Below are 72,089 nucleotides of genomic sequence, written 5' to 3'. Positions count from 1 at the left end.
AGAAAGCCCTGAAGACTCATCTATTCAGGAAGGCCTACAACCTTTAATAACACTATCACCTCACTGCCATTTGTACAGTCTCCCGCTCTCCTTCTGTCTCTACCCCCTTCCCTCATAGATTGTAAGCCCTTGCGGGCAGGGCCAGTTGGTCATTGTTAGTATTATATCTACCTGTATTTTTTGTATATTAATTAATAATAATAATTAATGGTAATTACTGGTGCTATATAAATAAACAATAATAATACTAGTTATATTTTTGTCTATATGAGGCGGTATTATAGTACTTAGCCCATCAGTAACAGCTGTATGTAAGGATTCCTCCCATTAGAACTGACACATGGCTTGCTCTAGAGAACAGAATTCTGAGTAGTGTATTTTCATTAAGACCCTTTCGGGTATATTTGCCGGGGGGCCTGTGGGGGTGTTGGGCTTCATGGACATATTTTTCCTCTTTCTTGCCGTTTAGCTATCACGCAGGGCAGAATGTAAGATTTATGAACTTCTCCGTATAAACCTCCTTCTATCGTATCTATTAAATATAGAATTTCTTCTCCTTGGGGCATCTTTTGAAGATTTACAGTAGGGCTTATTACTCTATAACCTTCCTGCAATAAAGTTCATTGCGCCCCTTCCCCCTCGTGACGTCCTGCGGCACCAGAGCTTCCAGGTAATTTATTTAGCAAACATTTAGGGAATCCCCTGTACCCTGGGCTGGTAATCACTCTGCTGTCAGTGGGACGAGAAGTCTCCGCAGAGTCCTTATATAGGTCACGTCTACCATGTAATGTGCGGCTGCTGGATGGCGGAATGAGGTCTGGAACGAAATTTTAGAAGAGACAAGTTCTGAGTCTGATGCTATTATCATACCCGCATGAAGACAGAGATCCTCCTCTCCAGGGTTATCTGTCTAAATCAGGACTTCTCAAACTTTCCTTCAAGGGCATCATAAGTGGCCAAGGTCTGTACTAAGAAACGGAAGCGGCCATGACAGTGTCCCCCTGTAACAGCCATAGTGTCCCCCATTAACAGCTACAGTTTTAGCTATAGTTGTCACAATAGCAGTTATAGCTCCCTTGTACGAGCCACGGTACCCACCATAGTAGTCATGGCTCTCCTAATACTTGTATGCCCTGCCCCCAGTACAGTGGCGTTACTAGGAATGGCAGACATTTGACATGGCCCCCCTGACACCAGAGTATAATGATCGGAAACCCACAGGCTACAAACATAAAAAACACTATTACTCACCTCTCCTGGGCTGCGGCGCACTCCCCGCTGATGTTGGCCATATTCAATAATGGACCAGATGTCACCTGGCCCAGGTCGGCGTCGTGACCCATAAAGACGCAAACCTGGCCCATGTGACGTCTGGGATATCATCAAATAGGCCCGAGCCTTCCGGAGCCCAGGAGAGGTGAGTAACATTGTGTTTTTGTTCCCTTGCCTCCCCTGGGCCTCCAATTATTATACTCAGGGGTCTGAAAAGACCTTAGTGGTGTTCGTGGGGTTCGCGAGCCCGCAACCTTACTAACCGATCCCGACTCCTGCTCACAGCCGCCTCCGTAGAAGGGAAGCACAGGAGCGAGGATTGGTAAGTAAGCAGCCCGTTACCTGCTGGAGTTACTCTTTAACTATACCTATATGGACTAATCCATGAAACATGGCTGCTTCTTCTGTGTTGTGTTTGCAATTGCCGGAGCTGATCTGCAATAGCACATGTGACTCCAGGCCAGGTGGGGCCATGTTTCTGCTTTTCTAACCTTGTACAACCCCTTTAAACCCGAGGACCCTGAAATGATGCAGTCAATGAAATGGCAATGTCCAACCTGAAAAATTAGAACTTCATATGTGCTCACAGTATTGCTCAGCAGGGGGCGACAATGAGCTTGAGAATCAAACTCCGCCCATGTAAAGTGAATTGAAATATATGCATATACTTTATCCCAATGCATGATGGGAACAGCGTAAAGAAAATATTTTTACTATGTTTAACTTAGACAAGTCTACAGCATCTCTGATGTTAATATCGTCCAAGATGGGAGTTGCCCTTTAAGAAAAAAAAATCCTATAATTAAATTCCGAGCGATCGATCCCCTGCGGTGACGTGATGCGAAACTATTGTGATAATCGGAACAGACAAAGCAGAATGTGGTGCCAGCTAAATTCATGCCTCTAACTTTCGGCTCTCAGTAACTTTTTCGGCTGACAACAGGAAGAGGTTTATTACAATAGCTGATTCTCTGCTGCCCTCTAGGGAGAGTTGCCGGTACAGCAATACTGATGCATTATTACTGCAGCACCTGATGTTTTTGCATCTCTGTGCCAGGGATGTTCTCAGAGGAGTTGTCGCTAACCTCCTTCCACTTCTCTAGGCAGCTCTTATATAGTACATTGCTCACTAGGGGGCGATCATGAGCACAGGAGAATTCTATTTGCATGGTGAGAATGATATTAAAGGGATACTTATATTATAACTACTATAATACCGCCATGATGTGACCAATGAACGTGAAGTCACATGATCTGTGAAGCAAAAGCAGAGGTATTCGGGCCACCACTTCGAAGAGGTGATCTCTGGGTGTTCCCGGGTGTCTGACCCCCAAGCGTAGGTTATCAATATTTAAAGGGAGTGTGCGAGGCAGGGGTGAAATGCTGGCTTTTTGGTTACAGATTCCCTTTAAGTCCTCAGAAAAAACCTCTAAATCCTAGTTCCTGTTTGTTTCTCTCTCTGTGACAATATATCACATGGCAGTGTCATCCAATGGCGGCCATTGTCACATGACATGACATCTCTACCAGTGACTTGTCCCCATTGTATATTCATCACTGGGGCTTCACTGATACTGGCAAATAGGCCATTGAATCAGAATTTGGAGCTACTATGGGGCCCTAGGATAGGGGGCCCCTCTCCCAAGGGCCTACAAAGATGTGGGGAATAAATCTAATAAGAAGATGGAAGGCAAACAAGCTCCATGTTCCATTGTCCCAAGTGGTTAGAGGTGTGGCAGTTTTGTCAACCACCAGAAGGGGGCCTCGTTTTAGTCTTTGCATTTGGACAGCACGTTCTCTCTTGTAATCAGTTTGTCTCCATACCCTTTTTAACTAAGATTATAGGTTTGCCCCACCCATAAGTAGATTTTCTCCACCCATGAGTAAGAACTGGAATTGGGAGAACTATGGCTAAAACTTTGGCCTTTGTAGCTGTTAGTGAGGGATACAATCATGGCAGCATCTGTTTCGCGGGGCAGACCTTGTCTACCCTTTTTAACTAAGATTATAGGTTTGCCCCACCCATGAGTAGATTTGCTCCACCCATGAGTAAGAACTGGAATTGGGAGAACTATGGCTAAAACTTTGGCCTATGTAGCTGTTACAGGGGGACACTGTCATGGCAGCATCTGTTTCTTAGTACAGACCTTGACTACCCTATTTAACTAAGATTATAGGCTTGGCCCATGAGTAGGTTTGCCCCTCCCATGAGTAAGAGGTCCCGCCCCTTTCATGAATGCTGAGTACGATTGCTTTGGCTGACAGCTGTCGGCGCCATAAGTTTCCCTGTAAAAACTAAAGCAGCAAAAGTAAATCAAAGAGAAGTCACATCATAACTGTCTCATTAAAATGTCATTTATTTACTGTCTCCTTATAATTACTGATCCCGAAATCTGCATAAATCTCTTCTGTGCCGTATAATTTGTATGTAAATAGATCCCGCTCGCACAGATCAGGCTGCGCTTTCATTTCTGTCTTTTCATCTCACCTTCCAGACAGGTTCTCAGCTCCGCAGGAAGACGCCGGGCCTTCTTGTCTCATCCGTGTAAGTAGGAATTAGAATAGAAGCTGAAAATCAGTCACAGAACTGAGGGTTTGTTACATTGTGTCAGTGTAGGCAGCCCTGTCCTCTGTGAGCTACACATAGCAGCAGCCCCTATGTCACTCTTGTCCTGGACTCATGCTGAGTCTCTACAAGTCCTGAGGTCTATGGATTCCCAAAGAAGTCTATGGAGCCCATAGTATAGGTCAGATGCCAGATCAGAACCTGAAACTTATTCAGACCCCAGATGGGATATTTGCTAATTATTCAGACCCCAGATCACAGCCCTAAACTCATCCAGACCCCAAATTAGACCCTTTAATTCATGCAGACCCCAAAACGTATTAAGATCTCAGAAACTTATTGAGAACATAGATCAAACCCCTAAAAGCATTAGACCCCAGATCAGACCCCTAAAGTCATGCAGACCCTAAATCAGACCCTTTAATTCATCTAGACCCCAGACCCAAAAACTTATGCAAACGTCAGATCAGACCCCTAAACATATTCCTACCCCCAGACCAGACCCATAAAATGAAACAGATCCACTCAGACCCCGAAATTTTATCAGACACCAAAACAGACTCTGAAATTATTTAGAATATAAAAGTAATCCAGACCCCCAAACGAGACCCCTGGACACAATCGGACCCTACAACAGCCCTAAATGTTATCGGACCTCAGACCAGACCCTTAATATCTATCACCTTTCCTTACTGTAACACTGCCCCCTATGGATATTAGTATAAATCTGAGATAGTAAGAAATAAACTGTGATAAATGATGTACTTGAATGAAATGCTGCAATACCAGGCACAGCCTGTGGTCATGGGGGGCACTGTATCTAGGAAAAAAAACAAGTAGCCCTATTATTCTAATTTCAACTACAATAGCCAAAAACCTTTCAATATCCATGTGACAGTTCATCAGACCCTCTGCTAGGAATACCACAGTATAGGCCAATTACACATTAGACGGAGCGGAGTGGCCCTCTAAGAGAAGGAAGTGACAGTATTAGACAGGGAACGGTTAAGCCTCGGAGGACTAGAAATGACTTTATTCTTTTTAATACTCGGATATGAGAGAACACAGTCTAAGGGAGCAGAGAGAAGATCAAACACCCATCCTACACCGAGAAGTCTCCTCTGAAGTCGGGGATTAAAAATTCATAGCTGGGGTGGCACTGTCATGTTCATTAGTGTCACCATGGGAGATGTTTGTACCGCAACAGCGCGGAGAGGTCATGTGAGCTGATCGGACGCATATTCATCATCTACAGTATGAGAAGCCGATATATACTGCCCCGATACACATTATATGACCAATGGAAATGATGATCTACTGTATAGATGGTATTTACATACTAAGCAGCATTATAGTAGTTATATTCTTGTACATAGGGGCAGTATTATAGTAGTTATATTCTTGTACATAGGAGCAGTATTATAGTAGTTATATTCTTGTACATAGGGGGCAGTATTATAGTAGTTATATTCTTGTACATAGGAGCAGTATTATAGTAGTTATATTCTTGTACATAGGAGTAGTATTATAGTAGTTATATTCTTGTACATAGGAGGTAGTATTATAGTAGTTATATTCTTGTATATAGGAGCAGTATTATAGTAGTTATATTCTTGTACATAGGAGCAGTATTATAGTAGTTATATTCTTGTACATAGGAGCAGCATTATAGTAGTTATATTCTTGTACATAGGGGCAGTATTATAGTAGTTATATTCTTGTACATAGGAGCAGTATTATAGTAGTTATATTCTTGTATATAGGAGCAGTATTATAGTAGTTATATTCTTGTACATAGGAGCAGTATTATAGTAGTTATATTCTTGTACATAGGAGGTAGTATTATAGTAGTTATATTCTTGTACATAGGAGCAGTATTATAGTAGTTATATTCTTGTACATAGGGAGCAGTATAATAGTAGTTATATTCTTGTACATAGGAGGTAGTATTATAGTAGTTATATTCTTGTATATAGGAGTAGTATTATAGTAGTTATATTCTTGTACATAGGAGCAGTATTATAGTAGTTATATTCTTGTACATAGGGAGCAGTATAATAGTAGTTATATTCCTGTACATTGGAATAGTATTATAGTAGTTATATTCTTGTACATAGGGGGCAGTATTATAGTAGTTATATTCTTGTACATAAGGGGCAGTATTATAGTAGTTATATTCTTGTACATAAGGGGCAGTATTATAGTAGTTATATTCTTGTACATAGGAGCAGTATTATAGTAGTTATATTCTTGTACATAGGAGCAGTATTATAGTAGTTATATTCTTGTACATAGGAGGTAGTATTATAGTAGTTATATTCTTGTACATAGGAGCAGTATTATAGTAGTTATAGTCTTGTACATAGGAGCAGTATTATAGTAGTGTTATTCTTGTACATAGGAGTAGTATTATAGTAGTTATATTCTTGTACATAGGAGTAGTATTATAGTAGTTCTATTCTTGTACATAGGAGTAGTATTATAGTAGTTATATTCTTGTATATAGGAGGTAGTATTATAGTAGTTATATTCTTCTACATAGGAGCAGTATTATAGTAGTTATATTCTTGTACATAGGAGCAGTATTATAGTAGTTATATTCTTGTACATAGGAGCAGTATTATAGTAGTTATATTCTTGTACATAGGAGCAGTATTATAGTAGTTATATTCTTGTACATAGGAGCAGTATTATAGTAGTTATATTCTTGTACATAGGAGCAGTATTATAGTAGTTATATTCTTCTACATAGGAGCAGTATTATAGTAGTTATATTCTTGTACATAGGAGCAGTATTATAGTAGTTATATTCTTCTACATAGGAGCAGTATTATAGTAGTTATATTCTTGTACATAGGAGCAGTATTATAGTAGTTATATTCTTCTACATAGGAGCAGTATTATAGTAGTTATATTCTTGTACATAATATGACACTTGGAAGTACAGCTATAACGTAGGATTGATCTCATTATGGCTACCTGTGTACATATACAGTAGTAGTGTGTTTCCTGACGCAGTATTATGTTGTGATGCTACCTGTGCACTATCTTGCGGCAGTTTATAGATATAGTCTGAGGACACACTGCTCTGGCTCATCTCTCTCAGACTCTCTGACAAGACAGATAGCTCTTCAGACCCCAGATAAGGGTGGAATTTTATGGACGTGGATGGGAAATAACACTTGAGACCTCAGCTCACACGTCAGGAACGTGCTCAGATGATGCTCTCTGAGGCCACCATGTAAGGACTCTCAACCCAAGTGACTTCCAGCTTCTTCCCCTCCGGTCATCACACTCTTGAAGTGTTCTTAGGGGCTGAGCTGTAAATGGAAAATCGCTTTGTGATAGTTGCATGCCGGAACTTTGAAAGGCTTTTGTTTGTCGTCTTTTATCTCCGATGCAACCATAGCAATGAGAAACCTGTCTCCAAGAACGGCACAAATGTAAAGATAAGCGGCGCACAATGGTATGGAGGGGATAATCTCTCCGCTCGGGTTTTTGCTGCTGATTTGGTGCTTTGTAGTGATTAGGAGCCATTTTTATAGAAATGTGTCACATGTAAAGAGGATTTAATACATGCAAATCTAAACTTCCCACCAATAACAATAGAAGGCATTTACCGCCTTTATGAGAAGCGTGATTCCCCCATAAAATTAAATAAATCCCCAGAAAATATCAGTCCTTGGGTAAAATTATATTCAGGGATCCGGATTCTTCTATATACAGAGGCGTAACCTGAAACTCCTGGGCCCTACGGTAATATCTGTAGCAGGGCCCCAGTGATACAGTGAAAGGTAAGGTAACCCATGAGGAGGTCAATAGTTTACATGGTGGAGGGGACATGGTGGTCTGGGCTGCCATCAGCAATTTCAAGGCCTTCTATAGGCACATTGACTAGGCCCACATTCCCAAATTTTCCCCATTTTTATTGTATGTCCACATCCATACACATTACATCCAAGGAGGTGACATTGCCTGAGAAAAAAGACATTCATTGTCCTTATCTTCTCCATCTGGTCCAGATCGCAATGACCGCTTCTTCCAGCCATAAGTTGTTTCTGTAGAAGTTGGCAAACAGACATCTTGGGCTCCTCACATTTCCATCATCACCTCCATAGATAGCGCCTCCTGAAAATACTAATAGCGCCCCCTATTAGTGTTACACAGAGTGCCATCAGAAATATTTGGGCCCGATAAATTGTGCCCTTCCAATAGTAATAATGCTCCACAAAGGTGCCCATTAATTCCAGTGCTAGATGGTTAAAATTTTTACCCCAAAATTTTCAGCTGAATTTTGAAGCATAAAAAATAAAAAAAGGTGCAGAGTTTTTTGGGGACTTAACTTAATATGGGCACTATTATAGTAGCGATATTCCTGTACATAGGAGCAGTATTATAGTAGTTATATTCTTGTACATAGGGGGCAGTATTATAGTATTTATATTCTTGTACATAGGAGCAGTATTATAGTAGTTATATTCTTGTACATATGAGTAGTATTATAGTAGTTATATTCTTGTACATAGGAGCAGTATTATAGTAGTTATATTCTTGTACATAGGAGCAGTATTATAGTAGTTATATTCTTGTACATATGAGTAGTATTATAGTAGTTATATTCTTGTACATAGGGGCAGTATTATAGTAATTATATTCTTGTACATAGGAGGTAATATTATAGTAGTTATATTCTTGTACATAGGAGGTAGTATTATAGTAGTTATATTCTTGTACATAGGGGCAGTATTATAGTAGTTATATTCTTGTACATAGGAGCAATATTATAGTAGTTATATTCTTGTACATAGGAGTAGTATTATAGTAGTTATATTCTTGTACATAGGGGGCAGTATTATAGTAGTTATATTCTTGTACATAGGAGGTAGTATTATAGTAGTTATATTCTTGTACATAGGAGTAGTATTATAGTAGTTACATTCTTGTACATAGGGGGCAGTATTATAGTAGTTATATTCTTGTACATAGGAGGTAGTATTATAGTAGTTATATTCTTGTACATAGGGGGCAGTATTATAGTAGTTATATTCTTGTACATAGGAGGTAGTATTATAGTAGTTATATTCTTGTACATAGGAGTAGTATTATAGTAGTTACATTCTTGTACATAGGGGGCAGTATTATAGTAGTTATATTCTTGTACATAGGAGCAGTATTATAGTAGTTATATTCTTGTACATATGAGTAGTATTATAGTAGTTATATTCCTGTACATAGGAGCAGTATTATAGTAGTTATATTCCTGTACATAGGAGCAGTATTATAGTAGTTATATTCTTGTACATAGGAGCAGTATTATAGTAGTTATATTCTTGTACATAGGAGCAGTATTATAGTAGTTATATTCTTGTACATAGGGGGCAGTATTATAGTAGTTATATTCTTGTACATAGGAGCAGTATTATAGTAGTTATATTCTTGTACATATGAGTAGTATTATAGTAGTTATATTCTTGTACATAGGAGCAGTATTATAGTAGTTATATTCTTGTACATAGGAGCAGTATTATAGTAGTCATATTCTTGTACATAGGGGCAGTATTATAGTAATTATATTCTTGTACATAGGAGGTAATATTATAGTAGTTATATTCTTGTACATAGGAGGTAGTATTATAGTAGTTATATTCTTGTACATAGGAGTAGTATTATAGTAGTTATATTCTTGTACATAGGAGTAGTATTATAGTAGTTATATTCTTGTACATAGGGGCAGTATTGTAGTAGTTATATTCTTGTACATAGGAGTAGTATTATAGTAGTTATATTCTTGTACATAGGAGTAGTATTATAGTAGTTATATTCTTGTACATAGGAGTAGTATTATAGTAGTTATATTCTTGTACATAGGGGCAGTATTGTAGTAGTTATATTCTTGTACATAGGAGCAATATTATAGTAGTTATATTCTTGTACATAGGAGTAGTATTATAGTAGTTATATTCTTGTACATAGGGGGCAGTATTATAGTAGTTATATTCTTGTACATAGGAGTAGTATTATAGTAGTTACATTCTTGTACATAGGGGGCAGTATTATAGTAGTTATATTCTTGTACATAGGAGGTAGTATTATAGTAGTTATATTCTTGTACATAGGAGCAGTATTATAGTAGTTATATTCTTGTACATAGGAGTAGTATTATAGTAGTTATATTCTTGTACATAGGAGGTAGTATTATAGTAGTTATATTCTTGTACATAGGAGGTAGTATTATAGTAGTTATATTTTTGTACATAGGGGGCAGTATTATAGTAGTTATATTCTTGTACATAGGAGCAGTATTATAGTAGTTATATTCTTGTACATAGGAGCAGTATTATAGTAGTTATATTCTTGTACATAGGGGCAGTATTATAGTAGTTATATTCTTGTACATAGGAGCAGTATTATAGTAGTTATATTCTTGTACATAGGAGGTAGTATTATAGTAGTTATATTCTTGTACATAGGGGCAGTATTGTAGTAGTTATATTCTTGTACATAGGAGCAATATTATAGTAGTTATATTCTTGTACATAGGAGTAGTATTATACTAGTTATATTCTTGTACATAGGGGCAGTATTATAGTAGTTGTATTCTTGTACATAGGAGGTAGTATTATAGTAGTTATATTCTTGTACATAGGAGTAGTATTATAGTAGTTACATTCTTGTACATAGGGGGCAGTATTATAGAAGTTATATTCTTGTACATAGGAGTAGTATTATAGTAGTTATATTCTTGTACATAGGGGGCAGTATTATAGTAGTTGTATTCTTGTACATTAGTGTAGTATTATAGTAGTTATATTCTTGTACATAGGAGCAGTATTATAGTAGTTATACTCTTGTACATAGGAGCAGTATTATAGTAGTTATATTCTTGTACATAGGAGTAGTATTATAGTAGTTATATTCTTGTACATAGGAGTAGTATTATAGTAGTTATATTCTTGTACATAGGAGTAGTATTATAGTAGTTCTTAATATAAGAAATCCCAGGTCCCAAGGGGGTCAAAGTGATATCCCTGCAGTCTAGGGGCTTAGTAAAGGATAGCCCCGGTCAGCGCCGCACCTCCCATGAGGCGACCGCTTCAGGCGGCGCTATGCCAGGGCCCCGGGTGGGTGTGTGTGTGGGGGGGTTAGTGGTGGCATTTTTGCTTACCTAAGCCAGTCCAGGACAAGCTGTCCTGGACTGGCTTAGCTTCACCATCACCGAACGGTGGATTGGGGAGGCCCTGTGGACGCAGCGCTGCTCCAGTGGCCTCCGCTCATGCTCAGGCAGAGAGCAGGTCCTCTCCCTGCCTGCTCTCTGCCAGCTAACGCCGCTCTGCCCCTCCGCCTTCGCTCCGCCCCGCCCCCTTTGCCCCTCCCCCTCTGCTCCGCCCTGCCCCATCTGCTCCACCCCCTGTCGTCTGCCTCGGACGGCAAAAAAGGTAGGTTCACCCCTGGAGACGACACTACAGACAGTGCAGGGGCAGACATGCCAGTGGTTCAGCCTGTGCAACTACAGAGGGGCCCGGTAGGTAGGGAGGCCCACTGTCACCTTAAAAGGAGCAAGCAGCATCCATCTTTCTATTAAACTGCATTGGGCGAGAGCTAGTGAACGTTACTGTATCCCACATTTACTGTTGGGCCCTTAGAAGGATCTTGCACAGCGCCCCTCTATTGTCTGTGACCAGTCCTGGAACTATCCCAGACCCTGTGGCTCTTTGTAGCTTTCTATACCATAAGAATCTCCATGGCCCCTTTAAGATCCTGCCTGAGAACGGTAATTGTGGGTAAGGTCTTAATGAGAAGGTTCTGCGGCGGCCATTAGACATGTAGAATTCTCCTCTTCGCAGTGAAAGCTTCCGCGTCTCCTTCTCTCCACATTAAGATCACAATCTTCTGTTCCCCTTTTCCTAACCACATCCCCGGCTCCCAATCGCTAGCATCATAAATCCCATTCAGGGTATATCAGGTTTCCTGCCTGCGGCGCCACTTAAGAAGATGGTAAACAAGAGAGACACAACGGGAACCTTCACAAAATGTGCAGAGAGCGAGATTACCGGAACCGTATTAGAATAATAACAGTAATAAAGGTCAGTATGGCCGAGCGGTCCCGTCTGGGCTCTGAAACATTCGGAACATATCAGACCCACATCTGTGACCATGTTAGTATATCCAAGGGGCACACCTAGCAATCCCAGGGGCCACTGGTCACACCGGTATTATACACACTTGCCAAATCTTCCAGAACGTCTAAGATACTCCCAAAGTAAGGGGACTCCTAGAAGAACTGGCGAAACACTCCAACCTCACTGCTCTCTATAACCCTTCAAGACCAGGACACACGTTACATGCTGGTCATATCATGAAAAGGGTTATGCCCCCAGTCCAGGTCCTCCATACCTCCCAACCGTCCCGGGTTCTGCAGGACAGTCCCGGATTTTGGGCTGTGTTCCGCGGTCCCGATGGGCAGGAGGTATGTCCCGGATTCAAATCCTCTGTGTCCGGAGTGGATGCAGAGGAGTTGAATACAGTGGTGAGGCAGGAGCAGACAGTCCCTATCTTACCACTGTTCCCCTCCCTATGCTCCAGCTCCTGGAGCTGTAGGCGCCATGTGATGATGTCACTCATATCGTGCCTTCAGCTACCTCAAAACTGCAGGAAGAGAGAACTGAGACAGAGCAGCAAAGGAGCAAGGAGAGGCAAGTATCAGTATTTTATGTTAAATGTTTTCAGATGAAGAGGGACATTAAACTTTGGGCAGATGAAGGGGGCATTAAACTGTGGGCAGATGAAGAGGGACATTAAACTGTGGGCAGATGAAGGGGGCATTAAACTATGGGCAGATGAAGGGGGCATTAAACTGGGGACAGATGAAGGGGGCATTAAACTGGGGGCAGATGAAGAGGGACATTAAACTGTGGGAAGATGAAGGGGGCATTAAACTGGGGGCAGATGAAGAGGGACATTAAACTGTGGGCAGATGAAGGGGGACATTAAACTGTGGGCAGATGAAGGGGAACATTAAACTGTGGGCAGATGAAGGGGGCATTAAACTATGGGCAGATGAAGGGGGCATTAAACTATGGGCAGATGAAGGGGGCATTAAACTGGGGACAGATGAAGGGGGCATTAAACTGGGGGCAGATGAAGAGGGACATTAAACTGTGGGCAGATGAAGGGGGCATTAAACTGTGGGCAGATGAAGGGGGCATTAAACTGGGGGCAACTGGAGGGGGACATTAAACGTTTCTGACTGGAGCCTAGAACTTCAAGCTGTCTCTGAATATACTTTGCATGGTCAGCATATAGCAATGTCTAACCAGACAATACTCCACTGACTATGTTACCACAGTACTAACATGGTTGTCACTGCTCCGCCCACATTAATAAAATCACTGAAAAATAAGCAAATCATGTTGAAAGGGGTTGACCACTTTTTATTAGAACCACTCTCCAAAAGAAGCTGATCATAGGACGTTCCACTGCTTAGATCACAAGCAATCAGTTGTAACCTGTAAGTGTTCAGTTTCCCTGCAGCGCCATCACAGGAGACATAAGGTATTACAGTTGGCAGTGAAGTCTTTGGATGACATTGACATGGAATGAAGACTGGACGCTCCATCGGAGTCCTATAGAGGTGATGGAAGGTAAGTATCAGTGTTTATTCAAATTATTATACCTGGGGTCAAAAGAGACCCACTACCTCTTGTGGGTGAACCTCGCAAATATTCACAAAACTAACCTCTTGATCTTCACACATCTTTAAAAAAGACAATGAAACAATTATATTTCTAAGTGACTTTTGCTGTGAACACTCAATAAACAGCGCCATCGCTGACCACAGGTTGTGTGTGGTATTGCAGTTCAGCCCTAATCACTTCTATAGGATGCAGTCCATACACAGGTGTGAGGCTGATTCTAGAACAATGTAAATCTAATCTTGCACCACGTCTTTAAGTAATGGGAAGGTTTCATTGAGAATTTGCTGCAGTGTATTACCCTGCCTAGCCGAGGGCAAAGAGCAACGTCATCAAAATTATTAACAGCACCTGGCGTGGCGGCGGTGACGGGAGCGGGAGGTTTTCTTGGACCCAGCGAGCGTTAATAAATGAATTTCGATCACAATTACAATTCCGCAGAGTGTCCTGTCCTGTATTCTCAGATTTGCTTCCTGCTTCCATCTTAAATCTTAAAATGTAAAAAAAAAAAAAAAATGCAAATGAGGTCGTTTTGGGAAAAAAACTCATTTATTAAAATGGCTGGGGACTGCGCATGCAGAAGAGTCGTCAACTAATGTGGACGTGTCAGACATGGTGGCCCGCAAAGCTTTTAAGAATATTAATATTATGTTTTATTTATTTTCATTGCACGGCTTTTAGTGGAAGAAAGGGAGAGGCGGATAGATGACAAACTCCGAGACCTTCACGTCCTCCCAAGTACAAGCCGGTGATGTTGCAGTTACAGGTCCTAAAATCATCTTATGAATACTCGGGACGGGCGTGCGGAACATCATGTCCCTGGCAGCCATGCTGGGAGTGAGGTAATTATCTATAGGCTATGCCTGCCCATTATCTGCTCTATGGATACAGTGGTAAAAATAAGCCGTCACCTTCAGCACTATTTTAATCTCAATTGGTCCAAAATTCTCTGCTGATAATTTTCTTAATATATCTTTATTGCGGTTGCAGCTTCATTTTTCTGATACAGAGCTCCAAATCACCTGCAAAGACACAGTTATGTAACAACATTGTTGTTGCCTGCAGACCCCACTAGAGGGAGCTTGGCTGTCAGAATTTTGGCACAATTCTGTCGCATATTGTCACTTCTTAAAGGGGAAATTTCACCATCTCTTCCAATTCCGAAAGTTTGTATTCTTTAATAGGGGACATTCCACTGATTCCAGCGCAGTTGGAATTTTCTCTCTAGCCCCAACCATTCCCAAGCAATCCTTTCTGTTATTTTCAGCACCCATTGTAGTAATTAGCAAACTACTGCTTGGTAGGCGGTTCCAGACTACCTAATAGTAGAGAGCCTAATTAGCATAGTGGGTGCTGAAACTATCAGCACTGATTGCTCAGGAATGGTGGGGTCTAGAGAAAAAATTCCAACTGCGCCGGAATCAGTGGAGCGATGCCTATTGAGGGATACAAATAGTTGGAGGATGTGGTGACAAGTCCTCTTTAAAGGGGTTATACCATGGAAATTATTTATCCCCATCCACAAGATAGTGAATATATTGCTGATAGGTGGTGGACAGGCTGAAACCCAGAATGAGTATTCTTTACCCCAATTCTGATTGTAGCAGTGGAATAGAGTATGTACCCCTGTCTATTCCTTGGAGATAGCTGAGTGTTGCCCCTTTCTCATGAAGTCACACCCCCTTGTTGTTTAGCGCACCTTAAAAGGATCTTTTCACCACCTCTAACAAGCACAGCCCTATATATCATTTAATAGGTGCCCGTCCACTGATTCTGGCACAGTTGGAATTTTCTCTCTAGCCTCCTCCATACCTGAGCAATCAATGCTGTTAGTTTTGGTGCCTGATATGCTATTCAAGAGGGCGGTGTCAATCAGCAGCAGACAAGGGGTGTGATTCTGAGCTTTGATACTGGCTACCTCTGATTGGAGCTCTGAATCACACCCCCTGCCTGACACCTCCCTTCTGACATTACAGAGATGAAACAGCATATCGGGCACCAAAACTAACTGCCCTCGTTGCTCTGGGATGGCGGGAGAAAAAATTCCAACTGTGCTGGAATCAGTGGAGTGGCGACTAACAGATGCTAAGAAATTGATTTGGTGGGCATGGTGAAACGTTCTCTTTAAGACACTACAGCTTCCTCCATTTCTATTGGATAGCTGTACTCGTCTCTGGTCCCATAGCAATGAATGGCGTGGCTGTGCACCGCTGTTTCATTCAGAGGGAAAAACAGGATCCCTGTTCTCGAGAGCGACTTCTCCCCTATTGAAATGTTAGAGAATAGCTTGCTAGTCAGTGGTGGTCTGACTGCTGGGGCTCTCACCCATCTGCACCCACCTTACCCCCAACCCCGTGACTAGGGATACATTACTCTCAGGAGCCAACCCCTTTAAGCCAGAATTCTGGCACATTTAGCTTAGTAAACCAGTTTTCCCAGAATGCTCCTTTAAGTGACAACCACATGTTCCTGGCAGACGTCTCGTGACTTTTTACACTTTCCTGATGAATTTCAAAGAGTCTGTCTGGAATCTCTTACATTCTCCTCGGTGAAGTCTCCCGGATGTACATTATAGCACATAATTGAAGGATCACCCGTGAGACAGATCTATACGTGATATTACTCGTGGTGACAATAATTACAACATGACTACTGTATGTAAATGTTGTCATTGTCACGTTGTCACCTGACATCCAGGGAAATTGAAGGAGTCTGAGCGTTTCCATGAATTCCTTCTTGGAAGATGAAGATTGTCTTAGCAGTAGATAACCTAAGAGATCTGTTTTGTCTTGGATATAATGTGTATCGTGGTTGGACCTCTTAATGAGACAATAGTACATGGACCTTTGGGGGCCATTTTTGTGTAAGAACCTGAACCTACCAGAAGATCCTCAAGTACTCTAAAGGTCCAGAGATCTGTTTTGTGTTGGATATAATATGTTGTGGTTGGGCTTCTTATTGAGACAATAGTACATGGACCTTTAGGGCCCATTTTTGTGAATGCGCTTGGAACCACCAGAAGATCCTCAAGTACACTAAGGAACCAGTCTAAATCTGATGGAGTTGAAGGAACCTTCCCGATCTTCACCCTTTAAGGTGAAAAAAGGCTGAAAATGGTGTAAACTAAGTCATACTCACCTCACTGGTCCTCAATGCTCCTGCTTTGATGCCTCTTGGGTTTCCACCAGCCTCTACTTCTTACTCCTCGTCAGAAAGTAATTGACCGTTTAGCCAATCACTGGCCACAGAGGTAACTCACCTAATTCAATGATTGGCTGAGCAGAACTTCCTGTCCGTGTAGAGGAAGGAGGAAGTAGAGACCAGCGGGGAACCAGGGAAGCTTTATAATGGGAGCAGCAGGGGATTGGTGAGGTGAGTATGAATTGTCCTATTATTTTACATCATTTTCGGACCCTCTCGAAAATTTTTATTTGGAAGAACAAACCCCTTTAAACTTCACATTGAGGTACGGATGTTCCCACTCAGATGCTCAGTTCACGGTTCCCTAAGTAGTTACAAGATGGAGGTAGATGCGCTGTAGAGAATGCCAGGCAGAGATGTAATGATGGGTCTGGATGCATCAAGACCAGATGGTCAAAAACAGGAAAAGGTACCACAAATGTAGTCAGAAAATGGAAATAGGGTTAGTAATAGGGAATACCATGATAGGTACCAGGCATGAATCCAGAAGGATGCAGAAAGTTCAGAATTAGGATCAGGTTGCTTCACTAGGATACGATTCAGGTAAGGTCTAGAAAGAAGGAAGTCACCGACAATGAACAGGAGAACATTGCTGGACCATTAGTAACAGGATGGACCATATAATAGACAGCCCATCATCACATCTACCCTGAGGGTATGGTCACACGTAGGAATTTGGTGCTAAATTTTACATGGCTTCCACCTCAAAATCAGTGCCGAATTCCACCCTTATTCTACCTGAAAAAAAATAAGCGTCCTGGTCAATCTTGTCGTAGACCAGCGCAAAACCTGCGGTGTCATCACAAGCTTTAGTGGTGATCTGGGGACTGAAGAAGATGATGGCTGGATGGCTGGATGATTGGACATCCCTTTGTTGGATCTGTATGAGACAAACGTCATAAACTTCAAATCTTGTAGAAACTGAAATTTCCGGAAGATTCGTAACGAACCAGTGAAACTTTCAGTCCCTTCTGTCCAATGTACATAAGTTGGGAATGGATCCATCATGTCCTAGGCCACCCCACAGCCACCATAGGGGCACCATTGTGTGTACACCCTCCCTGTACGGTACTGGAGATGATGTCACCGCAGATATTACCATCTTGTAATATCACAACGCAGATAACTAAGCGACTGAACTGATCATGTATCACTCACAGCCTAATACGATTATCCGGAGTGAATCTAATTGTAGCAGGACTGGCATCTTCTGTGTTTGTGAACAATGGCAGAGCAATTACCTTAATATTAATCACCATCTTCTCCGGTGGGAGAACGCAGGAACGGATGTATCGTCTGCGCTCGCTAGTCATTCAGTAGACGGCCCGGAGCTCCCAGAGGGGCCGCACTTAAAGACTATACAGCTTAACAAACCTCCACAAAGTGTTTACCTCACGTCATCCCTCCATTGTACGCTCATGAGAATCCAATTAAGGAAGTCATTGCTCTTTGCCAGTATTACCAGAGAGGCCATTATTGGCTGCCTGCGTGACGGCGTGTGCTGCCTCTGCTCGGTAAACATTACTGTTGTAGGCCTCAGACTATAGTGTTAGAGTCATGGACTATTCAGTCATTGCCCAACCTCATCCCTCAATTATCCTATATACTGTAGATAAACCAGGAGGCGAAGACGTGGCGTGCGGAGAAGACCCCCCTATTAGTGGGAACTGGATCACGTGATCATTCCTTATGGGCAGATCTTAGGCGTGCCCATGAGTTGCATCATGGGGGACGTTGTGTATTGCTCTCCAGTGGTGTGGCCTGTTTGACGTCAACTCTGCAGGCAGGAGATGGCTCACTATTTAAGGGTCATCTCCATTCTCTGTCTTGGGAGAGAGGCCGAGGCAAGAAAGAGAGTCAACTCATAGGATCAGAGATGAGATCATTGTTGGAGTGCTTCTTGGAGGGGACAACCTCTGGAGAGGGACATCTACACTTAAGACGTTAGCCGTGTCAGCGAACTGGTATACCGTCATGGCCACCTGGTGAGTGGAAGCCTGGGACCTCTAGCGCATCCCCTGCAACAGTAGACAACCATTTTCACCACTGCCGCCCAGAGGACTATAGAAGTTGTACGAGCATCAGTTTGCCACCCTTTCCTACTTGGTCATCCAATATCCCTTCCCTTCTTAGTGCATATCCGCTGCCTACCTGACCACAACCATTTGTCCCCCTTCTTGGTAGCCATTGTCATGATTCCTGTACAAATCACAAGCCCTGTGACTAGTGTTAGGTCACCAGTGTGTTGAGAGAGTAACGTAACAAGATTGGATACTACAGGACGCTGATGTCAACGGACCCAATGCCAAGATGGGATATGATACGACAGTTATATTGACTGATGTGACTATCTAGACAGGAAAGGTACTTGAAGGAAGACTGACAACAATTCAACTGTCTCCTGTGAGACTGTGGTTAACATTAGATCCGTTGTCTCATTTCAGATCTCAGTAACCATCAATTCGTTGCTCCAGTTACATCCATGTCCATCTGTGTATTTCCGCCATCCCTGAGCGGGAAACTACCGTACTCCGACACCAAATTGCCACAATATACTCTACGTAAAGGCGTAGACCAATCCATCTTATCTTGTGACCTGTTACGTTATCATTTTACCCCCATTCTGGAAATTAAGGAAATGACTTTTACATCAAGACTAAACTAGACTGGCACTTGCCTATTTTGCAGGATTTTCTTTGCAACAGTGACCTCATTTACATCACAGACAGGAATACAATACAAGATAACAACCATCATCACATGACTGCTGACAATAGACGATGTCACCGTTTATCTCCTTCCCTTCCCCCCACTGAACATATCTACACACCTCTTCCAATGAGTCAGCTCCAGACTGCTGTAAAGCGAGTCACTAAACGCTGTTAGAACAAAGGAGAGGCTCAAGCAAAATGGCCGCCCCCTATTCATCTACAGAAATTGGAATACTCAGAAAAGTAAAACAGATAAAATACATTTTAAAAATTGGTGATACTTTTTAGGATCTGCAACTTGTTTTTTCTCCTACTTTTGGGTCAGGCCCACCCCCGCTTAATTGCTGTCATTATGTAGGGTATCGGTGGGTGGGTACGTTACCTCCGATCCCGCTATGTAATCGGTGTACTGATTGAGCACCATGCTAGAACATGATAATTTGTGTCGGTTCCTGCAATTACCTCCGCCCGTCATAGGAGTTATCGCTATATCTGGCTGATAGGAGGGCCTGATTTTGATTAAAAAGTACGGCAGCCCCTCCCCTCCCATGTTATCTTCAATTTCTTCGCCGGGTTCTTTTTTAACCCTTTAAAACGCCTGCCGTTACCCCCCCCCACCGAAGACATCTCGGTCTCTGGCCTGGTAAAGGCCCCATTTCCTCTCCGTCCTATATCCCTGTTCCAGGCAAATTAGAACCCTAGCCCGAATGCAATCTAAATCCCGGGTAATCATATTAGCGAACTGCGCTACGAGTCGCTTTAATAGCCTGGTATGGGATCCTAGCCTTGGGAGCCCATAATTTAATTGTGCGGACAGACACGGGAAGACAAATTCACTCCATCGGCTTTGAAAGACTGAGCATCCCCTGCTATTCATAGTCTGTACGGGAGCCGAGAAATACGGCGAGAATGTCATTTTAATCTACATAAATTAATATTTGATTTGCATAAATTATGCGTGAAATGGAGGGTGTTTAAAACATCTCGCTACTTTTTTTTTCTTTTTTGGGCGAGACAATTAAAAACATCACTACATGCTTCTTAGTTAATTGGGAATTTTTTAAAAATTTTTTTTTTTTTATTCCCGTCCCCCCCCCCTCTCCCCCTTTGCTTTTACACGTTTTACACAACATCAAATCCCCTGGCGTTGCAGCTACAGAAGAAAGTACTGTAACCCTATTACAAAGGAGTTGGGCAGGAATCCGAGAAGATGTTCGAGTTCCTTGTCTTCCCTCGGAATAAATAACACTAATGTGTTTGCAGGGAGGACGGGAGAGGGAGGGGTGGAGGAGTCGGAGAGACGGGGTATATATTTGTATTATACCATGGAGGGATTTAGTGTTACGGTTGTTCAGCTTGTTAGCCGAAACCTTGGAACCTTTTCGACGAAGAGGTGAATCTTTTTATCGGCCTCCGCTTGAGTTGGGATTTCATATCTGCACATATATGGAGAGAAATGGAATTTTTAAAGGTGCAAAAATTCTCCCCCCGCCCCCACGACTGACCTGGATTTAGAGGTTTCTTGTATCGCTGCGGAAATCAAGGAGCTCAACCGGATCACACGAGAATAAACATATGAATATATGTATAAAATTTTTGTTTTCGATGAAATTCTCCCTGATCCGCAATTGGCCTGGTTATGTGGCGATACAGAGAAGGAACGTACGTCTCCCGTAAGGTCAAAACAGGATACGGCAGCATTGTCTGAGGAGTGGGGTGTAAGTGGTCTCAGATAAAATGATTCTGGGGTCCACGCTCCAACATGCCCTAGGAAATAGACCATAGTGTCCTTCAAATTTGGGAGTCTTCTGCTGGACCATTATGTTAGAACCTAGGCCGCTTGAAGATCCTCTGGTGGCCAAGTCTTACATTTGAGGAACCCCAAAAATGTTCCTACATATGGACTGGGCTGAGCTGAAGTTTCTTGTCAGGATTTGTCAACTTGACTCTAGGTGTAAAACCAGCCCTAATACTAGTCCCAGTTTTGGTCTCAACCTTAGTCTTAAAACTACAACTCTAGCCATGGTCTCAACCCCAGCCCCAAATCTATCTTCAGCTACAATGTCAACTCTTTCCCCAGCCATAGGCTTAATGCCAAGCCCAACCATAGCTCCAGTTATAGCTCCAGGATTAGGTCAAACCCTACCCCTGCTATAGCCTCAACCTTATTCCCATCGATAGCCTTTGTCCTAAACATAACCCTAGCCCCAGCCCTAGCCATATCCCAATCACCACTCTTCCCTTTCTTTAGCCATAGTCTTAATCCTAGTCTAAATTCTACTCCTAATCTTAGCCCAAGCCATAGCTTTAGCTCTAGCAATGGCCTCAACATTAACCATAGGCCCAAACATAGCCTCAACTTTAAAGATAACCCTAGCCCAGCTCGAGGCCAAGCCATATCCTAAACAGTACTCTTGCCTTTCTTTAGGCATAACCTCAATCCTAGTCCAAGCCCTTAGGTCTCGTTTACCCAACTGAATGTGCAGGTTGCGGGAGGGGACAATTTTTTAATGGAATGGACTCGGATGACATTGATGACATCAGAGTGTCATCCAAGTACCTTCTGTCCTCCACTGATTTTAAATGGGGGTTATGTTCTGATCCATTTTCACAGAACAAGATAGGACCTACATCGGAAGAACCTTGGGCTGCACAGACAGTCGTGTACACGAGGCCTTTCCCTACCTCTGCCTTATCCTCAACCCTCACCTAAACTCTAACCTTAATCCCAGACATATCCTCAACCTTCGCCTAAACCCTAAACTTAATCCCAGACATACCCTAAATCCTCGCCCAAACTCTAACCTTAATCCAAAACATATCCTAAACCCTGACCTAAATCCTAACCTTAATCCCAGACATACCCAAAATCCTCGCCCAAACTCTAACCTTAATCCAAGACGTATCCTCAACCCTGACCTAAACCCTAACCTTAATCCCAGACATATCCTCAATCCTTGCCCAAACTAATCCAAGACATACATTATTCTGAACCCTCGCCTAAACCCTAACCTTAATCTTGGACATATCTGCAACCTTCACCCAAGTCCTAACCCTAATCCCTGTTATTGCCTCAAATCCAGCACTAGGTACAGACATATCATCAGTCCTAGAGTGGTGCCAACCCTAGCCTAGGACCTACCCCTGCATGTCTCCCTAGCCTAGGACCTACCCCTGCATGTCTCCCTAGCCTAGGACCTACCCCTGTATGTCTCCCTAGCCTAGGACCTACCCCTGTATGTCTCCCTAGCCTAGGACCTACCCCTGTATGTCTCCCTAGCCTAGGACCTACCCCTGTATGTCTCCCTAGCCTAGGACCTACCCCTGTATGTCTCCCTAGCCTAGGACCTACCCCTGTATGTCTCCCTAGCCTAGGACCTACCCCTGTATGTCTCCTCTCATTCCCCCCTCGCTTCCTGGTAAATAGACATCACTGTATGGCACACACCAGCGCCTGAGCTCCTCCAGTACCGCAGGCATTTCATCACTCATGCACAAACAATACCATCACATCCAGGGTGATAGGAGACAATTAGCGGTAATAAATATTAGAGGATACATAATCCACGCCGGCGCATTGTACAACTGCGTCTAGTAATGTTGTGCATTATTGACTTTCATGGCGGTGATGTAATCTGCCAGTCTATTACCGAGCGCTGGATGGAGGGATTGATTGGAGCAGGCGGCTGGAGATAAAAGCCTGTGTCAATCATTAGTTCTGCTAATTTACAGACAGGACCCGAAACACAAAGCAAATTATTCCGCTCCAGAAGAAATCAAGGAACGTGATAATGGAAAGAGGAAGGAATTGATACATTCGGTTAAGTGGCGCGGTCTAGTTCATATTTCATGGTGTCATCCATTAGCCAATATCTCCTTTCCCATATGCCATCTCCTCCCTATTTACTGCCTTTATTACAATCTGCTGTTCCCTGTTATCAGCCATTTCAGGATGAGTGGTGGTCTCGAATGGCCAAACTTAGGCTAAGTTCTCTGGCTTGGTAGGGTTCATCCCTTTGCCCCCTTAGTTCCTGGGCTCCACTGTGATATCCTCCTGTCTTCTTCCCAGCTGTCCACTATGTCCTCCAACCCGCAGGTCACCGCTGAGGACTGTGATTGGATCTCAGCATTGGTCACGTGGGGAATGTCAATGTCGTTGGCCCACGATCACCGCTGAGACCTGTGATTGAGCTTTGATGGGCATGAGGGGGCATCGATGGCACTTTGATAATACAGCATACATAGGCTGTTTCGACAAAGCCGACAAAGCGCGATGATGTCGACTCCCAGTTTCAGACATTGGTGGTGACCTGAGGATGCTGTGGTGGAGACCACAAAATGTGAGTGTGTGTTATTTTTACACACCCTCCCTGGCCTCCGATTGTTATATGGGGAATGTCAATGTCATAGGCCCCAGGTCACCGTTGTTACTCAGTGGTCGTGTGGCGGGTGTCTACATATGCCTGGAAGATGGAAGACATGGGGAGAGATCTGCAATATCAGAGAAAGCCATGGTGGAGACCATGAAAGGCGAGGAAGCTTATTTTTACACACACTCCCTGGCCTACTGTTATAATATAGTACAAATAATAGAATACTCAACTTTGGCGGATTTATCTGGGGCAAACCGCCAAAACTTCTTCCAAACTGGTTCGCTCATCTCTAACCCTGTTCAAGGTCTTGACGGACCATAGACTATAATGAAGTTTGCCTAAAGTAGTGGTCTCTAGCCTGTGGCTCGCCAGTGGTAGAACTACAACCCTAAGCATGACATGAGAGACGCAGGCTGTCAGAACTTGCCGGGAGTTGTAGTTTTACAATACTTTGCCAGCCACAGATTGAATGCCATGATAGCCATGTGCTTGCAGCTTCACAACAACTGGAAGGTCTACAGGTTTGAGACCATTGCTCTGTGTACGCCACCAAACTAGACGGGGCCCAGTGTACTTGATATATAGCACGTTCTCTTTACACCACCCCAAATGGATGTTTTTGGGTAGGAGGCTAGTTTTGGATCCAGAAGACTTTCATAGACCTCATTTGTGTACTGACCCTTGTAAGATCCATTAGCTAGAATGGCCCTCCCAGTGAATTGCTTTACTGCTTGCTGTGCCACGGTAATAGTGTTTTCCATCAGTCACCACTAGGGGAGCTTTCTCGTAAAGGTTGATATAGCATAGTTGGACAGTATATAATAGTTAAGACTGTGTCTATGATGGGATGGGCCCCCCTATGAACCCCTTCCCTTGTGTCCACCTATGAACCCCTTCTCTTGTGTCCACCTATGAACCCCTTCCCTTGTGTCCATCTATGAACTCCAGCTAACCCTAGGGGGAGCCCACTATATACTGATCTCTATGACTCCCTAGAGATCCATTACCACTGTGCTGCCCCTAGTGGTGGTTGCATGTCATTACAATTATATCATTTCTCACGCCAGAAACATTGACCTCTCCTATACAGATATATGATAAGATTAACCAACACTGAATTTCAGGTCTAAAAAATATTATATTTGACAGAGCCCTCTGGGGAAGCAGAGTCGACATGACTTCTGTGTAACGGGTCAGATCGCTCCGATCCCAAAATGGATCATATCTCTCCATCAATCAGCACCTGCAGGGTTAATAATACTCTGCGGATTATAATCTAATGTGTTAATGACACACAAAAAAACTTTTTGTCAAGGTGCCATAGAAAATAGCAGGTAATGGCGCAGCTGGACGGCGGAATATAATTAAATGTGCAGCAAGCGACAGGTTAAGCAATAAAGGGAAGGAAGCGGCTTTGTGAGCAGGAAAAAAAGCGACACAAATAGCGACTTTTCTCCCATGTTGCTAAGAAGCCGGTGAGTCACAAGACAGAACTTATTAATTATACGGAGGGAGGGGGAAAATATTTACCCTGGTAATAGTTTAACTATGGAAGATGAATGAAAACAAGTGTGAAGCAATGGGGAGCTGGCGAGGTGGAAGCCGGAGCCTTAATTGAATTTCTCTGCTTTAAGATTGTACTTAATCCTTGGCTAACAACCAGACTGAGAAGGGACGGGAGGTCTGGCTTCAATTATCATCTTACACCGTCATCAGCTTTTATTAAAAAAAAACCTCATACATATAAAGAGCAACAATAACATGGGCCAAAAGTAGGGGGTCCGCTGTAAGAATGAAGTCTGGTGTGCTCCTATAATAATTGTGTAGTCTGGACCGCCCCCTTATAATAGTAGTCTGGACCGCCCCCTTATAATAGTAGTCTGGACCGCCCCCTTATAATAGTAGTCTGGACCGCCCCCTTATAATAGTAGTCTGGACCGCCCCCTTATAATAGTAGTCTGGACCGCCCCCTTATAATAGTAGTCTGGACCGCCCCCCTTATAATAGTAGTCTGGACCGCCCCTGTAACATTAGTCTGGCTGTGTAGTCTGGACCGCCCCCTTATAACAGTAGTCTGGTTGTGTAGTCTGGACCACCCCCTCCTATAACAGTAGTCCAGCTATGTAGTCTAGTCTGTCCCCCTATAACAGTCTGGCTGTGTAGTCTGATCCGACCCCTATAACAGAAGTTTGGTTGTGTAGTCTGGACCACCCACTATAACAGTATTCTGGCTATGTAGTCTGGACCACCCACTATAACAGTATTCTGGCTATGTAGTCTAGTCTGCCCCCCTATAACAGTCTGGCTATGTAGTCTGAACCAACTCCTATAACGATATTCTGGCTGTGTAGTCTGGACCGCCCCCTATAGCAGAAGTTTGGATGTGTAGTCTGGACCGCCCCTATAACAGTAGTCTGGACAGCCCACTATAATAGTAGTCCAGCTGTGTAGCCTAGTCTGCCCCCCTATAACAGTCTAGCTGTGTAGTCTGGACCGCCCCCTAAAACTGAAGTTTGGTTGTGTAGTCTGCACAGCCCCTATAACAGTAATCCAGCTGTGTAGTCTAGTCTGTTCCCCTATAACAGTCTGGCGATGTAGTCTGGACCACCCCCTATAGCAGAAGTTTGGTTGTGTAGTCTGGACCGCCCCTGTAACAGTAGTCTGGCTGTGTAGTCTGGACCGCCCCTCTATAACAATAGATAAGCTGTGTAGCTTAGTCTACCCCCTATAACAGTCTGGCGATGTAGACTGGACCACCCCCTATAATAGTAGTCTGGTTGTGTAGTCTGGACCGCCCCCCTATAACAATAGACAAGCTGTGTGGCCTAGTCTACCCCCCTATGACAGTCTGGCTGTGTAGTCTGGACCGCCCCTCTATAACAATAGATAAGCTGTGTAGCTTAGTCTACCCCCTATAACAGTCTGGCGATGTAGACTGGACCACCCCCTATAATAGTAGTCTGGTTGTGTAGTCTGGACCGCCCCCCTATAACAATAGACAAGCTGTGTGGCCTAGTCTACCCCCCTATGACAGTCTGGCTGTGTAGTCTGGACCGCCCCTCTATAACAATAGATAAGCTGTGTAGCTTAGTCTACCCCCTATAACAGTCTGGCGATGTAGACTGGACCACCCCCTATAATAGTAGTCTGGTTGTGTAGTCTGGAGCGCCCCCTATAACAATAGACAAGCTGTGTGGCCTAGTCTACCCCCCTATGACAGTCTGGCGATGTAGTTTGGACCGCCCCCCATAACAGTGGTCGAGCTGTGTAGCTTAGTCTACCCCCCTATAACAGTCTGGCTATGTAGTCTGGACCGCCCCCCATAACAGTAGCCAGCTGTACAATCTGACGCACCCCTTATACCAGCCATCTGATGTGTAGTCTGGACAGCCCTTTGTACAGCTCTCTGGCCTTATAGTCTGAATTGTCTCCTATAACAGTTATCTGACTGCAGTCGGGATCATCCCCAATAACAGTTGTCTGACTGTGAAGTCTAGAGCGCCCCCTATAACAGTAATCTGGCAGTGTTGGCTGGCGGTGGCTGAATGGTGATGAATACTGGCGCGTACTCCCTTATTTTCTCATTATCTAAGACACACAGGAAATTAGAAGGCGGCAAAATAAAGGACAGGAGCGAGTTATTTCCCAAATGAGGAGAGTGAATAAACCTCTCATTGTGGAGATAGGACATTACTAGGTGAATTATGGATGTGTCCAACAATAATTATATCAAAAGGTTATTCCCCCCTCCCCGTGACCTTTCAGTCTCGCTCCTCTCTTTGTATTGGAATTTCTATTAATATTAAAAAAGAAGCTCTCGTGAACATTGTCTGATGTGATAAGTGGTTAAACACTGTAAAAATAGACCCGATTGGTGCAATCTAGCAGCTGTACAATCTATCATCTGTACAATTTAGCATCTGTACAATCTAGCATCTGTACAATCTAGCGTCTGTACAAACTAGCGTCTGTACAATCTAGCATCTGTACAATCTAGCGTCTGTACAATCTAGTGTCTGTACAATTTAGCGTCTGTACAATCTATCATCGGTACAATCTAGCGTCTGTACAAGCTAGCGTTTGTACAATCTAGCAGCTGTACAATCTAGCAGCTGTACAATCTAGAGTCTGTACAATCTATCATCTGTACAATCTAGCGTCTATACAATGTAGCATCTGTACAATCTAGCGCCTGTACAATCTAGCATCTGTACAATCTAGCATCTGTACAATCTAGCGTCTGTACAATCTAGCGTCTGTACAATCAAGCGTCTGTGCAATCTAGTGTCTGTACAATTTAGCGTCTGTACAATCTATCATCGGTACAATCTAGCGTCTGTACAAGCTAGCGTTTGTACAATCTAGCAGCTGTACAATCTATCATCTGTACAATCTAGCGTCTGTACAATCTATCATCTGTACAATCTAGCGCCTGTACAATCTAGCATCTGTACAATCTAGCGTCTGTACAATCTAGCGTCTGTACAATCTAGCGTCTGTACAATCTAGCATCTGCACAATCTATCATCTGTACAATCTAGCGTCTATACAATCTAGCATCTGTGCAATCTATCATGTGTACAATCTAGCGCCTGAACAATCTACCATCTGTACAATCTTCCATCTGTACAATCTAGCATCTGTACAATCTACCATCTGTACAATTATGAGCAGACCAATCATCAGTCTTGAACTTGCCTTTTATATGTCAGACAGCTCGAACCAGGCCTTTTAAAGGGTTTTTCCGGTGGGATAAACATTTTAAGCCATGGGGCAGAATGGGTTAAAAAATCCTAATAATTACTCGCCCCACAATCCCCGCTGCTGCCATTCCACTATATACCGGCTCCCCATTGATTTCTAGTTTTTCTACTATAGCCGCCTATAGAGATGTGTGTGCAGTCACATAAGTGACAACAATTACCGCTGCTGCAGGGGGCGCCAGAGATGACCTTGCACCTGAGAATTGTGTCCAACATGAATCCTAATCTAATAGTATTGTTGCGGTATCTTGGTAGTATGGCACTAATATCAGAAGCTGTTATGTTATTACATCACTATATGTTGGTATTATTTGAGCACTGTATGGTTGTATTTACATTGTAAGGCACTACTATAAGGCTGTGTTATGTATGGTGCTTTTATATGTTATTATAGCATTTTATGGTATGTAGGTATCATTCGGATACTGTATGGCAGTATTTTGGTAGTATGGCACTACAAACATGGACATTAAACAGCACCAACCAAGAAGGCTTGAATGCGTAAAGCGGGATACAAGTAGATGTCTTCAATCATAATCCTCCAGAGATATGTCCACAAGGGATTCTACTAGAATAAAGATTTAGCGACTGTCACTTGCTACAGATCGCCTTAAACTTCTGCAGCAGGAATACAGATGGCAGATATATTCTTGTCAAAAGCAATGCTTGGTATCTGCATCCCCAACTCCCTATGTTCTGTGCTCAACAGAAAATATTACATTAAAAATAATTAAAAGGTGTCTGTGTCACTTGCTAATTACCTTTGAGAAAGATTGATAGCAGTACATACAGCATAGTAATGGTATATACAAATGGTATATAGATAGAAAATACATCAGCTTCAGAGAATTGTCTGCTGTGTACAAATACATATAGTTATTCAATACTTTCCATGAATAAAAGATAATAAGTGAGTGACTCTTAACTTGCCTATCTACAGAGCACTTTGAAGTTTTGCAACAGGGTAAAGAAATATAAAAAAGATGTATATCACGGATAGCAATATGTAAATCTACCATGCTCCAGTGTAATGTACTGACTAGAATCTGTTAGATTAAAGATAATTAGCAAGCAACCATGTCACTTAATTAGAGAGCCACTGGAACATATGCATCAGGTTAAAGAAAAAGATGACACATCATCATCAAATATGTCAATTTATTTACAATGTTGCATAGTTGTATGGAATCAGCTACGACAAAGATCATTAGATGGGGACTGTCACTTGCTAATTATCTTCAGGGCACTAAGAACCCTTACAGAAGGCTAAAAAGAAATGTATAAAGATGGAAAATACACAAACTTAGTATCTAATTTAATAAAATGTGAGTGTTATGTACTCCTTGGAATCTAGTAGATCAGAGATATCTCACTGGGTCACTTGATAATTATCTGAAGAGGACTATGGGCCTCACAGAAAGGTAAAGAGATATATTTGGAGGTTAAGTAAAGAAATATACATAGAAGATATATAACCTATTTAATGAAATCCATAAACATAGATTGTTATGAAATCAAGGGTGTCCTTTAGAACATAGATAATGGGGAAGTAACTCTGTCACTCAATGCAAACTTATGTAACTTGTGTCTCCAATGCAAAATTCACAATGATAATACAGTTTATTATATGGTCAATGGTAGATCATAGATAGTAAGAGAGTGACTGCCACTTGCTAATTATCTACAGAACTCTTTAAACCATTGTAACAGAGATAAAGATATATCACAGATATACATTGTCCTCAAGTGCAAAGTTCACTATCGTAATACAATCTGTTGCAAGGTCATTGGTAAATCATAGATAATAAGAGAGTCACTGTTACTTGCTAATTATCTACAGAACTCATTAAACCATTGCAACAGAGATAGACATATATATCACAGAGATACATCGTCCTTAAGTGCAAAGTTCACTATTGTAATACAGTCTATTATGTGGTCAATTGTAGATCACAGGTAACAAGAAAGTGACTCTGTCACATGCTAATTATCTACTGAAAACCATTTTCAACATAGAAATAGATACTAATAGAAGATACATCGTCTTAAAGTGCAAAGTTCTGTATTATAACAGTGTAATATGTAATCAATAGTAGATCATAGATAATAAGAGAATGACTCTTTCACTTGCTTATTACCTATGGAACATATTGTAAACAGGAAAATTGATATCAATGACAGATACAGTGTCTTCAATGCAAAGTTCAATGTGGTCAATGGTAGATCACAGATAATAAGAAAGTGACTCTGTCACTTGCTAATTATCTACAGAAGACATCAAACCTACAGGGATACTAATTGAAGATACATTGTCTTCAATTTGAAAGTTCCATATCATAATCCAGTGTATTATGTGGCCAATAGTAGATCATAAATAAAAGATTGACTCTGTCACTTGCTATTTATCTACATTGTCTTCAATAGCAATGATTACTATATTGATAAGTGTGTCATATGGTCTATGGAAATTATTAGATAACAGATAATAAGAGAGTCACTTGCTGATGATCTAACCTTAAAACTTTTCAGCAGATTAACCAAGTAGGTCACTTGCTTATTGTCATTGGAGATAATTGAGATTTGCAACTGGGAAATGATATACCATAGATAGTCTTTGACTGTCCTGCAATGAAGACATCATGGGAACCCTAAGTAAGACTGGTCAGTGAATATTACCATTGTCCATCTCATATAAAGTTGTGACTTGCCCTTTAAATATGTTTGCTGATAATAATGATCTCCTCCAGGTCTTTATATCCTCTCCATTTATTTGCTTTTCCTAACAGGTTTATTCAGCAAATACTGCCCAAAACCTTGACGGCAAACACTTGGCTCTACTAATAAGGCCGAGGATAATAGAATATGATGGGTATTTACTAAAACAATTATGGTTCTCATTGTCGCTGAAGTGGCGCCAGCGAGGACAAACACAATGATCAGAAGGGACTGGGCGACTCCTACTCTCCTGCCATCATGCATCCTCATAACCAGGACACTCAAGTGTCATTAAGTCTGCACAGGAGAGACGGAACGTTACGTTCCTGCGCCAATGTGGCCACATTTACCAGGAAAGGGCTGCCCCATCATTGACACAAGCTCACCTAGCACAATACTATTCACTTTATCTACAGTTCTTCTCAATGTAAACGCCATTTACTAATTCCTGTTTGTTTCCCAACTTAATCTCCTAAAATAAATTATGCAGATTTTGTGTGCTGAGGCAAAACATACACGAGCGAGCGACAAGGAGAGAGCGGTAAATCTAGCGTGAAGGAAAGTGTCCAAACAAGGTGAGTATAGGAAAGTGGAGAGGATGAGTAAATGACATAGGGTGATTACATGGTTAACAGGAGGATTGTGTCCATAGGGGGCAGTATTATAGTAGTTATATTCTTGTACATAGGGGGCAGTATTATAGTAGTTATATTCTTGTACATAGGGGCAGTATTATAGTAGTTATATTCTTGTACATAGGGGGCAGTATTATAGTAGTTATATTCTTGTACATAGGAGTAGTATTATAGTAGTTATATTCTTGTACATAGGGGCAGTATTATAGTAGTTATATTCTTGTACATAGGAGTAGTATTATAGTAGTTATATTCTTGTACATAGGAGCAGTATTATAGTAGTTATATTCTTGTACATAGGGGCAGTATTATAGTAGTTATATTCTTGTACATAGGGGGCAGTATTATAGTAGATATATTCTTGTACATAGGGGCAGCATTATAGTAGTTATATTCTTGTACATAGGGGGCAGTATTATAGTAGATATATTCTTGTACATAGGGGCAGTATTATAGTAGTTATATTCTTGTACATAGGGGCAGTATTATAGTAGTTATATTCTTGTACATAGGGGCAGTATTATAGTAGTTATATTCTTGTACATAGGGGGCAGTATTATAGTAGTTATATTCTTGTACATAGGGGGCAGTATTATAGTAGTTATATTCTTGTACATAGGGGCAGTATTATAGTAGTTATATTTTTGTACATAGGGGCAGTATTATAGTATTTACACTCTTGCATATTTGGACAGTATAATGTTAAATTGTGTAACATGATGCCATTGAATATATATATATTTCCATTTTCTTTTACCTTCCGTCTAGTTTCCTCAGTTATCTCTCACACCCCGGACCCATTTCCAGGACTTCCAGTTTTCAGCCTCTTCAGCAGTTTCTTATCTTTTTCGCTTCCAATAATAAATGAGCTAGTCCTCTGGAAATACAATGTAAATGGGGTGGGTAGTTATGGAAATATGGTAAACCCCTTTAAGTCAGGATCCTCCTATGTGCTGAGAGTCTCTTTAGACTTGATCCACCTTTAGCAGAACCAGCTTCCCTGTGAAAATAATGAAATTGCTGAGCAAAGATCCAGGCAGCCGAGTCTCTGAGCAACTTTCAACAAGTTACATTATGGGCCTTTGATGTGAAAATGTTTCTTTTACATGAGGATTTTGCATTTCCCCGCAGCCAGCAGTGAAGTGCGCACCTAATTGCAATCACGCAATGCCTTGAGAAGAAACCATTAATAATTCATTGGTGAAATCACACAGCCGCCGCGTCTGAAAGTCACTTCTCTTTGCTATCAGTGTCTTAGAAGAACAGATTTTGGGTGTAGGGGGTATAGAGGAACATGGCAGGCTTCAGTCTATGTCAATGGAGGGCAATATTAAAGCGCTGGCATCAGATCGCTCATGTTTATTGTGATAAATACACTGGGAGCCATTGACTAATTGGATTTGATGGCGTTGGCACTGGTAAGGCTGGATCAGGTGGCATCTAAGCAGTCAGCGTGTGAATCTACACCTAGTGCCAGGTAGATAATAGGAAGAAGACAGGCAAACATGTCTTGTCTGCAGCAAAACTGCAGTGCCCTTTAGTGCACCAACACAAAGCTGAGTCCAAATTAGCCCACCCTTATGTCACTAGTGGAGGTCCAGCCTCTATGACCCTCATAGTCAGCCCCAACACCATTTATTTGAACTGTGACTGAGATGCAGTACCAAGCTTAGCCACATGGAGTAGAGTGGCGCTATGTCACATACAAATTTCTAGTAATTATACTGCGGTGACCATTCTCTTTAAAGATACAGAGTCCCTCAGCCAATCTAGTGGAGGGGGTTTGCAGAGGAAGTTCAGCTTCATTTAGTAAGTGAAGTACACACACTTGGCTACACGCGTTAAAGGAATGATAACCAAACTGGAGGAGGTGACTAGCCCAAGTTTCCTGACAGCGCTACTTAGTTGCCAATAATATTCTGAGCCAGCCCCATCATCATCCACCTGGGAAATCCTTTTCCTGCCTAGATATGCTCACAAACTACCCAATTTTGGGGTTAATTTATCCCATATCCTACACCTTATGTGATTAGTCGCACCCCCATTGCCCATTGAAAGCTGACAACTATGCAAATGACAAGGAAAGAACAGGCTGCTGAATTTCATCCTGCACCACACAGGAGAGTTAATGCTACCAGAGAGTTCTGAAGTGGCACAGAAAGATACCGTAATACAAGCCAGTGCAAGGTATAATAAATCTTTCGGCAGGGATGTTGGACAACACATAGGCAAGGTCACCTGACCGGTCAGATTGGTAGGTGTATTATTTAAAGGGCCAGGACGATTTCTTCCACATCTTATATATGTAAAGGGACATCTCTTAGAGAAGGAGGAGACCTCTGTGACTACTGGATAAGTTAGCAACCTCCCAAGACCAGCAGGAACCTCCCAGCAAGTGGTACCCTATGGGAGGAGTAACCTCCAAATGGGGAGGGGTCTTTACGCACTACACTCCTTTGCCACTTAGATGGCTGTCCCATAATGAACTAGAACTTGGGTTGTGACCTGATTGTCCACTCTTAGATCGGCCATGTACACAAGACGGCTACGTACCTACTACCGGAACCTGGATTGCCTGTCCTGTTAACCAGGGGTGAACCTACCTTTTTCACCGCCCGAGGCGGACGACAGAAAGCCCCCCCCCCAGGATGAGGGGGGCGGGGCGGAGGGGGGTGTGTGGAGCGAAGGGGGCGTGGCAGAGCGGCGTTAGCAGGCAGAGAGCAGGCAGGGAGAGGACCTGCTCTCTGCCTAAGCGTGAGGGAAGGCCGCTGGAGCAGCGCTGCATCCACAGGGCCTCCCCAATCCACCGCTCGGTGACGGTGACGCTAAGCCAGTCCAGGAACCTTGTCCTGGACTGGCTTAGGTAAGCAAAAATGCCGCCCTCCCCGGGGCCCTGGCTTAGCGCCGCCTGAAGCGGTCGCCTCATGGGAGGTGCGGCGCTGCTGTTAAACATTGCATACCCAATTTTCCTACTTTGCTGATTCCAAACCCTTCCAAAAGCCTTTCCTTACCACTATTACTGATGATATCCAGAGAGACAACCATTGGCCACCAAAGTCCTGGATGCAGCTTGCCCCGTATGGTTGTGGAAAAGGAGTTGCTGGAGATGAAATTGTGCCACATGGTTGGTCCTATCTTTGGTTACTGACACTATCAGATCCATTTTGGAATTTTTTCTGAAATGATCACATGACTGCTGAACACGATTCATGTTTTCATGGAACTATATGATGACAACTACCTAATATCTCCAGGGTCGCAGTGGGAGGAGTTAAATGCTACGATAAGGACCCGTTGGATTATAAATTGCAGCCGACCGTAGTCATACCATAGCCGAAATGCTGCAGACTATGGGGTGACCGTATTCTTCTCATGCAGAATTATTTCGATCGAAGACGAATGCGTAAAACTCTCTTTTTTTCCCAGCGGCGAGAGATATACGACCAGACGCGATGACTAGCGAATATCTAGCGTTCTTAGTGTAAGTGGAGCATCACTTCGGAATAATTTCTCAGCCTGCTGATTTATACACAGGAAAATGTAAAGAGAAAAGCGTAAGAAAAAGATTATCGGATCCTGGCACATAATACAGCGCCACAAGGAATCGAGTGATACGGATGAAAGGAGCGGCCTGCTGAGAGTATTGTACTGTAAAAGACGGCACAATTATCAAAGTGGAGAATTACAATAAGCCAAGGATACAGTCGCTGACCGCTAGTGACATTACCGCAACAGCCTGGTTAATGGACGACCATTGTACAGGGAGGCAGTGCCACCTAGAGGCCGAGGACAGCAATGTAGGAAGAGATCCTCAGGGAGGAGCAGGTTATGTAAGAAAACTGATCTAAAGGGGGTGTCTGGATTAGAAACCTATATTCATACACTTGTCATAGGGTTAATAGGAAGCGGCCCTTAGAAGAAGCAAGAAAGGCTGCAGAGAATATCTCTGCCTCTCTGGAGGACCCAGCTTGTTCATACGTTCTATACTTTACACTGATTTCAACTGTTACATTGTAATTCTTCATTTCCCCTGTGGGGGTGCTGCAGAGAGATTGAACACTTACTACCAGGTTCTTCTTATAGCTGATTGCTGTCCAGGTGGCTCCCAAAAACAAGAGTGAGCTCCGAAATCCTGGGAGAGATGGCAAATCTCATGGGCCCGGCTGAATGCCCTGTCTTTTGATATAGGCTATGGACATGTATGGTATTTTGCTTGTTGGAGCAGAATTTTGTGTGAAGTTGTGGCATTAAGCTAGGGTCACACTAGCGTTCGGGTTTCCATTCTTCTGGTCCGCTTGGAGACCTGAAATACAGGAACCCTATGCACTTAAAAAGCAGTTATCCAACCCCATAGACTGTAATGAGGTCAGTGGGGTTTCAACCTGAAATTGGCAGAGAGAAAAGTCCTGCTTTTCGCTCCACATATTTTAAGTGGAATGGGGGACGTAGTCCCTGAACGCTAGTGTGAACTGACCCTTAGTCAGACATTTTTCAGGTTATGGAGAGCTGGCTTTAGTCACCCAGTCACCCACCTGCATATAGACTTACACAGATACTTCTCAAGTCTCTTCTAACCTCCTTCTTCTTCTATGAGCAGGGTTGAGCCGATCTTGAGATTTCAGGATTGATTTTAAAATCCGATTACTTTCCATCCGATCCCGATCATGAAATTTGCTCGATCGCCGATCAGGATCTGATCTTTACCAATCTCGATCGCTCATCCCTAGTCAATGCTTCTCTATGGGAAAAGTCAGTTTTAGGGTTGAGCCGATCTTGAGATTTCAAAATCCGATTTCCGATCCCGATCATGAAATTTGCTCGATCACCTATCGGTATCCGATTTTTTCTGATCCTGATCGCTCAACTCTATCTATGAGCCATTCATATCATCGCTAGGGCAAAAGATATGGAACATAAGCCCCGGATCTTTTACCTCGTGCCCTGAGTGACTCCGTATACAATGACATCACATGTGTGTGCAGAATGTTATCATATTTATCCTTGTGAGCATTGTTCACACTGGAGGAGCGGTGCAAACATCCTGCCTGTATCTGTGCGTCCTCATCTGCAGGCCGTGCACCCGCCGGTGTGGGACGTATCAGGGATTTGGGTTGTGAAGTGTGAAATTATTTCTGTTTCTGACTTTTTCTGCTTTTTTTTGGCTATGGGTCTGTAAAATTGGATTTTTTTGTGCAAGACAAGACACGTAGATCATTTGCATGGAGACGTCTGCGATTTCCCAGCATGGAGCGAGGATTCGTGCAGTGGCTGGATAGAAGCAGATGAGAGAGTCGCCCCTTTATGTTACCCAGAGTAATGGTAGGAATAGCGAAAATCCTGCCCCCTGCTGGTGCTGTTCCAGACTATCACACTGCATCTTCTTGGGTTCAGCTTGGTTAGCACTGTATGATGTTACGCTGTCACTTTAATGGTGTATCTGTTGTCCAGTCTTTGCGTCTTCTTCACTCTGGTGCTTTCGGGAATGAGGGGTATAATAATTCTCCAAATGGGCACAAACCTCTGTGAGAGCGGGGTAATGGCTGTATGCGCCATGGTCTCCCCGTTTTTTTGCTGTCCTGTTGGGCTGCTGACCGTTCCTTACTGCTGAGCAACTAATGTTAACCCTTCTCGTGTCGAACATCTGGTGACCATTAGAGAGGAGCGAATAGTGTTCGTCGAATACCTCGCTCCCACATCTATGCGTGTAAGCGGCCGAACACAAAGGGGTTAAGCGCAGTGACTATTTGATGCTTACACGCATTCCTATGGGAACGAGGTGTTACATGAATACTATTCGCTCACCACTAGTGACTAGAGATGAGCGAACACTAAAATGTTCGAGGTTCGAAATTCGATTCGAACAGCCGCTCACTGTTCGAGTGTTCGAATGGGTTTCGAACCCCATTATAGTCTATGGGGAACATAAACTCGTTAAGGGGGAAACCCAAATTCGTGTCTGGAGGGTCACCAAGTCCACTATGACACCCCAGGAAATGATACCAACACCCTGGAATGACACTGGGACAGCAGGGGAAGCATGTCTGGGGGCATAAAAGTCACTTTATTTCATGGAAATCCCTGTCAGTTTGCGATTTTCGCAAGCTAACTTTTCCCCATAGAAATGCATTGGCCAGTGCTGATTGGCCAGAGTACGGAACTCGACCAATCAGCGCTGGCTCTGCTGGAGGAGGCGGAGTCTAAGATAGCTCCACACCAGTCTCCATTCAGGTCCGACCTTAGACTCCGCCTCCTCCGGCAGAGCCAGCGCTGATTGGCCGAAGGCTGGCCAATGCATTCCTATGCGAATGCAGACTTAGCAGTGCTGAGTCAGTTTTGCTCAACTACACATCTGATGCACACTCGGCACTGCTACATCAGATGTAGCAATCTGATGTAGCAGAGCCGAGGGTGCACTAGAACCCCTGTGCAAACTCAGTTCACGCTAATAGAATGCATTGGCCAGCGCTGATTGGCCAATGCATTCTATTAGCCCGATGAAGTAGAGCTGAATGTGTGTGCTAAGCACACACATTCAGCACTGCTTCATCAAGCCAATACAATGCATTAGCCAGTGCTGATTGGCCAGAGTACGGAATTCGGCCAATCAGCGCTGGCCAATGCATTCTATTAGCCCGATGAAGTAGAGCTGAATGTGTGTGCTAAGCACACACATTCAGCACTGCTTCATCAAGCCAATACAATGCATTAGCCAGTGCTGATTGGCCAGAGTACGGAATTCGGCCAATCAGCGCTGGCCAATGCATTCTATTAGCCCGATGAAGTAGAGCTGAATGTGTGTGCTAAGCACACACATTCAGCTCTACTTCATCGGGCTAATAGAATGCATTGGCCAGCGCTGATTGGCCAGAGTACGGAACTCGACCAATCAGCGCTGGCTCTGCTGGAGGAGGCGGAGTCTAAGGTCGGACCTGAATGGAGACTGGTGTGGAGCGATCTTAGACTCCGCCTCCTCCAGCAGAGCCAGCGCTGATTGGCCGAATTCCGTACTCTGGCCAATCAGCACTGGCTAATGCATTGTATTGGCGTGATGAAGCAGTGCTGAATGTGTGTGCTTAGCACACACATTCAGCTCTACTTCATCGGGCTAATAGAATGCATTGGCCAGCGCTGATTGGCCGAATTCCGTACTCTGGCCAATCAGTGCTGGCCAATGCATTCTATTAGCTTGATGAAGCAGAGTGTGCACAAGGGTTCAAGCGCACCCTCGGCTCTGATGTAGGAGAGCCGAGGGTGCACTTGAACCCTTGTGCACCCTCAGCTCTGCTACATCAGAGCCGAGGGTGCGCTTGAACCCTTGTGCACACTCTGCTTCATCAAGCTAATAGAATGCATTGGCCAGCGCTGATTGGCCAATGTATTCTATTAGCCTGATGAAGTAGAGCTGAATGTGTGTGCTAAGCACACACATTCAGCTCTACTTCATCGGGCTAATAGAATGCATTGGCCAGCGCTGATTGGCCAGAGTACGGAACTCGACCAATCAGCGCTGGCTCTGCTGGAGGAGGCGGAGTCTAAGATCGCTCCACACCAGTCTCCATTCAGGTCCGACCTTAGACTCCGCCTCCTCCAGCAGAGCCAGCGCTGATTGGCCGAATTCCGTACTCTGGCCAATCAGCACTGGCTAATGCATTGTATTGGCGTGATGAAGCAGTGCTGAATGTGTGTGCTTAGCACACACATTCAGCTCTACTTCATCGGGCTAATAGAATGCATTGGCCAATCAGCGCTGGCCAATGCATTCTATTAGCGTGAACTGAGTTTGCACAGGGGTTCTAGTGCACCCTCGGCTCTGCTACATCAGATTGCTACATCTGATGTAGCAGTGCCGAGTGTGCATCAGATGTGTAGTTGAGCAAAACTGACTCAGCACTGCTAAGTCTGCATTCGCATAGGAATGCATTGGCCAGCCTTCGGCCAATCAGCGCTGGCTCTGCCGGAGGAGGCGGAGTCTAAGGTCGGACCTGAATGGAGACTGGTGTGGAGCGACCTTAGACTCCGCCTCCTCCAGCAGAGCCAGCGCTGATTGGCCGAATTCCGTACTCTGGCCAATCAGCACTGGCTAATGCATTGTATTGGCTTGATGAAGCAGTGCTGAATGTGTGTGCTTAGCACACACATTCAGCTCTACTTCATCGGGCTAATAGAATGCATTGGCCAATCAGCGCTGGCCAATGCATTCTATTAGCGTGAACTGAGTTTGCACAGGGGTTCTAGTGCACCCTCGGCTCTGCTACATCAGATTGCTACATCTGATGTAGCAGTGCCGAGTGTGCATCAGATGTGTAGTTGAGCAAAACTGACTCAGCACTGCTAAGTCTGCATTCGCATAGGAATGCATTGGCCAGCCTTCGGCCAATCAGCGCTGGCTCTGCCGGAGGAGGCGGAGTCTAAGGTCGGACCTGAATGGAGACTGGTGTGGAGCGACCTTAGACTCCGCCTCCTCCAGCAGAGCCAGCGCTGATTGGCCGAATTCCGTACTCTGGCCAATCAGCACTGGCTAATGCATTGTATTGGCTTGATGAAGCAGTGCTGAATGTGTGTGCTTAGCACACACATTCAGCTCTACTTCATCGGGCTAATAGAATGCATTGGCCAATCAGCGCTGGCCAATGCATTCTATTAGCGTGAACTGAGTTTGCACAGGGGTTCTAGTGCACCCTCGGCTCTGCTACATCAGATTGCTACATCTGATGTAGCAGTGCCGAGTGTGCATCAGATGTGTAGTTGAGCAAAACTGACTCAGCACTGCTAAGTCTGCATTCGCATAGGAATGCATTGGCCAGCCTTCGGCCAATCAGCGCTGGCTCTGCCGGAGGAGGCGGAGTCTAAGGTCGGACCTGAATGGAGACTGGTGTGGAGCGACCTTAGACTCCGCCTCCTCCAGCAGAGCCAGCGCTGATTGGCCGAATTCCGTACTCTGGCCAATCAGCACTGGCTAATGCATTGTATTGGCTTGATGAAGCAGTGCTGAATGTGTGTGCTTAGCACACACATTCAGCTCTACTTCATCGGGCTAATAGAATGCATTGGCCAATCAGCGCTGGCCAATGCATTCTATTAGCGTGAACTGAGTTTGCACAGGGGTTCTAGTGCACCCTCGGCTCTGCTACATCAGATTGCTACATCTGATGTAGCAGTGCCGAGTGTGCATCAGATGTGTAGTTGAGCAAAACTGACTCAGCACTGCTAAGTCTGCATTCGCATAGGAATGCATTGGCCAGCCTTCGGCCAATCAGCGCTGGCTCTGCCGGAGGAGGCGGAGTCTAAGGTCGGACCTGAATGGAGACTGGTGTGGAGCGATCTTAGACTCCGCCTCCTCCAGCAGAGCCAGCGCTGATTGGTCGAGTTCCGTACTCTGGCCAATCAGCGCTGGCCAATGCATTCTATTAGCCCGATGAAGTAGAGCTGAATGTGTGTGCTTAGCACACACATTCAGCTCTACTTCATCAGGCTAATAGAATACATTGGCCAATCAGCGCTGGCCAATGCATTCTATTAGCTTGATGAAGCAGAGTGTGCACAAGGGTTCAAGCGCACCCTCGGCTCTGATGTAGCAGAGCTGAGGGTGCACAAGGGTTCAAGTGCACCCTCGGCTCTCCTACATCAGAGCCGAGGGTGCGCTTGAACCCTTGTGCAGCCTCGGCTCTGCTACATCAGAGCCGAGGGTGCGCTTGAACCCTTGTGCACACTCTGCTTCATCAAGCTAATAGAATGCATTGGCCAGCACTGATTGGCCAGAGTACGGAATTCGGCCAATCAGCGCTGGCCAATGCATCCCTATGGGAAAAAGTTTATCTCACAAAAATCACAATTACACACCCGATAGAGCCCCAAAAAGTTATTTTTAATAACATTCCCCCCTAAATAAAGGTTATCCCTAGCTATCCCTGCCTGTACAGCTATCCCTGTCTCATAGTCACAAAGTTCACATTCTCATATGACCCGGATTTGAAATCCACTATTCGTCTAAAATGGAGGTCACCTGATTTCGGCAGCCAATGACTTTTTCCAATTTTTTTCAATGCCCCCAGTGTCGTAGTTCCTGTCCCACCTCCCCTGCGCTGTTATTGGTGCAAAAAAGGCGCCAGGGAAGGTGGGAGGGGAATCGAATTTTGGCGCACTTTACCACGTGGTGTTCGATTCGATTCGAACATGGCGAACACCCTGATATCCGATCGAACATGTGTTCGATAGAACACTGTTCGCTCATCTCTACTAGTGACCATACGCCAGTGTGAGGTGAGTGTATTTTTTTTGGCGGGACAGTAGTCAAGAAATACACATTGGGCTGCTCTATCCTTGGGTGAGGTGAAGTAGGGAGGGGTACCTGGTCTGGTTTGCTAAAAATGGATCATAGTGTTATCGGGGAATGACCCCTGTCCCATACACACAATGAGACAAAGCTATGAATACAGTTGGGGGGGGGGGTGTTATCAACACATTTGCCACATCTAATTGATAATGTTAGGGCTATATGGCGACCTTGGCTGTGACCCCGTATTGACCATATTGCTCTGCGACTCCTTCACCAATGGAACCTCCTGCAACCCCAAGGGACTTCCCAAAAATATCCAGTCGTGCTCAATCTTTTTGTGACTAGAAGCCGCAGCACCCTCGGGGTCCTAATACGACTCCATTACCTCACATTCGTGAAGGAGGCGAAGGGCAACATAGCGATTTTTGTTTGCTTGATGTGAGTCGTCGTGTAGTCCAGGCCTAAAGTCTATAAAGGAGACCTAGTCATTGTCCTTTATGATTCCCATTGGCCGGCAGCCTGTTGTACTACAACTCTCAGCATGCCATAGTAGCCCACAAGCTGCAAATCACTGCCCTGACTTCAGCTATGTCTATTGGTTGCTTAGCAGCAGATGGCTCAGGGAGTGGGTGACACCGATGTTATTGCAGGTAACTAGAGGTGGCCCAAAAAGGAAGATGGCGGACGGCTGACGGCGCCGGGGTGCGGAATTCTAGGTAAATAAAATGGCTGCTGTCCTGACTGAGGCTGTATGTGACTATAAAGAGAGCCCGCAATCCCTTGTGTGTGTACATACACTCACCGGCCACTTTATTAGGTACACCATGCTAGTAACGGGTTGGACCCCCTTTTGCCTTCAGAACTGCCTCAATTCTTCGTGGCATAGATACAACAAGGTGCTGGAAGCATTCCTCAGAGATTTTGGTCCATATTGACATGATGGCATCACACAGTTGCCGCAGATTTGTCGGCTGCACATCCCTGATGCGAATCTCCCGTTCCACCACATCCCAAAGATGCTCCTCTATTGGATTGAGATCTGGTGACTGTGGAGGCCATTGGAGTACAGTGAACTCATTGTCATGTTCAAGAAACCAGTCTGAGATGATTCCAGCTTTATGACATGGCATTGCATTATCCTGCTGAAAGTAGCCATCAGATGTTGGGTACATTGTGGTCATAAAGGGATGGACATGGTCAGCAACAATACTCAGGTAGGCTTTGGCGTTGCAACGATGCTCAATTGGTACCAAGGGGCCCAAAGAGTGCCAAGAAAATATTCCCCACACCATGACACCACCACCACCAGCCTGAACCGTTACCGATACAAGGCAGGATGGATCCATGCTTTCATGTTGTTGACACCAAATTCTGACCCTACCATCCGAATGTCGCAGCAGAAATCGAGACTCATCAGACCAGGCAATGTTTTTCCAATCTTCAATTGTCCAATTTCGATGAGCTTGTGCAAATTGTAGCCTCAGTTTCCTGTTCTTAGCTGAAAGGAGTGGCACCCGGTGTGGTCTTCTGCTGCTGTAGCCCATCTGCCTCAAAGTTCGACGTACTGTGCGGCGTTCAGAGATGCTCTTCTGGCTACCTTGGTTGTAACGGGTGGCTATTTGAGTCACTGTTGCCTTTCTATCAGCTCGAACCAGTCTGGCCCTTCTCCTCTGACCTCTGGCATCAACAACGCATTTCCGCCCACAGAACTGCCGCTCACTGGATGTTTTTTCTTTTTCGGACCATTCTCTGTAAACCCTAGAGATGGTTGTGCGTGAAAATCCCAGTAGATCAGCAGTTTCTGAAATACTCAGACCAGCCCTTCTGGCACCAACAACCATGCCACGTTCAAAAGCACTCAAATCACCTTTCTTCCCCATACTGATGCTCGGTTTGAACTGCAGGAGATTGTCTTGACCATGTCTACATGCCTAAATGCACTGAGTTGCCGCCATGTGATTGGCTGATTAGAAATTAAGTGTTAACGAGCAGTTGGACAGGTGTACCTAATAAAGTGGCCGGTGAGTGTATATATATATATATATATATACACACAGACTATGGGCTGGGGATTATTTACATATTCATGAGTCTGTCCCCGCCTCTTATTAAATATTCATAAGCACAGGCTCGCTCTCTGATTGGCTGCCTCTTGGACAGGTGACACTTCTTGTTTCTAAGAGACTGTCTCCTAGCAACGGGATGCAGCGCTACCCGATAGTGTATTTGGTTGCCAGAGTAACTAGGACCGCCTCCCCTCCTCTGATTGGCTGGTTACCTCTTGGACACGTGACGCAGCCTCTTTCTGGAAATCATCTCTTAGCAACAGGACGCCACGTTACCGATAGTTTACAGTTCCCATAGTGACGCGGCCTAGTGCGCAGCCTCCAGCCTCGGGGTCTAGTAGCCATGTCCGCTCAGGTGCTCGTGTCCCGCCCGCCGGCCCCGCAGAGCCTCCCGCCGGAGAGCCGCCCCGTACACAGCGTGGAGCCCGCCTATAACAGCGGGGAGCACACGTCCTCCGGCCTGGCCACCTCCGGCTTCCGCACCGCCAAGTACCTGCTGGAGGAATGGCGTCAGGGCGGCGACACCTCCTACTACCAGGCGGACTCTGACCGGGACTGCTCGGAGAGGCTGCGGCAGGAGGCCAAGCGGCTGGCGGCGGAGTGTGAGGCCCGGGCCCAGCGCAGCCAGGCGGACAGCACCAGGAGGCTGGGGGAGCGGCTGCTGGACATTCACTACTGGCGGGCGGAGCTGGAGCGGGAGACCCGGGATGTGACGGCAGAGACCGGGCAACTGCTGCAGCAGAAGAGCCGCCTGGAGAGGGCGCTGGACGCCACCGAGATCCCCTACAGCATCGCCAGCGACAACCTGCAGTGCCGGGAGCGGAGAGTGGGGGCAGAGCTGGTCCGGGACGGGGTGGAGCTGGAGCTGCTGAGGGTGAGGGGCCCGGGCTGGAGGGGGAGCTGCTGAGGGGCCCGGGCTGGAGGGGGAGCTGCTGAGGGGCCCGGGCTGGAGGGGGAGCTGCTGAGGGTGAGGGGCCCGGGCTGGAGGGGGAGCTGCTGAGGGTGAGGGGCCCGGGCTGGAGGGGGAGCTGGTGAGGGTGAGGGGCCCGGGCTGGGGGGGAGCTGGTGAGGGGCCCGGGCTGGGGGCAGAGGGGGAGCTGCTGAGGGTGAGGGGCCCGGGCTGGAGGGGGAGCTGCTGAGGGTGAGGGGCCCGGGCTGGAGGGGGAGCTGGTGAGGGGCCCGGGCTGGGGGCAGAGGGGGAGCTGCTGAGGGTGAGGGGCCCGGGCTGGAGGGGGAGCTGGTGAGTGTGAGGGGCCCGGGCTGGAGATGGCCTAGAGGGGGAGCTGCTGAGGGTGAGGGGCCCGGGCTGGAGGGGGAGCTGGTGAGGGGCCCGGGCTGGAGGGGGAGCTGGTGAGGGTGAGGGGCCCGGGCTGGAGATGGCCTAGAGGGGGAGCTGGTGAGGGTGAGGGGCCCGGGCTGGAGGGGGAGCTGGTGAGGGTGAGGGGCCCGGGCTGGAGATGGCCTGGAGGGGGAGCTGGTGAGGGTGAGGGGCCCGGGCTGGAGATGGCCTAGAGGGGGAGCTGCTGAGGGTGAGGGGCCCGGGCTGGAGGGGGAGCTGCTGAGGGTGAGGGGCCCGGGCTGGAGGGGGAGCTGCTGAGGGTGAGGGGCCCGGGCTGGAGGGGGAGCTGGTGAGGGTGAGGGGCCCGGGCTGGGGGCAGAGGGGGAGCTGCTGAGGGTGAGGGGCCCGGGCTGGAGGAGGAGCTGGTGAGGTTGAGGGGCCCGGGCTGGAGGGGGAGCTGGTGAGGGTGAGGGGCCCGGGCTGGAGGGGGAGCTGGTGAGGGTGAGGGGCCCGGGCTGGAGGGGGAGCTGGTGAGGGTGAGGGGCCCGGGCTGGAGGGGGAGCTGGTGAGGGTGAGGGGCCCGGGCTGGAGATGGCCTAGAGGGGGAGCTGGTGAGGGTGAGGGGCCCGGGCTGGGGGCAGAGGGGGAGCTGCTGAGGGTGAGGGGCCCGGGCTGGAGGGGGAGCTGCTGAGGGTGAGGGGCCCGGGCTGGAGGGGGAGCTGGTGAGGGTGAGGGGCCCGGGCTGGGGGCAGAGGGGGAGCTGCTGAGGGTGAGGGGCCCGGGCTGGAGGGGGAGCTGCTGAGGGTGAGGGGCCCGGGCTGGAGGGGGAGCTGGTGAGGGTGAGGGGCCCGGGCTGGAGGGGGAGCTGCTGAGGGTGAGGGGCCCGGGCTGGGGGCAGAGGGGGAGCTGCTGAGGGGCCCGGGCTGGGGGCAGAGGGGGAGCTGCTGAGGGTGAGGGGCCCGGGCTGGAGATGGCCTGGAGGGGGAGCTGCTGAGGGTGAGGGGCCCGGGCTGGAGATGGCCTGGAGGGGGAGCTGCTGAGGGTGAGGGGCCCGGGCTGGAGATGGCCTGGAGGGGGAGCTGCTGAGGGTGATGGCCACTCTGTAATGTTGGTCTGGTATGGAAGGAAAAGATCTGTGTGTAATGGTGCACACAGGGTTAACATGTCACTAGTGCAGCTGCATGGACGGATGAGGTGCAGGGATGTCACAGCGCAGGGTGTCACCTTATTGGTTAGCAGAACGAATGGCAGAGCAGACGTCTCACAGCCCCCTACCCGCCATAGTATTGCACACTACTAACTGCAGATGGCGCCGTCATCTTCCCTTTATCTCTCCTGATGATGTTCTGTTTCTTTCTATTATAAGGAGGTGGAGCTGATTAGAAATGTGCAAGATCTTCTGAAGAGGACCCTGGACCAAACCATTCAACAGATCAGGTAATGGTACGATCCAAGTCTTACAGGATATTACACCCTGTAATAACCAGGACCTCCACCTGTATTACATGCGGGGTCCTCTATTATAAGTCCTTGTCCTGCGCTGCCACCTGGTGGCCACATTGGTTATTTTCTTAACATTCTTCCTATTTAGTGTAAATTCTACTTACTTTATAAAGTAAATGCCCCCTGCATTGGTGGGATAGTACGCAGCATGGCGCTCACCTGCCCGCAACCAGCACTGGAGTTTTCTATGGCCGACCTAACGTTTGCCTGATGAGCTCTCAAGGAGCAGCCACACCGCTAATCGGAGACCCCTCGCTGGTGAAGAATGGAAGACACCACCTGCCCCCAGGGACCTCATTGCAGGATTCTTTATGGAGTAGAAGTTGTTCACACCACAGCGGACAAGATGGCACAGCAGCTGAGCAGTAGAACTTGATGGACATAGTGAAGAGAAGTTCTACTGATTCTATTGGGTCCACAAGCACAGGAGATGTGACCCCTGCCTTCTGAGTAGTGTGTCTTGGAGGCAGCTGACCTCTCAGGGCCCCTGATGGGCCTCCTCACCTCAAGGCCTTGCTTGAGCATTGAACCGCGGCCCTGCTCCAGCAAGCTGCCTGAAATTCTCCTCCTCTCCACCCAGAGCGTGCAATTAAATAATACTCCCCTTCCCGCCACGGCCGGGTAACACCTGATGTCAATGGGTTGTACCGCATAAGAGCAACACGCAACTTCTGCGGTACAACTGTGTTCTGCCTATAAAGAACTATCGTGCGATCCAGTTTCCAGAAACGTCCCAAAGTACTGACTACTAGAGATGAGTGAGTACTCGTTTCAAATAGCACACACCCATAGGAATGAATGGGAGCGGGTGGCACGCAGGGGGTTAAGCGGCAGGACTCCGTCCCCAGCTGTGTCCATTCATTCCTATGGGAGCGTGCTATTCGAAACGGCACTCGCTCATCTCTACTGGCTACACAATGTCCTGCACCAGAGAAAGTGACTTGAGAACACAACACAATATGCAAAGTAACAACGGCTGGCACAACTGCATCTCAGTGTGAATAGGAGCTGAGTCTCTCCCCTGCTTATTTATGCAGCTGGTCACGCTGACCAAGGAGGGAACAGTCAACTATTTCACATTACACTTGGTATATCAGAGATACATAAGAACAACAGGACGTGAATGAGCAGGTCATGGTTAGGGGGTGGTGGGATATACAGGCTCTGTATAGATTACATAGAACACTAATCACACTTATATAGCTATTATCTTGGGGTTATACAGTCTACGGATCACCCCCTTAATAAGCAGATTAGCAGAGGCACCGTCCCTTTAAACCTCCTGTAAGCCCACAATAAAGCCGCGGAGTGGTTTAACAATATCCTGCATTACAGTGAATTGCACTGATATCACTCGGGGCTATAAACCCTAGCTATAGGGCTTAGCTGGAGGAAGAGCGGATCCGGGAAGAGATAAGCGTCACCGCTCACCTGCTCTGCCTGTTTCACCGTCTGGTTTCTTAAGTCTCGGCTTAATCATTAACTTCCAATAGTTTAATTGGTTGAAATAATTGATAAGAAATTGTCTGATTCATGCTTATGGGTTCCTATACTGAGCTCAGAGGTATAAGTGGCAACTATATGGATGGCAATTGGGGTAGAAGTTTATCAAAAGTTAAAAAAAAAAATTGCAGTGCTGCTGATCACCATCAGATGGCGATATAAAGCTATAGAAATGGCGTGTTGTGCTTGTATCACCGCCTGCTGGTCATAAAGAGTACTGCAAGTATGGTGTCACTTGTAAATATTAAAAATACGATTACTATTGTTTTTTCTAGACTTTTAACAATTGTAAGCTCATGTGCCGAGGCTTCTAATGACTAAACCTATACATAAAGCGGGCAGGCAGGTACAAGCGGAGGGCAGGTGGTGAAGAGGCCATCATTAAGTTTCACGGATAGTAGCGCCGTAAATACAGAATGAAGCCTGGTATTGTCGGCACCTAGAGAAGAATAGAAGGCGCTGGTTTGATCATGTGTGACTAGAAGTTCCTGCGATGGAAGACGTCTTAGAGATCGGAGGTTACAGGGGAGGCCGACGTGACTGATGGGTAGACTGACAGCTCCGTGCTCCTGAAGGCGACTCACAAAAACATCTAAGACGACTTTGAAGCTTCAAGACAAATTTTTGCATCGTCTTCTAGGTCATGAAGGAAAGTCGAATTCCTTCATACAATGGAATACCAGAAGAGGGGAAGATTTGTCGGGGCTCCTCTTTATAATCAAGGAGTAGGAGTCTTCTGTAGGCAAGTGATTGAAATACTGAAGAGTATAACTACTTGGAGAAGACACCTCAACCATGGTGGAAAGCGAGAGAGACTTTCCAGTGTCAGCTCCCATAGACCGGAAAGATTCGGGGACAATTTCGGCAGGACTGGCCTATTGGCTCATGTGTACGGGGAGGTCTGATTGTCTCTCGAGTGTCGATGGGCATCTTGGAATTTTACACAGGAGATAAGTCACCACCAGAGATGTCTTCACAGGATATAGGATAAGTGTCTGACCATTGGGATCCGCACCCATCAAGATAGTGGGGCCCCCAAATCTCCTGTGTGAATGGAGTGGTAGTGTGATAGCCTGACCCATACTCCATACATGAACCTCCGCTATCTGTGGTGGGTGGAGGGGCGGCTTACATTTCTAAATGGGGGGGAAGCAAAACACCCCAGTTCTTATGATCATCGGGGATCCAAATGGTCTGACCTTCTCAATCAGCGAGTTACAGGATAGGTTGCATCTTGTTATCAGAATAGCCATTTAAAGGAGTATACCATCACTTTATGACTGGTGGGGGTCCAATTAAAGGGTCACAATATGCCCCTGTACTGTTTTATCTTGTGTGGTGTCCCTGTGGAAAGTATGGCAGCTTCCTCTGACAGATGTTGCTAGTATTTTGCACTGCTTTGTAGTAATGTGTACTTTGCCTTTAAGAGAGGCTGAAGCCAGTCAGGCTGCGTGACATCTATTATCGGGAGGGGTTGGGGGACTGGCCCTGTAGGGGGTTTGGCAAGAATGATACAGGCACTGTCATGACCAAAACATGACCTGGACAGTCGCCATCTTGAACCTGAATCCCTCCACACTGGAGTCCCGCCTGGGTGGGACATCTGCTTAGTACCGCCCCCGCTCCTCAGTTGTGCAGGGAACTACAGTCAACCCCAATCCCGCAAATGTAGCTATGCTGTAGTTTACCTATACATCAGGTAGCCTGGACAGCAAGATCAGCACTGGGGCCCCTTCATTTCAGAAGGGCATAGTCCAGACCATAAAGTGGTGCCATACCTTAATGATATGCCATTACTTTATAGGATTGGAATACCCCTTTAAGATCGAAACCAGTCATAGTTAAAGTAAACATTAAATAGTTGCTATGGACAAGAAGGCAGTTTTGTCACATAAGGAACATGATCCTGTGTTACTTTAAGGTGAAGCTCCGCCCCTGAGGAACATCAACTCAATAGAACTGAGCTTCAATACCAGATACGACCCACAGATGTTGTGGTCCCTGTTTATGGGAATAGAGTAGCCATTTTTTTGTAATTTCAGAACCCCATTACTACCAGTTGGTCCTAATATTACTTCTCTGCTTCATTCCCTTTAGGCAGAACCGAGACGCCAAGGAGAAGCTTGAGATGGACTGGTCAGACAAGGTGGAGGCCTACGACATCGACAACAAGTGCGGACACTACAATAACCAAAGCACCGAGATCCAATTCCATCACCACTCCTCTAAATTTGAGGACAAGTAAGTCCAAAAATAGGAAGGTGACAGGTAACACCAGGTAACCTGCTATGAGGAGCTGATTGTCGGGGTCCTCACTGGGCTCCTTTATTAGGGAAAGGGAGAATTTATAAGCCAAGAAGATGTTGTGTACGTCAGATATGACTGACTGATGTATCTTATGTATAATGAGTCCCTGCAGTACTCCCATCATCTCTCCCACTACAGCCGCAGTCTACGAGGTGGAAATATCCAAATCAAGCTGAAAATACAGAAATAATTATATCCCAGCATGGAGGCCTCCGTATACTATTATATGTGATCCCTCATCTGGAAAAGATTTACTGGATTAATGAGCTAATGTGCCCAATCCTGGAAATCTACCTCTATAGTCATGTCTTATAGTGGTTATATTATTATACCCAGGGGGCAGTATTATACTTGTTATATTATTATACCCAGTATTATAGTAGTTATATTCTTGTACATAGGGGCAGTATTATAGTACTTATATTCTTGTACATAGGAGCAGTATTATAGTAGTTATATTCTTGTACATAGGAGCAGTATTATAGTAGTTATATTCTTGTACATAGGAGCAGTATTATAGTAGTTATATTCTTGTACATAGGAGCAGTATTATAGTAGTTATATTCTTGTACATAGGAGTAGTATTATAGTAGTTATATTCTTGTACATAGGAGCAGTATTATAGTAGTTGTATTCTTGTACATAGGAGCAGTATTATAGTAGTTATATTCTTGTACATAGGAGTAGTATTATAGTAGTTATATTCCTGTACATAGGAGCAGTATTATAGTAGTTATATTCTTGTACATAGGAGCAGTATTATAGTAGTTATATTCTTGTACATAGGGGCAGTATTATAGTAGTTATATTCTTGTACATAGGAGCAGTATTATAGTAGTTATATTCTTGTACATAGGGGCAGTATTATAGTAGTTATATTCTTGTACATAGGGGGCAGTATTATACAGTGTTGGCCAAAAGTATTGTCCCCCCTGCAGTCCTGTCAGATAATCCTCGCTGTCCCCCAGATAATGATTACAAGCACAAACTCTTTGGTAATATCTTCATTTATTTTGCTTGCAATGAAAAAACACAAAAGAGAATGAAAAAAAGTCACATCATTGATCATTTTACACAAAACTCCAAAACTGGTGCGGACAGAAGTATTGGCCCCCTCAGCCTAATACTTGGTAGCACAACCTTTAGACACAATAACTGCGCACAACCGCTTCCGGTAACCAGCAATGAGTTTCTTACAAGGCTCTGCTGGAATTATAGACCATTCTTCTTTGGCAAACTGCTCCAGGTCCCCCCTGAGATGTGAAGGGGGCCTTCTCCAAACTGCCACCAAGAGATCTCTCCTCCCCCACAGGTGTTCTATGGGATTCAGGGCTGGACTCATTGCTGCCACTTTACAAGTCTCCAGGGCTTTCTCTCAAACCATTTTCTAGTGCTTTTTGAAGTGTGTTTTGGGTCCTTGTCCTGCTGGAAGACCCCTGACCTCTGAGGGAGACCCAGCTTTCTCACACTGGGCCCTACATGATGCTGCACAATGTGTTGGTCGTCTTCAGACTTCATAATGCCATGCACATGGTCAAGCAGTCCAGTGCCAGAGGCAGCAAAGCAACCCCAAAACATCAGGGACCTCCGCCATGTCTGACTGTAGGGGGCGTCTTTTTCTCTTTGAAGGCCTCTTTTTTTCCTGTAATCTCTATGTTGAGGCCTTTTCCTACTTTTGTCTCCTCTGACCAGAGAACATTCTTCCAGAACGGTTTTGGCTTTTTCAGGTACGTTTTGGCAAACTCCAGCCTGGCTTTTTTATGTCTCTGGGTAAGAAGTGGGGTCTTCCTGGGTCTCCTACCATACAGTCACTTCTCATTCAGACGCCGACGGGATAGTACAGGTGACACTGTTGTACCCTCGGACTGCAGGGCAGCTTGAACTTGTTTGGATGTTAGTCGAGGTTCTTTATCCACCATCCGCACAATCTTACTTTGAAATCTCTCGTCAATTTTTCTTTTGCGTCCATATCTAGGGAGGTTAGCCACAGTGCCATGGGCTTTACACTTCTTGATGACACTGCGCACGGTAGACACAGGAACATTCAGGTCTTTGGAGATGGACTTGTAGCCTTGAGATTGCTCATGCTTCCTCACAATTTTGCTTCTCAAGTCCTCAGACAGTTCTTTGGTCTTCTTTCTTTTCTCCATGCTCAATGTGGTCACACAAGGACACAGGACAGAGGTTGAGTCAACTTTAATCCATTTCAACTGGCTGCAAGTGTGATTTAGTTATTGCCACCACCTGTTAGGTGCCTCAGGTAAGTAACAGGTGCTGTTAATTACACAAATTAGAGAAGCATCACATGATTTTTCAAACAGTGCCAATACTTTTGTCCACTCTCTTTTTTATGTTTGCTGTGGAATTATATCCAATTTGGCTTTTTGACAATTTTTTTTGTGGTTTTCCATTGAAGACAAATTAAATGAAGATAATACCAAAGAATTTGTGATTGCAATCATTTTCTGGAAGAACATGAGTATTATCTGACAGAATTGCAGGGGTGCCAATACTTTTTGCCAACACTGTATATTCTTGTACAAAGGGGCAGTATTATAGTAGTTATATTCTTGTACATAGGGGCAGTATTATAGTAGTTATATTCTTGTACATAGGAGGTAGTATTATAGTAGTTATATTCTTGTACATAGGAGAAGTATTATAGTAGTTATATTCTTGTACATAGGAGTAGTATTATAGTAGTTATATTCTTGTACATAGGGGGTAGTATTATAGTAGTTATATTCTTGTACATAGAGGGCAGTATTATAGTAGTTATATTCTTGTACATAGGAGGTAGTATTATAGTAGTTATATTCTTGTACATAGGAGAAGTATTATAGTAGTTATATTCTTGTACATAGGAGTAGTATTATAGTAGTTATATTCTTGTACATAGGGGGTAGTATTATAGTAGTTATATTCTTGTACATAGGAGAAGTATTATAGTAGTTATATTCTTGTACATAGGGGGCAGTATTATAGTAGTTATATTCTTGTACATAGGGGCAGTATTATAGTAGTTATATTCTTGTACATAGAGGGCAGTATTATAGTAGTTATATTCTTGTACATAGGGGCAGTATTATAGTAGTTATATTCTTGTACATAGGGGCAGTATTATAGTAGTTATATTCTTGTACATAGGAGTAGTATTATAGTAGTTATATTCTTGTACATAGGAGAAGTATTATAGTAGTTATATTCTTGTACATAGGAGTAGTATTATAGTAGTTATATTCTTGTACATAGGAGCAGTATTATAGTAGTTATATTCTTGTACATAGGAGATAGTATTATAGTAGTTATATTCTTGTACATAGCAGTAGTATTATAGTAGTTATATTCTTGTACATAGGAGTAGTATTATAGTAGTTATATTCTTGTACATAGGAGCAGTATTATAGTAGTTATATTCTTGTACATAGGAGTAGTATTATAGTAGTTATATTCTTGTACATAGGAGTAGTATTATAGTAGTTATATTCTTGTACATAGGAGGTAGTATTATAGTAGTTATATTCTTGTACATAGCAGTAGTATTATAGTAGTTATATTCTTGTACATATGGGCAGTATTATAGTAGTTATATTCTTGTACATAGGAGCAGTATTATAGTAGTTATATTCTTGTACATAGGAGTAGTATTATAGTAGTTATATTCTTGTACATAGGAGTAGTATTATAGTAGTTATATTCTTGTACATAGGAGGTAGTATTATAGTAGTTATATTCTTGTACATAGGAGTAGTATTATAGTAGTTATATTCTTGTACATAGGAGTAGTATTATAGTAGTTATATTCTTGTACATAGGAGTAGTATTATAGTAGTTATATTCTTGTACATAGGGGGTAGTATTATAGTAGTTATATTCTTGTACATAGGAGGTAGTATTATAGTAGTTATATTCTTGTACATAGGAGTAGTATTATAGTAGTTATATTCTTGTACATAGGAGTAGTATTATAGTAGTTATATTCTTGTACATAGGAGGTAGTATTATAGTACTTATATTCTTAACAATATAAAAGTCAGTAAGAAGTAGCTCACCCTTGTACAGCTGATTCACCTCCTATGTTGCATGATCCTGTCCTCCTTGACTCCTCGGAGCTCCAAGTTAAATAAAGAAGATAGGTCCAAACAGGTAGTTTGAAGGATCCGCAGCTCATGGATGTCTAAAATCCAAGTCTTTATTTCATAGCTTTTTTTTTAAATTGAGCCATAACAGGTAAAAAACACATAACAGCTTGACAAGAAGATATAGTGAAAAAGGTAGAAAAACGTGAATTAAAACCGCTTAACTGACGCGTTTCGGAACTATTTATCGTTCCTTACTCATAGTTCAATCCAGCCTCGAGGTTGCTTTCACATGGAGTTAACGCCCTGTTCATTCTGACACGTAAACACATTCAGAGTGAGCGGCATAAAACAGAATCCCATTGAGTTCAATGGGTTCGGTCTTACGTGCGCTGCCCATTGAACTCAATGGGAGGCTTTTTTACCTATTGCTTTCAATGGGTAGTGCACATAAGACCGAACCCATTGAACTCAATGGGATTCTGTTTTACGCCGCTCACTCTGAACATGTTTACGTGTCAGAATAAGCAGAGCATTAACTCCGTGTGTCGCACCCTTCTAGTAGTTATATTCTTGTATACTTACACAGCACAATGGCTCGCTGGTTAGCATTATTGCCTAGCACCATTTGTGAGTTTCTTCTCACACTCCTTACTGATAACATTTGTAGATTGTGCAGTAGTGTCTCACAATGTCTATAAGGTGTTGCGGAATATGTTGGCGCTATACAAGTAATTTAATTAAACAGAGTTCATGGGAAAAATGCCAGGGATCTTGTCAAGCTGCACGGCTTATATCGAGGGCCTGGATAAATATACTCTATAACTAGACTGACTATATTAATATCAGACGTTTACATCAGTATCTTACTACAGACTACGCTGACCAATGTTATATAGACTTTATATATTAATGTCAGACCCCAGACCAGACCTATATCCTAATTCAGACTCTAGACTATATACTTATGGCCATCTCCGGGTATTGCTGCTTTGGGTCCTTACTGGATCCAGTATCAGGTCGTTGTTAGATCACCATCACACTCCATGTCCTGTTGCTGGGTGGTGCTAGGACCCAGCGCAGAGGTGCCAGGAGGTAGGAGGGCACAGTATACAGATTGCCATCTTACCGGGTGACTGGGTGAAAGAGTATAAACCTATTAAATGAGGGTGAGTGGAAATTTCTTTATGTATCACCATCTGGAGTTGTCGATTTATGCAAAATTTTGTCTTCTGTAAAGGAACCACTAGATGGCAGCAGATCCTTACTGAAGCATCACTGGCTGTATATATGTGTGTGTATATATATATATATATATATATATATATATATATATATATATATGTATAAAAATTTAACTTCTGTATATTAGCGGGCTGCCATGTTGCATAGGAATAGATAAAATTCCTCATGATTTCGTATCGGGGGCGGTACACTGAGAGTAAAGGCTAAATGAGATCCTCTGGGACATAGATTATCCTGTTAAAGGACACGCAAGGAATGTCAATGGCGGTTTCACGTGGTGTATTGTCATGGACGCCATACCGTAGCGTGAAATGAATTCACTGGATATTTTAGAAACAAAAGCTGATGTAGATGGGAATTACAATGCTCTCCGTATGACGCCGTCCTCCACAGGGCTATTAGCCGACGGCGCTGACAAATTAACCAGCCGCCATAGGCTCTCGCCGTTTGGCGCTAATGTAATATGAATGATGTGTTAATGACCCATCAGCGTTGGTAAAGCGTCCGGGCGGATGTTACTTTAGGGGACGCCGGATTCACCTTTATTAAATGATAAGTGGAGGACTCATCAGGTAGTCGCGTTCAATGCAAGTTATTGGAATGAAAAAACCGCATCAGACCTTGGTGGATTTATTAAACACTCATCCATCACCCGGAGCAGTGATAAACGCATTATTTACGGGCGCCCTCCTTCTTAATTTTAATTAGTTCATTTATTATTCGCTGCTGTTTCTCAGTAAGCTCGAGGCTCAGTAAGCCAGGCATAGTAATTTAATAAATGTAATGGGAAATCTAGGGAAAAACCAGAAAGATTTATATATGCTGCAATATATTTCTGGCCACTAGAGGCCACTCTTGTAATATTCAACTCTGCACAGTCACACTACCTGTCCATCTTGCCTCTTACTCCACTGCTTGTGTGTCAGTCATCACTGCACTTCTGGTATTCTGTTCCCGAAACAGGAAGTACAGGGTGAATAACCGTTAAAGGCCCCTCCTTATCGACTGCAGATCATAAGTCACACATCCAAGGTGTCAATCCTCCTTTTGCTTTATTTTTGGCTGGAGGATAATCTTGAAGGGATCTGTTGGTGGAGGGATCCTTAAAGGCAGTGCTTGCTGGGAAAAATAATGTGAATTAACTCTCCTTCAGGAGGCAGAAAACTGTTCCTCTAGTGCCACCTATAGGCTGCTACTTGTTAGTCAGTATCCGACCCATTAAAGAGCCTTGAAGCAAGTGATGTATTTAAAGGGGTTTCCATTACTTATATATGGATGGTGATCTGTCAAGGGGTAGACACCAAGCGCCCCGCAGATCAGCTGTTTGAAGAGGCCATGGCATTCACAAGAACTGTGGCCTCTTCCATGTACTGATGTCATGTTCATCGGTCACATGGTACAGCATAGGCTCAGTTCCATTCAAGTGAGTGGGGATGAGTTGCAATACCAAGCACAGCCACTATACAATGTATGGCACTGTGCTTGGTATTCGGTGAAGAGGACTCGAGTCTTGGAAAACTCCTTTAAAGGGTCAGACATTGACTTACAGGGTCACTATCAATAGGTGGCAGTAGAGAGGAAGTTCTGGACTATCAAACTTTACGTACAACCATGTGCCAGACTACTAGACTGCACTTCCTGTACTCTTCCACCTGCATCATACACATCCTCTCACGTGTTATTACTATGGCTCACCTCCTCGGCCTCCCCTTTTTTTAGTATAAAATCATTCACTTACCCCACTTCCACATTCCCCCTCCCGCTTCCACATTCCCCCTCCCGCTTCCACATTCCCCCTCCCGCTTCCTTATTCCCCCTCCCGCTTCTTTATTCCCCCTCTCGCTTCCACATTCCCCCTCCCGCTTCTACATTCCCCCTCCCGCCTCCACATTCCCCCTCCCGCCTCCACATTCCCCCTCCCGCCTCCACATTCCGCCTCCACATTCCCCCTCCCGCTTCCACATTCCCCCTCCCGCTTCCACATTCCCCCTCCCGCTTCCACATTCCCCCTCCCGCTTCCACATTCCCCCTCCCGCTTCCACATTCCCCCTCCCTCTTCCACATTCCCCCTCCCGCTTCCACATTCATCCTCCCTCTTCCACATTCCCCCCCTCCTTCCACATTCCCCCCCTCCTTCCACATTCCCCCCCTCCTTCCACATTCCCCCCCTCCTTCCACATTCCCCCCCTCCTTCCACATTCCCCCTCTCGCTTCCACATTCCCCCTCTCGCTTCCACATTCCCCCTCTCGCTTCCACATTCCCCCTCTCGCTTCCACATTCCCCCCTCCTTCCACATTCCCCCTCCCGCTTCCACATTCCCCCTCCCGCTTCCACATTCCCCCTCCCGCTTCCACATTCCCCCTCCCGCTTCCACATTCCCCCTCTCGCTTCCACATTCCCCCTCTCGCTTCCACATTCCCCCCCTCCTTCCACATTCCCCCCCCTCCCGCTTCCATATTCCCCCTCCCGTTTCCACATTCCCCTTCCCGTTTCCACATTCCCCCTCACGCTTCCACATTCCCCCTCACGCTTCCACATTCCCCCTCACGCTTCCACATTCCCCCTCCCGATTCCACATTCCCACTCCCGCTGCCGCTTTCTCCTTTACTAATCCTAATTGATTTTTAATCTCCTGATATAACTAATATTGACTAATTCACCGAGCTGGAAAAATGAGAAACTTTTTCCCACACCAGAGTGACACATAAATTATCAGGAAATTTCTCTGAAATTTAAAGGGGAACTCCAGCCTGCATACTCCCTAATGACCCTTTAAAGGCTTTTCTGGATATAGCACCACTCTTGTACATGCGCAATCTCTAGTATTGCATCTCGGCACCATTTACGTGTATGCTGCAATACCAGACTCAGCCTACAGACAAGAGTGGCACTGTTTATAAAAAAAAAATTTAAATTCTGGATGACCCCTTTAACTGCTCATACCTTTTTTCATGTGGAGAAGGTTTTCATGGTCAAACGATACTGCGGTCTGGTGGAAGTGCTAAACCTGTGCTGGCGGGATGCTTTAGACTCCGCCCATCAGTTAGGCCACACCTTAAATCATTTATGGTCAGTGATGCCAATTCTGTCTTGGTCTGGAGTAAAAGGATTCTTGACTTATACCTGGCCATTAGGAGGAAGTGGTTAAAGGGGTTATCTGGATCTATGATACTAAGAACCACTTCTTCCCAGGAAGTGACATCATGTCTGTTGATCACATGACCATGCTGCGGCACTATCTCATTCATATGTATAGGACTGAGCTGCAGCATGGCCATGTAAACTCCTGGATAACCCCTTTAAAGGAACAGTCCAGGCAGTCCTGATATTATGTTATACCTCATATAGGGCCTGAAGGGCGGAGCATGACAAACAAATCAGTCATGCTCCACCCCTTCCACCCGGCACTAGGCATAACACATACTAGGGTTCCTTTAAGGGCTTCTTTGGGTTCTAGCCAAAAAAATTTAAAGGGATTTTCTGGGGGAAATAAAATAGTTACTCAAGGAGTAGGGAGGGTTAATAAAGCTAATTTCAGCCATATTCACCTCACTTATTCCTCACTGCTACCGATCTGAAGCTTCCTAGATCCCTGGTGATCTCCACTTCCTGGTCAACAGGAAGTGGCTGCGAATGCCCACTCAGCCAATCACTGTGTGAGGCGGGGCACCACTGCAGCCATTGATTGGTTGAGAGGGCAAATTGCCCGTTGTGCTCCTGGACAATCCCTTTAATAAATTTGCCCCTTTTACTTCCTCCAGCACGTCCACACCAGAATCCTGGGCTCAGTACAGTCACGAGAACATATACAAGGCGGAAAGAGAGAGAATGGCTTCCATCAATCTCCGGTCCCTGATCGACAATATCCTGCAGGACACCGCCGAAGATCTGCGATCCCAGTGCGATGTGGTCAACAGCGCCTTCGCCAGGCGGTGCGAGGAGGTAGAGGACGTCAAAAGGAAGCTGGAGGACCATTTGCAAAAGGTAAGTCTGGGAGATTGCTTTCCAACTGCTGCAAAACTATAGCTTCTGTTCAGCCTAAATTCATGAATAGAATGCCAGAACTGCAGTGGAGACTGACACATAGGCGAGGCTTTAAAGAAAAGGAACTGTGACTATAACACTACAGACTTACATTATATGGCATTCAGGATCAGTAAAAAGTTGAGTGACAATCCTAAATAGCCCTTTAATAGCAGCCATTCAGCGTGCAGCACTCCCGCCCCGCCTTTTGGTGGCAGTGTTGTTGCCCTTCATCTTATTTCATGATTTGACCAGAGTTGAGGAAACAAGCAGTAAATTATCCGCCGGCACCTTGTATGGCTGTAATGGCAGTATAATGGCGCCATTAATCTGCAGTGAGATAATATCTCCTCATACAGCCATAGATCTGTCACTCAGCCCTTATACAAATATTCTGGGGAAACAATAGTCAGCAGCCAGATCAATACCCAGTGTAAACTGTAACTTACATATGTGCCCGGTGTAGCGAGAGCCGTCAGTAGAGGACTCTGGAGGGCGCCACTAATATAGCTAGGGTTTATTCTTTTTTTTTTTTTTTTTTTACCCAACTATGGTCGGGGGCTGGGTTAGTGTCTGGTTCTTGTTTATTGCAAATTACTTTATTGATCCATCATCCGATAGATCTCTACTATCTATCTATCTATCTATCTATCTATCTATCTATCTATCTATCTCCTATCTATCTATCTATCTATCTATCTATCTATCTATCTATCTATCTCCTATCTATCTATCTATCTATCTATCTATCTATCTATCTATCTCCTATCTATCTATCTCCTATCTATCTATCTATCTATCTATCTATCTATCTATCTATCTATCTCCTATCTATCTCCTATCTATCTATCTATCTATCTCCTATCTATCTATCTATCTATCTATCTATCTATCTATCTATCTATCTATCTATCTCCTATCTATCTCCTATCTATCTATCTATCTCCTATCTATCTATCTATCTATCTATCTATCTCCTATCTATCTATCTATCTATCTCCTATCTATCTATCTACCTCCTATCTATCTATCTATCTATCTATCTATCTATCTATCTATCTATCTATCTCCTATCTATCTATCTCCTATCTATCTATCTCCTATCTATCTATCTATCTATCTATCTATCTATCTCCTATCTATCTATCTCCTATCTATCTATCTCCTATCTATCTATCTATCTATCTATCTATCTATCTATCTATCTCCTATCTATCTATCTCCTATCTATCTATCTATCTATCTATCTATCTATCTATCTATCTCCTATCTATCTATCTATCTATCTATCTATCTATCTATCTATCTATCTAATCTATCTCCTATCTATCTATCTATCTATCTATCTATCTATCTATTATCTATCTATCTATCTATCTATCTATCTATCTATCTATCTATCTCCTATCTATCTATCTATCTCCTATCTATCTATCTCCTATCTATCTATCTGTCTATCTATCTCCTATCTATCTATCTATCTATCTATCTATCTATCTAATCTATCTCCTATCTATCTATCTATCTATCTATCTATCTATCTATCTATCTATTATCTATCTATCTATCTATCTATCTATCTCCTATCTATCTATCTATCTACTATCTATCTATCTCCTATCTATCTATCTGTCTATCTATCTCCTATCTATCTATCTATCTATCTATCTATCTATCTACTATCTATCTATCTCCTATCTATCTATCTGTCTATCTATCTCCTATCTATCTATCTATCTATCTATCTATCTATCTATCTATCTCCTATCTATCTATCTCCTATCTATCTATCTCCTATCTATCTATCTATCTATCTATCTATCTATCTATCTATCTATCTATCTATCTATCTATCTATCTCCTATCTATCTATCTATCTCCTATCTATCTATCTATCTATCTATCTATCTATCTATCTCCTATCTATCTATCTCCTATCTATCTATCTATCTATCTATCTATCTATCTATCTATCTATCTATCTATCTATCTCCTATCTATCTATCTATCTATCTATCTATCTATCTATCTAATCTATCTCCTATCTATCTATCTATCTATCTATCTATCTATCTATTATCTATCTATCTATCTATCTATCTATCTATCTATCTATCTATCTATCTATCTCCTATCTATCTATCTATCTACTATCTATCTATCTCCTATCTATCTATCTGTCTATCTATCTCCTATCTATCTATCTATCTATCTATCTATCTATCTATCTATCTATCTATCTATCTCCTATCTATCTATCTCCTATCTATCTATCTATCTATCTCCTATCTATCTATCTATCTATCTATCTATCTATCTATCTATCTATCTCCTATCTATCTATCTATCTATCTCCTATCTATCTATCTATCTATCTATCTATCTATCTATCTATCTATCTACTATCTATCTATCTCCTATCTATCTATCTGTCTATCTATCTCCTATCTATCTCCTATCTATCTATCTATCTATCTATCTATCTATCTATCTCCTATCTATCTATCTATCTATCTATCTATCTATCTATCTCCTATCTATCTATCTATCTATCTATCTATCTATCTATCTATCTATCTATCTATCTATCTCTCTCCTTGTAGTATGACAATGTTAGGTGACCTGACATTGGGATCGGCCGCTCTCCCCCTATTAGTATAGGACCGCTCCCCTGTGTACATGTTATGTGGCGGTTGTGCAGACAATTAATTTGCTCCCATATTTTCCGTGGCCCTTTTGCCCCGCACCGCGTTTCCCTTTGGTTTCCATGACAACCTTCCCAGTCAACAGTCGCTGACAGATCATTAAACAAGGGACCTAGACCGTCGCTGTTTGTTTCACTTGTTTGTTTTCCGAACTCTGATCGTTCGCCTTATCCGGCCGCAAACACTTGTTCATTAGAGCGACCTCACGGTGTAATGTGAGCGACATCTGCGAAGTGGCGCTCCGCTCGTGTGTCCCTAATATTGACGTCCTTATCATCTATTTATAGGCATGGAGGAATTCAGGAGAAGCGCTCCAACCTCTCGCTCAGCTGCCAAGGGGCCCCTGGAGATCGGGGGCCCAGCCTGGGTTTTCTGAAGACTTTATGTTAATGGGGGGTTGAATCCAGGCAGGGATCCCTGCACTATAGATGCTACTATGTGGGATAGGGGCAGATAAGACGTACCAGTAGAGGGAGCCATTGTAACCCCCTTCCCAGTCATACACACGCACACATACATATCCCTAGAACTTAGCTAACCTTCCCCAAAGAATGGAACTTAATATACATATGGTTATCATCAGAGGACCCTTCTAGGTGGACAATCCCTTTAAGTCAGTCCTTCCACATTTTTAGTAGACGTGATGTTTTTCTCGCTGTATTTGGAACCAGCCGAGTGTGCCAACACGTGCCCTGTGTAAATACGCTCGGATATTCACCGCTCAACCTTCTGGCGATACATTTTAATATCCTTGCAAATATTTGAGCACCTACAAAGGCTCCCGAGCTTGGTTATTGCTGAGATGAAATACACTGAATTTTAGTATAAAGATCAGCGGTTTATATGTAGATGAACATATTGTAAGATTTTCTTTCATTGTACAGACCCTGAAGGAGATCGGAGGTCAGGAGAATAATATTGCTGCCCTCAAGCAGGCCATAAAAGATAAGGAGGCTCCTATGAAGGTTGCTCAGACTCGTTTGTATCAGAGGTCCTACAGGCCCAATGTGGAGCTGTGCAGAGATCCCGTACAGTTCAGGTAAGTACAGAGAATGGGCAATGTTATACCGGACTCTGACATCTTTCTTGGTGATCATCATCCTTCTCATGGTACACAGTCCAGTCATATTAATGTCACCACCGCCTACTTTTGACGTCAACGTTAAATAACCAATGGCAGAAGGCGCATGTCATCAGCCATCTGGGTGCACTCATCATTGTGGAAGGCACGATGGATCCACACAAGTATGCATCTATCCTTGCGGACCATGTTCACCCCTACATGGGAAATGTTTTTCCTCAGGATGATGGCATCTACCAGCAGGACAATGCGACGTGTCATAAAGCTCGCAGTGTACGTGCGTGGTTCAAGGAGCACCGGGATTTACCGTACTCCCTTGGCCAGCAAATTCCCTGGACTTGAACCCAATCGAGAATCTGGATGGATGCTCCACCGCGTAACCTAGCGCAGCTGGCCACGGCACTGGAGTCGGCATGGCTAAACGTCCCAGTGACCATCATCACAACATCCCCTCTCTTCCTGCACATCTCGCAGCGTCTGCTCTGCCAAAGGTGGTTATTCTGTATTTTGACACGTGGTCACATTAATGTGACTGGACTGTGTATTTCCGTACTTGGAAATCTGAGCTTCCAATAATCTTCTACCCTACGTCCACTGGCTTTATCGATGAGCCTTTCTGAATCCGTTACTATACAGTAATTCTTAATGGTTAGATGAAGGTTGGATCAACCCACCAATTCCTGCGAGACCGGCCAACGATCTATTGTGGAGTAGTTTGTCCCAACATGTTCCTGTTGAGGAAAGAAGAACCGGGCAGACAGATTTCAACATGTCCAATCTGTTCGTTCTCATAGACTCATCCAGTTCTGTAGGAGCAGAGATCACTACAGTCTTCTTCCGTTCTTCATCCGCTGGTTCTATTGATGAGTTTTTCCGAAATAGTTACCATCCAGTTGACTTGTTGGTCTAAAGGTATCCATACACATTAGAAGATTATTGGTTCAAGCCACCAAATACAGCGAGACCTGCCATCTAATGTGTATAAGTGTTTCCTAACTCTTCCTGACAGCAAATGTCAAGGACAGGAGGATCAAGCAAACTGATTTTGACATGTCCAATCTGTTTTACTGATCGAGTCATGTAAGAATGGAGGTCACTATGATCTTCTTCCACCCTTTGTCTTCTCGAAACAGTTACATCCAGTTGACCTTAATAGTTAGTCTCAAGGTGGCCATACATATTAGACGAATGTTGGTTCAACCCACCAATTCCAGTGAGAGCACCCAACCATCTAATGTGTATGAGTGTGTCCCAACTCCTCCCGGTGGCAAATGTCAAGGACAGAAGCATCGAGCAAAGTAGTTTTCGTTTTTCCAGTCCATTAGTTCCCAGACTGATCTAGTCATGTAGGAATGGACATCACTATGACTTTCTTTCACCTTTTGTCCGCCGGTTCTATTGATGAGTCTTTCCGATACAGTTACCATGCAGTTAACCTGAGTGGTGGGTCTAAAGGTGGCCATAGACATTTGACTATTGTTGGTCCAGTCCACCAATCTGAGCGAGAGTGGCCAACCATCAAATCGGTATGAAAGAGTCCTAACTCTCATTGATGGCGGATGTTGAGAAAAGGAAGATGGGACACACAGATTTTAACATGTTCAATCCATATAGGAATGGGGATCACAAAAATCTTCTTTCTCTCTTTGCTGCTGGCTCTATCGATGAATCTTTCCAAAACAGTTACTGTCCAGTTGACCAAAAAGACCCATGTGCACATACACATTAGATGAATGTTGGTCCAATTCACCAATTCCAGCGAGACTGGCCAACCATCTAATGTGTATCAGTGTGTCCCAACTCTTCCCGTTGGTTGACTAGACTGATCTATTCGTGTAAGACTGGAAAACACAATAATCTTCTTTCACCTTCCAGTCTCTACAAAACAGTTACCGTACAGTTGTCCTGGATGGTTGGTCTAAAGCCCTTGCACATTACATGAACGTCGTGGAAGACAATGGGAGCAAAGATCGAAGCAGGATGCTGAAAACATAAGTCTTGCCATGGATTGTACTGATTAGGCCCATTCATCGGACAGCCAGAGGGCCGGCAAGGGGAGAGGAGTTTGAGGCGGATGTTCCCAAACTGTAAAGACTTTATAGGCATAGACACATAGACCTCTCACCCGTTTTCTGCATGACAAATTTCAGGGCGTCTTTGTGAGATTTCCATGTTTGTACCCGTGACGTCTCCAACCAGGCTGCCAATCTAGCAGCACCTATGCCAAAAACATCCGCCACAGAGACACAGTGAACGATCCATCTAAGCTATCAATCTGTCTACTCTCTGTTTTGCGGCCAGGCTCGGAGGTTTGTTATGTCTGAAGATGTTGATCCCTCAATAATTATCAGCCATTTCATTGTTCTTTGGCAAAGTGATTAAAGATTGATGAGGCGGCTCTTAATAACACGTCTCGCTCAATCCATATCGGAGCCCACTTCTGAGGCACGAGGGGTGGTGAGTCGTGTCAGCGACTGTGTGGTGTCCACCGAGATTACGTCATGAAGATGATTCCTTTGATCATGGAGGATCACGCAGAGGAAAAAGTGAAGTCTCGTCACTGTGATAAGAGCGCTGTCCGGATCTGGCTGAGAACACAACAGGATGATGGCAGAATCCAAAATAATCCATCGTGTCAGGTGTCCCTATTAAGAAGAATACAGACATGAAAGAAGCCCCGGGGCCAGAGCATAAATTAGAGTTATCGTCCGTTCTCTCCCATCTAAGCGGTAGTGAAAATGACTTACCTGGAGGAAACCTGCGAGATTACGCAACTCTACAGAGCCTGGAATAAAAATAGTTCTCCAGAAGAGAGAAAAATATCATCCAGAAAATTCACCTTCTGCTTAAAGGGAGATCACCCCCAATTAGCTGTATTCAGATGGTGCCAAAACTACACAGTGGATGGAGAAGGAAGGAGACAGCTCTGTCCACTGTGTAGTAGCCTTTCCTGATCCCTTGTCTATTCCATAAAACCTTAAAGGGGTTTTCTGGTCTGGTAGTGCATGTTTCATACTGATGACTTATTCACAGGTCATAGATATCCATGGCCTGTCCTGAGAATAGGTCATCCAGATAAAACCCCTTTAGGCTGGGGCCCCCTGCACTGTTTAAAGGGATCCTATCATTAAAATGTTTTGGATTTTTTCCGACTAACATGTAGGAATAACCATAAGAAAGGCTATTCTACTCCTACCTTTAGATGTCTTCTCCGTGGCGCCCTTTTTTAGAAATCCCAGTTTTCTTTGGTATGCAAATGAGTTCCCTCGCAGCACTGGGGGCAGTCCCCAGCGCTTAAACAGTACTGGGGGTGTCCCCAATGCAGAAACGGCCTCTCTGCGCGTCTTCTTCCGGCGGTGGCTTCAAACTTCTAGGCCTCAGGCAGCCGGCTGTGCATGCCCGCCGGCCACAAGAAAGTGGCCACGGGGCCAAACGGTGGCTCAGTGGTTAGCACTGCAGCCTTGCAGCGCTGGAGTCCTGTGTTCAAATCCCGCCAAGGGCAAAAAACCATCTGCAAGGAGTTTGTATGCTCTCCCCGTGTTTGCATGGCTTTCCATCCCATATTCCAAAGACATACTGATAGGGAAAAATGTACATTGTGAGCTCTATGTGGGGCTCACAATCTACTTTGAAACAACAACAAAAAAAAAATGGTCGCTTACAATACTTTGTAAGCGGCCATTTTCTTGTGCCTGGCAGGCATGCGCAGTCAGCTTTGCCCTAGGCCCGAGGCCTAGAAGTTTGAAACCACCGCCAGAAGGAGACATGAAGAAGACCCGTTCCTGAAGAAGATGGAGGCGACGCTGGAGAGTTCTCTCACAGCTTTGGGGACACCCCCAGTGCTGTGTGAGAGCTGGGGCCCGCCCCCAGTGCTGCAAGAGAACTCATTTGCATACAGACGAAAACCGGGATTTCTACTGAACAGCGGTGCGGAGAAGACAACTAAAGCTAGGAGAAGAATAGACTTTCTTAAGGCTATTCCTACGTGTTAGTGAGAAAAAATATGATTTTAATGGTAGAATCCCTTTAATACTACACGGATAACCCCTTTAATGAATATTTGGGGTCCAGTAGAGTACTTACCTCCCTAAGGCTCCAGCAGTGCAGTTTGTGTACAGGCCAGGTCATATAGAGAACTCTGCCACCGTGCACTTCACAGTTCTCTTTATGCAACAGGGGAATATACATTTTTTAACCTAATGGTCACTAAAATGTTGAAGATTCTTCTCATAAACTACAATGAAATATTAAAAAACAAAGAATATTTTCAAGAATTGCTCATTTCTTCTACAAGGCAAGAGATAGGTTAATCCCTGAACGCGGCCACACTGTCAGGTCTGTAAGACAAGTGAAGCCTTATGTGCACTAGACTGTACCCTGGAATCCCATAGTAACGTCCTTCTTCTATTATCTTACGAGGCGTGAGGCCTGAGCCTCATCGTTTTTCCAAGTTCTTTGTAGACAACAATGGAACCAAAAGTCATTCTGCTGTATTGAAAAGTATAAAAAGGAAATGCAGGTAATTTGCTTTTTATTTGTGATGCCAAGTAACATCCCCGGCCCGGGCCTAGAAGTCATCAGACGTCTGAAGCCTCTGTGCCGGGCTATTGTGAGAGTGACAAAGTAGACTGGATAACAGCTCGGAGGATGGAAGCGTTATATCTGACCGATAATGACCTGAGGGTGATGTATGATCTGATATAGATGGCGGTGATATGATAGGATAGAGGACATCTATATAATAACAGTATAGGGGGCGGTATATGATGTAATAGTATAGACGGCGTTGTGTGATATAATAGTATAGAGGCGGTGATATAATAGGATAGAGGGCATCTATATAATAACAGTATAGAGGGCGGTGTATGATATTTCTATATAATTCAGTTTAGCAGACAGTGTATATATATATTTTGGGAGAGTGGGGGTCTCAGCCTCCTTTTTTGCTACAGACAGACATTGGGGTGGGCCGGGATCTTCTTTCCGCCCATGTGATGCACTGCAGGAACTCGTCAACATCACAAATTGAATTGGAGGAAGACCAAGAGGTGCAGACAGGTACTCGGACAATGGAGGATTGTGGGGGACATGTTATCTTCCTACTTATGATATCACACCAAAGCCCGCTCCACCAGTCCTTGTCCTGCCTCCTGTCCTATAATTTACTGTTGACCGCAATGTTCCCCCAGGCTGGTCAGTGAGGTCGGAGAGCTGTCCGAGTCAGTAGAGTACCTGAAGCAGAAGCTGGAGGAGTCCGAGCAGTCCCTCAGGAACCTGGAGGACACCAGGATGTCTCTGGAGAAGGACATAACCAACAAAGCCAACACTCTCTTCATCGATCGGGAGAAGTGCATGACCCACCGCACCCGTTACCCCGTGGTCATGAAGCTGACTGGCTTTCAGTAGAGTCAATAGAGAAGTTATTTTCTGCTTATCACTCCATGTGTGAACCCAGACGAATAAAGAGTGAAGACTCAGTCATGCTGTTTGGTGGTTTTGTCTCCGTCTTAAAGTGCACACTACAATAGATCATCAATATCAGATCCGTGGGAGTCCGAAACCCAGAACCCCCACTGATCAGCTGTCTGAAGTAGTTGTAGTGTTCAGACCAGCGCTATGGCTTCTTCACTGCTTACCAAACACAGCGCCGTACATTGTATAGTGGCTGTGCTTGGCATTGCAGTCCAGACCCATTCACTGGAATGGGACTTAGCTACAAACAGGCCATAGGACCAGTGAATGTGACGTCCCCGGCCTGTGGAAGTGGCACTCACACAATTTGACAACTCTTCATTGGGGGGGGGGGGGGAGCAAAGTGATGAGTAAAGATGACGAATTAGGTTAAGTCTCTGGAGAGGACTCAATGAAGGAGTCTTATCCTCTTCTGTATTGCTATTAATGGTCCTTAGAGGAGGCTCTGTGACAGTTTCTGCGGTTTGCGGTCCTTCAGGTCACTCTCTGCGGCTGAAAGGAAAGAAATGTAATTCTAATTAGGAAAAGTTTTCTTTCCTGTTATTTAGAGGAGTTCTGTAACTTCCTTTATTATAACAAGGCTTACTGCCATTAGGATGCAAGTCGTGGATTTACAAAAAATACAGGGAGAGAATAGGACAAAAATGGGACTAGTGAATGTAGTGTAACACCTAGTAGAATACTGATGTGTCAGTGAGAAATTGTCACTGAGACGTAGATTAGATCAGGCTGATCTCACACTGTGCTTTTTGAACTCCACCTGCCCTGACCTATGTCAATTTACTGCTTGGACCCTATACTGCATGAACTCCACATACCCTGACCTTTGGCTGCTTTCTGTTCAGAAACTGTGCTGCATGAACTCCACCTACCCTGACCTCTGGCTGTTTACTGTTCTGACCCTTTCCTGCCTGAACTCCTCCTGTCCTAACCTCTGCCAGTTTACTGTTTGGACCCTGTACTGCATGAATTCCACCTACCCCGACTTCTGGCTGTTTACTGTTTTGACCTTGTCCTGTATGAACACCACCTGTCCTGACCTCTGCCAGTTTACTGTTTGGACCCTGTACTGCATGAACTCCACCTGCCCTGACCTCTGCCAGTTTACTGTTCTGATCCTGTGCTTTATGAACTCCACCTGCCCTGACCTCTGCCAGCTTACTTTTTGGAACCTGTACTGCATGAACTCCACCTGTCCTGACCTCTGCCAGTTTACTGTTGGACTCTGTACTTTATGAACTTCACCTGCCCTGACCTCTGCCAGTTTACTGTTCTGATCATGTGCTTTATGAACTCCACCAGCCCTGACCTCTGCCAGTTTACTGTTGGACTCTGTACTGCATGAACTCTACCTACCCTGACCTCTGCCCGTTTACTGTTCTGACCCTGTGCTGCATGAACGCCACCTACCCTGACCTCTGCCCCTTTACTCTTCTGATCCTGTGTTTCATGAACTCCACCTGTCCTGACCTCTGCCTGTTTACTGTTCTGACACTGTCACTAATACTCTGCAGCAAAGTCCAAATCCCTGTACAGGAGTTAAAGGGTGAATACAAGGAGACCAATTAGACAATGCCCTCAGGGATAGCCCCATGTCAGATAAGTGGCACAGTCCACACCTGCTGCCTTACAACACTTACACTTGTGGACAGTGGTATAAGACTCCACAGAGTAAGAAAAGACTCCAGCTTCTGTGCGGTGACTGTAGATGTTGGGGGGCAGCTTTACATCATTATTATCCAGTATCAAAGTTTCTGTGTTAATGCATTTCTTGCTCTACATATAGTACTGAACACGTTGGATTCTCCAGGGGCTCATTTATCAAACCTGTCTAAGTCTCACCAAATCCTGGATCTAGTGATTGGTAGTAAAGCTTCGCTGTGCTGTTCCCGAGTCAGCAGCACAAATACAGTAAATAAGTGTCCAGTATAATATATCTGCAGCTTGTGCGGCCCCCCCAGGCATTGTGAATGACGGCCGCCAGCAGTGACAAGCATCCAGCAAATCCTATTACATACCGTACATTGGCGTCGCTCTGTTGTGCTGATGACAGGTATATAGCGAGGAGATTTACATACGGTATTTCTCCCCTAGCAGATTCTTGTTTATGATTTTCTTGGGTTGTAGATGCCAATTAATTCTAATATGCCGAGGGGGGCCTTATATTTTCTGATAAAGAGATATACAGTACAGCCCCTTAGAAGTTTCACTGTCCCAAATTCTTGTAAAATAGAAGAATGTGTATACAATACATTACTTATCCTGTACTGATCCTGAGTTACATCCTGTATTATACTCCAGAGCTGCGCTCACTATTCTACTGGTACAGTCACTGTGTACATACATTACATTACTTATCCTGTATTATACTCCAGAGCTGCACTCACTATTCTGCTGGTACAGTCACTGTGTACATACATTACATTACTTATCCTGTACTGATCCTGAGTTACATCCTGTATTATACTCCAGAGCTGCGCTCACTATTCTGCTGGTGCAGTCACTGTGTACATACATTACATTACTTATCCTGTATTATACTCCAGAGCTGCGCTCATTATTCTGCTGGTACAGTCTCTGTGTACATATATTACATTACTTATCCTGTATTATACTCCAGA

At 44.5% G+C, this 72,089-nt stretch overlaps 1 protein-coding gene across 1 annotated transcript; it reads left to right on the top strand.

Annotated features, from left to right (window-relative positions):
* The first annotated feature begins 44,613 nt into the window (after positions 1-44,613).
* Positions 44,614-69,455, top strand: LOC142217036 (tektin-4-like). The gene is made up of 6 exons (XM_075285199.1): positions 44,614-45,144; positions 46,916-46,986; positions 50,653-50,796; positions 59,949-60,171; positions 63,800-63,954; positions 69,186-69,455. Exons 1-6 carry the CDS (start codon positions 44,614-44,616, stop codon positions 69,400-69,402), a joined length of 1,341 nt encoding a protein of 446 aa, XP_075141300.1. The 3' UTR covers positions 69,403-69,455.
* Positions 69,456-72,089: the final 2,634 nt, after the last annotated feature.

The sequence above is a fragment of the Leptodactylus fuscus genome, chromosome 8, assembly GCF_031893055.1.
Source record: "Leptodactylus fuscus isolate aLepFus1 chromosome 8, aLepFus1.hap2, whole genome shotgun sequence".
Lineage (NCBI taxonomy): Eukaryota > Metazoa > Chordata > Amphibia > Anura > Leptodactylidae > Leptodactylus > Leptodactylus fuscus.
Note: the sequence above shows the minus strand (reverse complement) of the source record. Positions and strands in the feature narration are given on the sequence as shown.

Excerpts from the sequence above, each read along its gene's own strand:
- LOC142217036 (XM_075285199.1), top strand. The coding sequence starts at position 44,614 with ATGTCCGCTCAGGTGCTCGTGTCCCGCCCGCCGGCCCCGCAGAGCCTC. Across the intron at positions 45,145-46,915 it reads TGGAGCTGGAGCTGCTGAGG|GAGGTGGAGCTGATTAGAAA; the intron begins GTGAGGGGCCCG and ends TTCTATTATAAG. Across the intron at positions 46,987-50,652 it reads CAAACCATTCAACAGATCAG|GCAGAACCGAGACGCCAAGG; the intron begins GTAATGGTACGA and ends CATTCCCTTTAG.